Genomic DNA, 58,399 nt, shown 5'->3' on the forward strand with positions numbered 1-58,399 from the left:
TTGACATTATACATTTTAGGATGAAAGACCAAAATTAATCTAATGCTCATAATAGGAAGAAGAGCCTACATAATCATGAATTCTTCTTTGGTTTTGTGCTTTCTTTCAAAATCAAAATGTATTTTATGCTTTGATAGGGTGTGTTTTCATTGAAAAAAAAAATTGATGTGTGTTTGGGGGCAAAGCAAGCACCCTTGGCCGTAGGTTAATAAGCACAATATCTTAGATCAAGAAATAAAGCAACCCTGTGAAAACAGGTCATTTGTGTGTTTACTTAGCATTTCCTGAGCACATTCGTGTCCTCGTCTCCATATCCACCAAGTCTTCTCTGCAAATCCACTCAGGATCCACGCTGAGTCCCTGGTGGATGTGACAGACTGATTTTATGCAGCCAGAGAAACGGATTAATGATCTCAGCAAAAAGCTGGCATGTTCAAGAGATTTAATTTTTTTTTTTTTTTTATATAACAGTTTTAGCCAAAGCTGTTCTAGGATTCAGTGGAAGCAGTGTTTCACAGGACAAACTTCTTGACTAATGGCCAATCCCTAAGCAGCAGGGAGAGCAAAGCCTTGGTGTTTGTGTCACGGCCCGGGGGATTGTGGGTGGGGTGGGACAAACATCATTATCAAATATTAAATCGAGAATATCAGCCTGGCCAGCTATGCCCTCGCAGCCCCTCCGAGCAGCCCCCTCACAAGGCAGCAGACTGCATCAATGGTTAAGCCCGGGGGCATTTGCTCTGCTGCAGGTTACTGGAAAGCAGTTTGTGGCATCATAGACGATCACAGAATGCCTTATTTTACAAGACTCATTTTGTTCTTGTGTTGCCTGATGGCTCTTGTGGAGAGCAGAAAGCTCAAGAAGAGGAGATGGACAGGGCAGCTGGAAATGCCCAAGCCAAGGTAAAGTCGTGGGCGGGAGGAAAGGGAGGTCACCCGCAGCAGCAGCAGCAGCGACGCACAGTGGGACAGCTCCCGGGAGGTTCTATCGTCCTATTGGAATCCGTTGCCCATCCCTCAGTAGCTAGAGCCTCCACCTCACTGACAACAGCCTCTCACTGGGCACAAACACTCTTCGTGTCACAAGCAGTGAGAGAGGGAAGCTAGACTGGGTTGAGCCTTTCGTTCTGATGTCTGTGTTGGTCCAAAGCATTTTGATTTAAGGCAGATGGTTGAAGACTTGGTGGATAAAACATCTCAGACTGTGCTGCTTTGCATCTCGGGATTACATCCTATAGGGACCATCAATGGCCTGCTAAGTCGTTACACTCCAGTATTTTGGGGGAAACTGTATATAGGAATTTAGCCTGAACTATTAAGAAAAAATGTAACTGGGAGTTGTCTTCTTTAAGTGATTTGATTGGAAACAGCTTTATAATGGTATTGGGTTTCATTTTACTGTTTTGAATCTTAGGAAAGGTGTTTGAAATTTGCTAGGTTATCAGAAATATATGTGTGGACAACAGTGAATGCCATTTCATGATGTAATGGGAACATTTCCCAGAAATCCTGGTTAGGCCCAGAATTTGCATTCAAAATCATTACATTACAAATCGAAGTTCCTTAATGAGTTAGTTTTGAACTGATGTACAAAGTATGATACTCCTGGCACGATGTAGACATAAGGACTGTTTGACGTGAAGAAAAGAGCAAGCAGTTAAGATATAAACACCATGTGTGAAAGGTTACACATCTGTTTTCCATTCTACTAAGGATGGCGTGAACTAGTGATTATGAATATAAGCTAATATCTCTAAGCACATTTTCTAGGTCAGTGGTCTCCATTTTTCATCCTGTGTTGCTATCAGTGACAATTTTTTGAAACTGTACCTCCAATATACGTATATTTACTTACAAATTACATATACGTGAGATTATAAATATGTATATTAAATCAAAGCTTGAATGCTCCCTTATTTTTAGATGAAAACTATAAATAAGAGTCACAATCTCTACTTCCTGCATCCCAGGGGACCATCTTGAGCACCCCAAGGGAGTGCCCCTGCTTTGGAAACTGCTGCTCTGGGAGACGTAAATACTCTGTAGGGCCTAATCCTAGTCAGTCAGAAAGCAAACAGATAAAAGTCATCCTGCATGATGGGAAAGAGGCTCTGCTCTGGAAGACTCAGCCTGGTTGTATTGCCAGAATCACAGGCTGTTGAACCGGCAGGGACCTCAGCGATCATCCAGTCCAGCAATTCCCCTGAGCTGTAATTGTGTGAAATGTGAATGAGTGTTGTGTGAAAAGGAGGTTCCAGGGTCAGAGAAGCTTGGTAAGCCCTGTTTTAGACCATTTTGAACAGATGTCTTTACAGCAGAATTTCCAGAACCTTTATTATGCAAATAGACATTGTGGGTCTTGAAGAGGGGGATAAATTATGCAGTGTTTCTGAAACAAACGCATACTTTTTTGAACTATCTTGTGGGAGTCATATTCCACAGAGCACACATAGGAAACAGTCTGTTTTGCAGATGCTGAAATGTCGGCTCAAAGGCATGAGTAATTCACACAGCTTGCTGGTGGCCAGCTGGGACTAGCACGTAGGTTCCTGATTTACTCACCGTGGGGGAAAAGCATTGTCTGAAACTGTCTATTCCCTAAGAAGGGTGTTGAGGTTCAGCACGAGTCCCTCAAAAGTCCTTGGGGATCCCACTCGGCAGCCTGGGCTGTCACAGCATCTCTGTCACTCCTCAGAAGACCCAGTCTCATCCCCAGACGCCTGCGTGATTGAATCTGACCCTTAGGAGTGAGGAGAATGTCTTTCTTTCTTTCTTTCTTTTTTTTGGTGAGGAAGATCAGCCCTGAGCTAACATCTGCCAATCCTCCTCTTTCTGCTGAGGAAGACTGGCTCTGGGCTAACATCCATGCCCATCTTCCTCTACTTTATATGGGACGCCGCCACAGCATGGCCTGACAAGCGGTGCGTTGGTGCACGCCTGGGATCCTAACCCGGGCCACCAGCAGCGGAGCGTGTGCACTTAACCACTATGCCACTGGGCCAGGCCCAAGGAGAATTTCTTGAAATCCATCCCCTGAGGTGTTAAAGTGGATGAAAAGATGAAAATACACATTTAAAGAATATAAAATAATTATTGAGCAGAGGCTGAGAAAAAGGATAGAGAAAATGTTGCATCAGGGAACATGGTTCTAGACCTTTCTGCATCTACCAGGGCATCTGCCTGGTCAGAGAGTCATAGAACTATGTTGGTCTGTGAAGAATTTTAGCCACGCACCTGACTAAAAAATTACTTTCATTATTGACATGCAAGAGTTAAGCTACACGAATAAATAGGAAGAAAATGACCTGACCCTTTCTCATTACAGTCTTAGAGCTCCTCATCTCTGTAGGGTGGCTCCTTTTCTTAGAAGTTCTGTTCACACACGCACACACACACACTCGGTCATACACACACACCATATACCACACATAGGGTTTCACACAGTCACACACACAGAATGCACATAGTCACACTCATATACCACACACGCCACAGCCACACACGCACATATACCATGTATGGTCACACTCACACTAACAGTCACATACATGCACACTCACACACTCACACACACTGTTAGAACCTCTTCTAACCTGTAAACTTCCCCTGCCTCACTCTGGCCAAGGCAACCTCATAAAATAATTATCCTGCCCAGCACCTTTTTCAAAAACTGTTTCCGGTTTCTGATCCTACGTGTCACTATTTATTGAGTCACTGCTGAGTGAGCGTGTTTTCTCTTAGCTGTTTGTTTTGTTCTGTTCTTCCTGTCTCTCAGCCTCTCAGCTTTATTCCAACTCCTCCCACCCTGCCGCCTAAGTGGCCTCCTGACCACACAACTGCTTTCCAGCCAAGGGAGGCCCTTCTGAAAATCTGAAAATGAAGCAAGCTCTGGGCTCCGCCCTGGATAACACCCTCCTGATCCCGGAGCCCGGCCCCTCTCACGTCTCCTTTCCCATTTGCTGCCCCCTTGGTGCCACTTGCCCTTGGCCGTCCAGTTGTGCTGGACCCAGGAGCAGCTTCGCTCTCCTGCCAGCCAGTGACCGTCATCCTCCCAAGAGGGTCTGGGGAAGGAAGTGGGTGGGGAAGTCAGAGAAACCAGGTTCAGGCCTGGCCATGTGGGCATGACGCCGTGTTTCCTGATCTTTCTGAACCTCGTTTCTTCAACCGAAAAGGGGAGTAGTGACACCTTCCTACTGGGATGATGCAGTGACCACAGCTCGGGGCCTGTGCAGAGAGGGGGTGATTCATGAAAGCGCGGTCATTATGATTGCTGCCAAATAAACCTCAATACGATGGCACTAGCCTTGCTTCTCAAAGGCACTGTGAACACATTTTTCTTCTTCTCTAACCCTCCCCAACGGCCGGGTTTGAGGTCCTGTGAAGGTTCTGGCTGCCCCGCAGAGGGGCTGGGACTCTGGATATGGTCTCTGGGGTCTGAGGGCCGAGGCATCAGGCGGTGCCCAGCAATTTCCTCTGGAAGGACAAATCGAGGGCATCGGGCTCCCACAAATAGCCCAAGGCTTGGGATATTAGTGGCCAGAGTTATCGAATAACTGGTCCCTGGAAAAAAAATTCTGGGCTCTCATTAATGGCACTGAGATTTCAATCTCCTGTCTTGCAGGAGTGCTGGCACTCAGTACTTCCGCTTGCCAATCCTCCCCTCTGAACTGTGCCGACCAGGAGGGATTTGCTCCCCGGAGGCAGAGGGCAGTGAGCTGGCTGCACTCACAGTTTAACATCTGTGATCTGCTAAGCCCTTAGGCTGAACTCTTCCTCCACGTTCCCGGGTGTCTTTGCTGGGGTGACTGAACACAGCCCTGGAGCAGTCACTGCGCAGAGCACCAGGCCTGGCCCCTCTCAGCTTCTCCAGCGGGGCTTGGGGAAGAAACGGGAGAGAGTGGAGTATCCTGGGCAGCCCCGACAGTGACCACACACAGTCAAGGGAACTGGACTTAGGTCGCATACTCCAGCTAAAGAGGAGGAAGAAGTCTCACTGGACTTTCCTCCTGGAGCGTGCAGCTACAACGGCTTGTCTAAAAGCAAATCTGATCACGGCTTGTTCCTCCCACTGCCTAACACCCTTCGCTGTTAGATAAAGAAAGACAGAATTCTTACCATGATCTTCAAGGCTCTGCCTGGCCTTGCCCCTGCTTGTCCCTGCAGCCTCAATCTGTCCATTTCAGCTGCACCCCTTCCCACTCTTCCCTGCTTTCATCTAATGCCCACTCACCCTTCAGTGAGACCACCTCAAACTCAGCATGTCCCAAACCAAACTATGGATGTGTTGACTTTAAATGCCTGTAGGATACCCAACTGGGGATAATCAGTTAGACAATCAGATATAAAGGTGTAGAGCAGGAGGTATGGATTTAGGAATCATCACCATGTTAATGACAATTGAAGCCACTGTCATGGGCGAGCCTGCCAAAGAGGGTGTAGAGAGAGAGGAGGAGGCAGCTGGGACAGGGCCCTGGGGACACTGGCATTTAAGGGATGGGTCGAGGACGAGGGGGAGGCTGCGATGAAGACTGAGAAGGAGCTGTCTGAGAGGCAGAGGGAAATGAGTGCCCTGTCCCGAAAGACAAGGTTTCTAGCAGAAGCGTGGTCCTCCCTGTTGTGGAGAAGCTGGCTCTCAGCAAGAGCACCTGCTGTCCCCGGATCAGGCACATGTGGGGCCAGCAGTGCTTGGCAGTGAGGAAGTGGCAGCAGTGTGTGGAACCCAGCTCTTTGGGAGAATTATTTATTTGTTGGGAATGGGAGGAAATTTTTTTTAAAAGGAAATATTCAAACAAGAATGTAACTACCACATCTGTACTGCTGTCATTTTTCAATAAATTTTGTGTGAGGAGGACGTGGGGTCCAGACAGATTTTCTGCTTAGTTTTGGTTCAAGGTGGGAGGGACTTGAATTGAGTTTGAACGCTGATGAGAATGAGCAGTGAAAATGGGAGACGCCAAGGATGCCAGGGTGAGGAGCAGGCAGGCCAACCTTTAGATCAGCACTGAGTAATAAAACTTTCTGTTATTGTGGAAATGTTATGTATCTGCACTGTCCAATACAGTAGCCACCAGCCACATGTGGCTATTAAGCACAGAAGTATGGCTAGTAGAACTGAGGAACTGAATATTAACTTTAATTTTAACCAACTTAAACAGCCACATGTGGCTGGTGGCTACTTTAGTGGCCAGCTTTAGACCTCCATCCGATGATATCATCTGGGCAGAGGTGGTAGAGAATGAAAGTTAAGAAGGATTTCCTAGGAAGATGTCTCAAAGAACAGGACCTCAAGAGAGGAAACATGTCACTTCCTTCTTACAGAGTTTAAACAGGAAATATGCTTATTTCTCTAAAAAAAAAAGTGCGTGAAGTATGACAAGACCACTGAAAGTGAAATAGGGGTATGTATAAATGAACAACAAACACTTAAAATCTCTTCATTTACTTCTAAAAGCCTTCAACAGCCTACACATAACAGAAATTATAGGGGGCCAGCCCGGTAGTATAGTGGTTAAGTTCATGCGCTCCGCTGCGGTGGCCCAGCATTCACTGGTTCAGATCCTGGACACAGACCTACACCACTCGTCAGCCAGGCAGAGGTGGGGTCCCACGTACAAAATAGAGGAAGATTGGCACAGTTGTTAGCTCAGAGACAACCTTCCTCAAGAAAAAAGAGGAAGAAAGGCAACAGATGTTAGCTCAGGACCAATCTTCCTCACCAAAAAAAAAAAAGAGAGAAAGAAAGAAATTATAGTAACACTGACTTCTTATAAGTTTATTTTTTTCTGTCAAGAATTAGATCTCACACCCTGTCAGACCCAAATGTCCAAAGGACCTGCCCTTCTTCCTTCTTTCCTTTCTCCCTCCCTTCTTTCTTCCTCTTTCTTCCCTTCTTCCTTTCTCTCTCCCTTTTTCCTTCCCTTCCCTTCCTTCCTTCCTTCCTTTCTTCCTTCCTTCCTTCTTTCCTTCCTTCCTTTCTTCCTTCCTTCTTCCTTCCTTCCTTCCCCTCCTCCCTCTCCTTCTCACAAAACCAATATTTTACAATATAAGAGAAATATTTAAAAAGAAAAAATATCGTAATCTTCCACCATCCAACCCAGCCATTGTCATCCAATCATAACTTTTGGCAAGACAGTTAAGAGCTTGCCAAAGAAAAATGCTGGCCTACCTGGGAGGGATCTACTTAGGAAGACTCTGGAAGGGCCTGGTCCTCAGGTCAGCCTGCCTGTGAGGGCCTGGGGTGGTGGTGGTGGGGAGAATCCATCGGCTCTTGATCTACCCTCGATGGAGAAGGAGACGGCAAGATGGAGAAAAGGTGCCTCACGGGTAGATCCTGCAGGGAGTAACCTCCCCAAATCACCTCACGCGAGGCCTTGATGCCCCGATGGAAAAACGTGTCTTACTTGTCTTTGCAGTCACCTGTATAAGAAGAACCTCGATGTGACCAAAATCCGAACAGGAAAACCTCAGCCGCTTCTCAGAGTGGACGACCATGATTTCACCATGAGGCCCGCCTTTGGAGGTAGGACTGTGTCCTCCCCTCAGCTGGTGGGGCCTTGTCCCCAGGGCTGCCTGCTGCCGCTCTGTCCGGTCCTCTTAGGCACAGCCCTCCCTCGGGGCCCTGATTTTCCCCGCTCACAGTCAGGAAAGCCCAACTCACTTCCAGAGTCACTATTTTCCAAAGGAGGGAAGAGCTGGAAGGAAGTGAGTGGAGAGGGCTATTGACTGCAGAGGAGTCAACAGTGACTAAGCTGTTTACTTTCAGAAAGGATCTGCCCTGTTGCTGCCAGCTTTCTTTTCCCAAACACATAAGAGTGGGTGGGGAGAGTCTGGACACAAAATGGCTCCCTGCCTTGGCCACCTAGTGCTTCCTAGCTGGGAATTTTGGGTTTTGAGAGGGCCACCTGCTTTCCAATGCATCAACCACAATTGAACCTACTACAAAGCCCTCTTGCACACTTGTTCCCAAAGAAGTTTCTCTGCTTTGGAGTCATGGAGGGGTGGCGTGGCTGGTGACTGTCCCTTCCAGGAACTGGAGAAATGCCACAGGAAGGCCCGGAAAGGAGCCACTGTCTGCTGGGACCAGGCAGGGAGTGGGGTGAGCATAACAGCATGCATGAGATACAGGGCCAACGCCCCCCTTGTGCATATGGGGAAACTGAGGCCCGGAGCATTGTAGCCAATGGGCCCCGGCCTCCACTTCCCCTTTATCTCCACTCTGGATCTCTCTTAGGGCCCAGCATCTTCCTGGGGCGGCAGGAAGGAGTAGGGGTGACCTGCAGGCAGGTCTCTGACACTCTCTGAGCCTCTGTTTGCTGGTCTGTAAAATGGAGAGAGTAATCCCTCCGTCTGAGGTTGTTGTCAGGATTAAACGAGATAATATATGTAAAGCCCCGGCACATACGGGCTCATGTCCCCTGCGAAAACCCAGCTGTCAGGCCTTCTCCTTGTGTGACTATTAAGGGATTAAGACATTAATTTATTCCAGAGGCCTTTGCATTTTAAAAGGCCTCAAAGCCTCCCACTCAATTCCTGAGCTCTGACATCTGCCAGCAGGAGGAGAAGAGTGGGCGGCAGATTACAGCCCGGGCCTCTTCCTCCTGCCCAGGAATGATGCTCACCACCGGCTCAGGTCAGGAGCCCCATCTCTCTGGGAGTTCCCGTTCCCTCAGGGGCTCGCCCCGGGTAATTCTGCCAACGAATTTTATGAAAATGAAGTTTTCCTCGATAAGCAGCTCTGAAATAGCTGTATCTGCTCCAGGAGGTCCCTGCGAGACGTCCCCATAAGCAGAAGGTCCACCTTGCCTTTCCTGTAGAATGTCAGTTAAGACACAGAGGGTCCGCGAAGCGGCTAGAACAACAATAAACCGTAGTATTAGTGACAACCATCACTTATAGCGACTACTCTGTGCCAGGCAGCTTTCTAATCAAGATAATTACATACATGATCTTACTTTAGTCCCCACAACAACTCCGTGAAATAGATACTATTATCATCTCCAGATGGGAAAACTGAGGCACAGAGCAGTGATGTGACTGGCCCAGCTCACACTGCTGCTGAGGTTAGGGCCTCCCTCCTAGCTGGGTCTTTCTTATCCCCTCTACCTGTACATCCCTCATGCAGGGTCCACGTATCATTTAGGCAAAGTAGGCATAGTGTCTAGAGCCCACAATACTCTTAGGGGCCTCTGAAAATGTTTTAATTTACTTTAAAATCAGAAAAAAAAGAAATTTTAGGTCTAAGAAAAAAATTTTTTTAAATATACTATTAATATATTCATCTTTATACCAATACTGTTGTAAAGTGCGCTTTTTAATATTTTTTATGGTTGAGGGGGCCATGAAGGCAAAAGCGCCCAGGCCCTCAAAAATCGTAACGTGGCCCTGCCTCAGTGCACAGCTGTGTGGGGCAGGTGTGTGTGCCTGGGTGCGGGTGACGTTCTGAACAACGCGTCGTAACTTTCTAACAGAGGCTGTTGTTGCCGACAGGAGCCTGAGCAATCACCAGTTTACAGAAGAGCCTGGGGTCCGGGGGGTGAAGTGTTGGTCGCAGAACAGCTGGGCGGCTTTCTGCGATGTCAGCTGCAAAACTGAAAACCTCATAAAAACGCCCCCTCCTCTGGGAGAAAGCCGGGAAAGCCAGGAGCTAGCTCTCAGGACTGGCAGGTGAAGTCCTGCCACATTCCTAGAAAACCTGGGTCTGAGCAGAACCATCCAACAGGCTGAAGCCCGGTCAGGGTGCTCCTTCCTCAAGCCATGTTCGAGGAGCAAATTGGACTTCCTGTACCCTGATCTGGGCCTGTCAGTGGGGTCCCCCAGTGTGGAGGGTCAGGACAGTCCCCTGCCCCTGCCTGCGTAGGCTTCTGAGGCTGGGGGAGGCCCTGACTTTGGGGAAAGCTGCAGGGGAAGGAGGTGTCACCTCCAGCAGATGAGATCAGACCTGAGGCTCTTACACGTCAGCTGTCAAGATCTCAGTCACCAAAGCATCAGGTGGGGTCTGCTCCTCCTTCCTTCCAACTCCCTTCCCCAGGACAGTGGTCCTCTGGGCACCTTTTATCCCCTGCAGGGCTTCCCTGGATCTCCAGATGTCACTTGGATGAAATAGGGGAGAAGGGAGCATATAGTGAGATGCCAGGGCTCTACACTCCCACGAGCCCATAAATAAGAAGGTTTGTGACTCCCGGAGATCCGGCCAAGCAGGTGGGATCGGGCCATCCCCAGAGGGACTTCTCACAGCCTGTGGTTCCAATGACTGTTATTATCTACAATCCCTGGGAGCATCTGGAGAGGGTTTAGAGCCAAGAAGCCTTCCCGGCAGGTGCTCCCAAGGGTCTCCATTCCACCAGTAGCTCATTCCTGGGCAGGGAGCACTGGCCAGAGAGCAGGTGGGTCTCTGAGGAAGGAGGCTGGCAGACGGCACATAGGTGACTCTGTGAGTAACAGAAGTTGCTTCCTCGGGGGCTGCCCTCTGCCAGACCCTGGGTAAGAAGCAGGGCCTGGGCCCAACCTGCCCTAATGCCCGCCCAGTCTAACACCCTGTCCCCTTAGCACCCACGCACACTAAGGAGGTCATGTGAACAAAGCTGTCCGTGGATAGTTGTAGGTTATATCTTCTCATTCCCATCTTCTCTTCCAGTTTTATTCTCTAAGAGGAACTTCCTTGTGGATTGATATTTAAAAGCAACTAATAGAGAAGAATTTGTCTAAGACTAGATACCCCTTGGATGACCTTTTCAGTCTGGAAAGAGAAAAGATTAAAAATCTAGCAGCTTCCTAATAATCCCAGGGATCAGTTGAAACAAAAATACCTTGTCTAAGCTCCAGCTACCTCCCAGCTGCCTGATTCGGTGGTGTGTCCTGGTTAGAGGAATCTCCAGAGACCTGGGGTTTCTCCTCTGTTTGTTAGGAGAAATATTGCAATGCTGATTTTTTTTAAATTTAAATTTTTAAAAATGTGGTAAAAAGACATAAAATTGATCATTTTAACCATTTTTAAGTGTACAGTTCAGTGTCATTAAGCACATTCGCCTTCTTGTGCAGCCATCACCACCATCCATGTCCAGAACTTTTTCATCTTCCCAAACTGAAATTCTGTGCCCATTAAACAATAACTTCCACTCCCCCTCCCCCCAATCCCTGGCAACCACCATTCTACCTTCTGGCTCTATGAATTGACTACTCTAAGTGCCTTATCTAAGTGGAATCACACAGTTTTTGACTGGCTTTTGTTACTGGCTTATTCACTTTGCATAATGCCTTCAAGGTTCATCCCTGTTGTAGCATGTGATAGGATTGTCTTTGTAAGGCCAAATAACATTCCATTGTATGAATATATCACGTTTTGTTTATCCATTCATCTGGTAATGGACATTTGGGTTGTTTCTACCTTTTTGCTATAGTGAATAGTGCTGCCATGAACATGTCTGTGCAAATGTCTGTTCAAGACCTTGCTTTCAATTCTTTTGGGTATATGCCCAGAAGTGGAATTGCTGGATCATATGGTAGTTATGTGTTTAATTTTTTTGAGGAACTACCTCACTTCTACAGCAGCTGCGCCATTTTACATTCCCACCAGTGCAATGCCGATTTTTAGTTCAAATTGTATAGACGGGAGGACAAGGAAGGCTGTAGTGTCATCATGGATTCTTTTGAATTATATCCAAGGAGTTTGTCAGGATGGTTAGGAAGAATGGTGGCAACGAAGTAGGTTAGGTTCTCCAACAAAAATATTTGCGTTCATAAGACAAATATAAATATATTTTTTTGAGCTGTTATTACATGTCAGTCAGAGTCCATGGGACTTGGGGACCCAGTGGTGAGCAAGACAGTGAGACGGTCCTTGGAGTTTTCTGCTCTAGTAGGGGAGACCAGTGTTAATGAAATCCTCACATCTGTCAGGTTGTGAGAGCTGCTGGGAGGGAAAGCCAGGAACCATGGGGTGGGCACAGCAGGTCATGGGCACCAGGGAACGGCTGCCCCGAGGAGCCAGGGAGGAGGAACAGTGAGGAGCTGCCCTCCCCTGGGATGCTCGTGCTATTGAAGTCCTTTACGTTCAATTACTTTGCCCGAAATGATAGATTGTTCTCAAGAAGCTAATAGCCTGCAGAGCAGAGAGATGATTAAATGCAATCAAGCGACACAGAAGCAATGTAGGACGGCTCTACTGATGGAGTGGGGGAGATGAGGAAGTGCTCAGCTCTGCCCAGAGAGAGGATCAGAGAAGGAGAGGATCAGAGAAGGAGAGGATCAGAGGAGCCTTCCCTCAGGAGGTGAAGCTCACAATGAGTTTGGAAAGACGCGCAGTGGGTGACTCCAGCCGGCGTGGAGAAACCTGGGAGGTGGGTGCTTACTGATAAAGGTGTAGTATGTCAAGGGAACGTGAGCGGCTCCGTGTGGCTGCACTCTCTCATGCGTGTGCGTTTGTGTGTGTGTGTGTGTGTGGATGTGGGTGTAGATGTGGAGGGAGTGCAGGGCCTGGACAGAGAAATAAGGCTGGAGCGCCGGGCAGGGGCGGCTCTGGGAAGGCTCTGGACTCTTGGCAGCACGGCCCAGGCTGAGGAGTGACGGGAGGAGAACTGTGCTTTAGAAAGCTCACCGTGGGCCTGCAGGAAGGATACTGGAGTGCTCCAGAATGGATGCTGGCGACGGGCTGGCCACTTTAGCAACGGTCCAGACCAGAGCTGATGAGGGATTAAGCTAAGGCTACAGAAAGATGCAGAGGGATCTGTGAGATGCTTGGTGGGGAGATAGCCTCAGATGGAATCCGAGGAACCTGGGACACCGTGTCTGACCTGGGCGAGACCGTGCACTGAGATGGAGCACCAGGGAAAAGCAACTGGGAAAAGATATAGTAACAGTTGGCAGATGGCCCGTGCACAGGGGCGAGGGCAGAGTGTTTAATGAAGGTCTGTTGACAAAGGCGTGGGCAGGTTCAGGGAAACCAGCCAGCTATGGTGAAGCCCGTGGGGCTGGAGGAGTGGGGAGCATTAGCAGGCTGAGGCTGGAAGGGCGAGGGGAGGCAGCAGTTTCCTGTATCTGGAAAAGGAGCTGCAGCCTGTGGCCCTCTGCAGGGGGTGCTCTGGAGAGAATCAGTTCCTCTCCCTCTCCTCCTGCCTTCTGTACCTACTGGCACCATCATCTGCTGAACCCAACCAGAAGGCAGAGGGCAAGGGCCTGTTGTTGTCAGTGGCAGCCTTGGGCATGGGCCAGGGGGCCTTGCCATGGACACACACCTGCCCTCAGGGTATGGTCTGTGGGGCCAAGAGGACGTGCCCACCTGGGGTCTCCCTTCTAGGCCACACCTGGGACCTGGGACCCAGAAAGATCTTTCCACACAGCCCTGAGCCTGCTTCCAGGACCCGCACAGGCCTCTTCGATAGAGGATCCCCCAGGGGGGCTGCACCATGCATGTGCGCACACCTGGTCCTGAGACGTGGCTGAGCGGTGGCTGCTGGAAGGGGGTAGTTTGGAGCTTAGATACAGGGCGGAGTGTCCACATGCACACACAGGAGGCTCTTCTCTGTGTGGGGTGCTGCTTTGGTTGGGAAAAGAAGAAAGGCAGCTGAGAAGTGGGGCCTGTTCTCCCTGCCCTACCTTATGCCCCACCAAACTCTGAGGAGACTGAGAGTTCTGAAGTCGGACTTGGCCTTCCAGGTGGGTGTGGAGGTGTATTTGTTAAAGAAGTAGGACCGGATATTTGCAGTGTTTTAGCTTGACTTATGACCTTTAGCTATTTAAACATAGGGCATAGGGGTCTCTAGTGGTACTCTTGCCTAGGGACGGGCCTGCAAAGTTGGGTGTTGTCCATCGATGCTACAAATGTTGATGCAGCCCCCCAGCACAGAGCAGGGCAGAGCAGGGCAGAGCAGGGCGGCGAGTGGGTCTGGAAGTGTAAACTGAGACTGCCCAGCACAGACCCAGAGGTCAGTAGCGTTGAGTGGGTTGCGACTGAGTGAGTTGGGGAAGACTAGGGGACTGGACCCAGCCTGTGACCGGGGGCAGGTTGGGGCACTGGCTGGACTTGTAGTGCCTTCCACATACCAGCTTCTAGAACACAGAAGAACCCTTCCTGCACTAAATTCAAACAACCAAGGGCTGAGTTTAGGAGAGAAGGCAAGAAACATTGGCTCCTGTGCTTCCTTGAGATAACAGCAAAGCCCAGTGCTTCCGCCTTCACCAAGTGAACCTGCGGATTTTCCGTCAGCTCTCTCTCAGGTGACTCACACTGGGGAGCTGTGGAGCCCTTGCTGATTTTCCCTCCTTCTCCCTTCCAAATCAATCATGTTGAATCAATTAATCCCTCAAACTGTGACTCAGATCTGCCCCCTCTTTCCCCTGTGTCACCCCCTTCCACCACACCTTCTCAATGTGTTCTTGGTGAAAAAACCCTAGACATTGCAATGGTCTGTGACCCTCCAAAGCTCAATCCTCCCCAACAACGTCTTATGCTTTAGTATTTCATTTACATTTAAATTGGTTAATAACCTTAAATTCAATTAAAATTTTCTCTTTAGGAGGCAATAATGATAAGAAGGTTGGAAGCACTGCCTACACCAACACCATGGCCCCCACCCTTTGTAGCCAGGTTCACCTTCTGGAAACACCCCTTCCTTGCGCTGCTTCCTCAGAAACTTCAGGGCTTCCCATTTTCTACAGGATGAAATGCAGCCCCCTCTTCTGCCTGCTGGGTCCCGAGACCGCCACAGTCTGGCCCAGCTGGCTCCTCAGCTCACTCTGCTCTTCCCACCGGACAAGGACTCTTCTCTCCTAGAATGCTCTGTCCCTGCACAGCTGTGCTCGTTTGGTCTGTGAGCATCTGTCCACAGCGGCCTCTCTGTGCCATCCTGCTTCATCCGACATCTGTCCGTGCCTAGAACCCAATTTAATTCCTTTACTCTAACACGAAGCGTCTCTTGGCTGCTTTGAACTAAGACCTTCTACTCCTTTGAAATCATTGCACAGATTCATTCTTTCACTCACTTATTGGTTAATTAATTAATTTGTTCACAGCATAATGATTAAGAACATGGACTCTAGGTTTTTGGTTGTCCACTCCTGCATAATAAACCACCCTATGACTGTGGCTTAAAAAAATAGGCATTTTTTTGCTCACAAATCAGGTTGACTGGGCTCAGCGGGGCAGTTCTTGCTTGGGGTTCTCGTGATTGCAGTCAGATGGTGGCAGCTGATGGTGTCATCTCAGAGGCGTCTCCATTCTCATGTCTGTGGTGGGGCCGGGAAGACTAACACTGGGCCTGAAACAGCTGGGGCTCCTCGGGCATCATGGCATCATTCTCATCATTCTCCCTCGCTCTAGTCTGTCTGTAACCTGGCCACATGGTGGATGAAGAGAAACCAGCAGAGAGTGGAAGTTTCACAGCATCATCATTCCTGCTGCATTCTATTTGTTGAATCAACCACAAAGGTCGACCTGAGTCCAAGCGGAGAGGAATTAGACTCCATCTCTTGATAGGAGGAGTGTTAAAGTATTTGCACACATGTTTTAAAACCACCACACTGGGTCTATGCTGCCTGGATTGGTCCAGACCTCAGCTTTGCCTCTTCATAGCTGTGTGACCGTGGCCAGGTCCTGAGCCTCTCTCTTCCTCAGTGCCTCACGCTTAAAAGGGTAATAACAGTACCTGCTGAGAGGGTCGTTCCAAGGATTGAATGAGCATTATGTGTGTAGCTTTTGGCAGAGTGCATGGCACGTAGGAAGTGCTTAGTAAATGTGCTTAATAAATAAATAAGTGCTTAATAGCTATTTTTATTGATTAGAATGCTCTGTGCAGCAAAATTCAGGGTTAGAGCAGGGGTCTGGAGGTGGACCACCTGGGAGCAACTTGTGGTTGTGACTCCCTCTAGCTGGGGACCTCTGTCACCTTTCTAGGTGTCAGGTTCTTACCTGTAGGACGGGGGTAACATTAGTACCTGCCTCAGTGGGTTGTTGTGAGGATGGACTCAGGGGTCCTACGTGAAGCAGTCAGCACAGCCCGGCACAGCAGCGTTGGGGTGCGTGAGGACAGTGATGGTGCATCCGTGCATCAGGCACTGGATGCAGACGTGAAGATGTGGCCCCTGCCCCGACAAGCCCATGGCCTGGCCCCCTTGACACACATCACGTGCTCCCTCAGTGCCTCTCTCAAGGTTAGGGCTTGTCCTGCTGCTACTACTATGATCTGTTTCTGCTCACAACACTTCTGACACTAATGTGTGGATTTTCCACACCAAGTAATTCTCCAATTCTCCGCAGACACCAGCTGGGTGTCCTATAATTTAATTCAATTCTGATGCTAACTACCTGGAGTTAGTGTAGACTCCACAGGTTAAGGGCTCAGTCCCACAAGACTGCTTCCCCCTTCAGACACCAATTGCAAGTGGTGGGTCCCCAACCTACCTGCACTTCTGTCTGACTTGACTACAAAATTAGGGGTTTCCATAAGCCCCTCCTCAGGTTCAGTAAGTTGATATAATGGCTCATAGAACTCAGGGAAATACTTAGCTTACTATTACTGGTTAATTATAAAGAATATTATAAAAGACACAGATGAACAGCAAGATGAAGACGTACATAGGGTGAGGACTGGAAGCGTTCTGAGCACAGGGACTTCTGTGTCATGGAGTTGGGGTACGCCACCTTCTCTGAATGTGGAGGTACTCACCAACCCAGAATCTCACCGAACTCTGTTGTTTAGTGTTTTTATGGAAGTTCCATTACATAGTACTGATTGATGAAATCATTGGCCATTGGTGATTAACTCAATCTCCAGCTCCCTCCTCTCTTCAGAGGTTAGGGTGTGGGGCTGGAAGTTCCAACCCTCTAATCACATGGTTGGTTCCCCTGACAACCAGCAGCCATCCTGAAGCCATCTAGGGGCCCACCAGGAATCACCTCATTAGCACAAACTCAGGTATGGGTGGTAGGGGTTTGTTATGAATAGAAAAAATGCTCATGGGGCCAGCCCCATGGCCAAGTGGTTAAAGTTTTACACGCTCTGCTTCGGCAACCCAAAGTTTGTGGGTTTGGATGCCAGGCGTGGACCTACATCACTTGTCAAGCCACGCTGTGGTGGCAACCCACATACAAAATAGAGGAAGACTGGTACAGATGTTAGCTCAGGGTTACGCTTCCTCAAGCAAAATTAAAAAAAACAGGAAGATTGGCAATGGATGTTAGCTCAGGGCTAATCTTCCTCAAAAACAAAAACAAAAACAAACAAACAAAAAAAAGATGCTCCTCTCGCCCCTATCACTCAGGAAATTACAACGGTTTTAGAGCTCTGTGCCAGGAACCAGGGAAGAAGACCAAATATATGTTTCTTATTATATCACAATATCACAAGTGCTGTGTCACTTTGCAAGGTTATTGCCTAGTAACTTCTCCAGCTAGACTGTCTCCAATGGGATGCCTTCCTAGGAATTTTCTAGGGTAATTCTGACACCCTAGAATATCATCCAAGGCTTTTCACCTTGGATGATACTCTAGAACCACCCCCGTTTAAGGTGCCCTCTGTGTTTGGGGCCCCCAGACTGTGGGCACAGACCCTTCCTGTTGCTTTACTCTGTGGCCTCCTCCCTAGGAGGTGTTCAACCCTAGACTTCCAAGCCGCAGGAGCCTGGCAACCAAGGCCCCAAACGCCACTTATCTGACCCAGGGGAGGCCAAAGGAGCCAGCTCAAGGCTCTGTGGAGCTGTGGTCTCCTTTTTTGAGTGTCTTTTGGACCTCCGTGGCTCTGCATTCCCACGCTGGGTGGGGTTAGTGCTTCACTGTTACGTTGGAGGGAGACTGGATGGGGGAGCTGGTAAGCTAGGGAGAAAGCCGGCCCTCTGGGGCTCTTGAGGCTTCTTCCCAGGAGCTACTGCCCTTGGAGGAGACCCCTTTGACCCTTCCTCAGTGCCCTTGGCCCTTCCCTTCTGGAGCACAAACCGTAACTTGCCGCCCACGCCCTGCTCCTACTTGCTCCTTCCCCTAAAATTAATCTCCTCGTCCTGGCCTCTCCCTCGCTCAGCCCATCCTCTGCAGTCTCCCTCCGGACAGTCCTACCCCTTCCCTCTCCTGACCCCATCACCATGCTCCGGAAGGACAGGATGCTCGGCAGTGGGGCAGGGCTGGGCCCCAACTAGACAAGTCTGTTTGGGGATGTTAAATTGAAGCACTCGGTTAGCTATCCAGCGGAGACTTCTTTTAGACTTTAAGAACAAGTAGGGTCAGAGTTTGGGTCAGAGATGGGGCTCAGGGGGGAGATTGAGAATCATTATCAGCTTTAAGGGGAGAGCTGGTTGTGTGAGGGGCCGAGTGTCTGCAGAGAAGAGAAGGGGCCCAAGGACCTCACAGAAGGAGCCAGGGAAGATCTGTCACAGAGACCGCAGAGGGAGGGAGTTTCAGCAAAAGAGGGTGGCCATCGGAGAGATGTCAGGGAGGCCAAAGCCTAGGAAGAGACTCCTCAATTCAGCAAGCGCGGTAGGGGCAGGAAGGGTGCCAGGGAGGAAGTGGAGACACTTGGTGGAGGTGGGATAGTGGAAGAGTTTGATAGCAAAAGGAAAGTGGTCACCAGGACATGGGACATTAAAATCTCACTTCTAGAAGTCTCCTTAAAGGTCAGTTGTCCAGTGGTTCTCAAACTTGAGTGTGGATCAGCATCACTGCAGGGCTTGTGAAAACCCGTACTCCTGGGCCCCACTGCCAGAGTCTCTGGTTCAGGAGGCCTGGGGTGGGGCCCAAGAATTGCATCCCTAACAAGTGCCTGGTGATGCTGATGCTTCCAGTGGAGGGGAGAGCCCGTGATCTAGGCCAGCCTCGCCCACCCCACCCCACCCTAGTCAGATGGTTCATTGCCCACCACGTGGTGCTCACTGCTGGCTTAGGAGGCAGTGCTCGCTATGAGAAATGTGGCCGTATTTTAAAACCACTCGGTGGGCCCTGGACTCTAATCCCTGCCCTGAAGCCACATGAAGCCATCAAAAGCATCACTCAGCCTCTCAGTTCCCCTTCTGAGTTAGCAAATACCCCCAGGAGAAATAGGTCCAAACTTTGAGCCCATCTCCTTCGGCCTCTGTTTCCCTCCAACCACCCAATCCTGGCCTATTTTGTTAACTTCGAAGTCTTCAGAAAGAAGTTTTTATATTTTGTCCAACCTTTTACTTTTCAACAGAAATATTAGTGAGAATTACTTAGCTTGCTGTTACTGAAAGTAGAAGTCCTTGATTGATTTTTTCAATGTTAAAACCAACCTTGCATTTCTGGAATAAACCTGATTTGGAAATGATTTATCCTCTTTTTTAAATATATCTCTGGATGTGATCTGTTAATATTTTGTCTAGGATTTTTGATTCTATGTTCATGAATGAGATTGACCAGTAATTTTGCTTTCTCATGCAGTCCTTGTTCTAACTTCATAAAATAAATTGACATCTTTTGACATCTCTTTTGATTTTTTAAAATATTCTTTTGATATTTTCTGGAAGAGTTTGTATAAGATTGGTCCTCCTAAACTTGTGGTAGACTTCGCGTTGAAGCTGTCTGGACCTGTTATTTTCTTTGTGGGAAATTTTAAATTACAGACTCAATTGTTAAAATAGTTATAGGATTTTTCAGTTTTTGTATTTCTCATTCTATCATTGTTGTTTGATATGTTGTATATTCCTGAGAATTTATCCATTTCCTCTAAATTTTAAAGGTTATTGGCAAAAAGTTGTTCAAAATAACTTCTTTTTATCTTTTTTACATTTGCAGTATATATGGTAATGTCTTTATCATTTCTGATATTAGCTATTTTTACCTTCTTTTTTGTTAGATCAGTCTCAGTGTTTTATTAATTTTATTCATCCTTTCAGAGAACGAATATTTGGCTTAATGATCCTCTCAGTTGTGTTTTTGTTTTCTATTTCAATACTTTCTATTCTCACCTTTATTATTTCTTTCCATCTACTTTAATTTGCTGTTCTTTTCCTAACTTTTGAAGATGGATGCTTAGCTCATTAAATTTAAACATTTCTTCTTTTCTGATATATTCAGTTAAGGTTATAAATTTCCCTGTAAGAAATATTTAGCCTGCATTCCATGAATTTTGATATGTAGTACTTTTTTATCATTTAATTAAAATTTTCTAATTTTCATTATGATTTCTTCATTAACCCATGGATTTTCCAGAAGTATATTGCTTAATTTCCAAATATATGGGGATTTTTGTCATTAATTTCTAATGTTCATTGAGTTTGTACTTTATATACATTCCATTCTTGTAAAATTTCTTGAAATTGCTTTAAGGCACAGTATATGGTCAATTTTTGTAAATATCTGAAGATATTTGTTAACTGGAGTATTTAATCCATTTGTATGTATGTATGTATGTACTTATTTATTTATTTGTTTGTTTATTTATTTAGAGGAAGATCAGCCCTGTGCTAACATCTGCTAATCCTCCTCTTTTTTTGCTGAGGAAGACTGGCCCTGGGCTAACATCTGTGCCCATCTTCCTCCACTTTATATGAGACACTGCCACAGCATGGCTTGCCAAGCGGTGCATCGGTGCGTGCCCAGGATCTGAACCGGCAAACCCTGGGCCACCACAGCGGAGCGCACGCACTTAACTGCTTGTGCCACTGGTCTGGCCCCCTCATTTGTATTTACTGAATTATTTATATATTGATTTTAAATCTATCATCCTACTATGTCCTTTTTATTGCCCAACCTATTCTATGTTCTTTCTTTTCCTCTTTTCTTTCTTGCTTTCTTTTGATTTTATTTACTTATTTATTTATTTTTCCCCCAAAGCCCCAGTAGATAGTTGTATGTCATAGCTGCACATCCTTCTAGTTGCTGTATGTGGGACGTGGCCTCAGCATGGCCAGAGAAGTGGAGCGTCAGTGCGTGCCCAGGATCCGAACCCGGGCCGCCAACAGCGGAGCGCCCACACTTAACCGCTAAGCCACGGGGCCAGCCCTCTTGCTTTCTTTTGGATTAACTATTTTTGATTATTCCTATTTTGGTTTTCCTATTTTAGTTTTGAAAATACATACTCTTACTATTTTTTGGTGGTTCCCCAGAAAACAACATGAATCCTTGGCTTCTCATATTAGTATGTTAATTAGTTACTTTTACTGTTCTCTGGGAAAATGTAAAGACCTCAGAACACTGTCGCTCCATTTACATCCCTCCCTACTTAAATGTTATTTTTGTTGTGTATTTTTGTTTAGTTTTTTCAACTCCACAATACTTTATTAGTATTGTTTTATATAGTCAATGTTCACTTAGAATTATACATATATTTACCATTTTTGTTGTTCTTTATTCATTCTTCCCCCCCCCCCAAAGCCCCAGTAAATAGTTGTATGTCATAGTTGCATATCCTTCTAGTTGCTGTATGTGGGACGCGGCCTCAGCATGGCCGGAGAAGTGATGCGGCGGTGCGCGCCTTGGAGCAGAACATGGGCCGCCAGTAGTGGAGCGCGCGCACTTAACCGCTAAGCCATGGGGCCCGCCCTCTTTATTCATTCTTGAATCTCTGGGTTTTCCTTTGGGATCATACTCCTTCTGCTTGAAAAACATCTTCATTTAGGGCAGGAGGCCTGTTGGCAGATTCTCTCAGTTTTAATACTTTGTCTGAAAATTCTATCTTACGTTCATTCTTGAAGAGTCAGTGGGGAAGAAATGACATATATCTTTATTTCAAAACTGGATAAATTCCTAAGGTGTGTTTTCCAGGACCGCATGAGGAAAAATAATGACAGAAAGGCCAGGAACCAAGAAAAGCCCTTGGCTAAACATGTATTTCCCGTAGGCTGCCTTGAATTTGTCACCTCGCTGGCTCTGCTACCTGAAATCCCACCAAGGACTTCTATTTGGCTCACCAGATCCCTCTCTTAAAGCAGAACACCCCTCAGCAGTGTTAAGGGGCCAAGGCATGGTGCCTAGTTAGCTTAACTAGACTATATTCCTCCTAATACCTGATAGGACTCAGTCCTACTCAAAACATAAAATTGTTCAGAGAAGGAGGAGAAGGACCAGTGATTTGGAAGAATTTCTCGCAAAACCAGGTTGTTAAGGGCCACGAAATGGGGAGTTCACGAGAGCTGGGGAGTGTTAGCCCTGGGCGGTGGGGCAGGTCAAAGACAAAGGTCAACTCCATTGCTGCTTAGACCAAGGAGGCAGGGCCATCAGTTCTCTTCAAGCTTGAGGTGTGAGTCCCCCTGAATGCAGCTCTAGAGCCTCCTGAACATACAGATTGTTTACCTCCGACAACCAGGTTCACTGAGAACTTGACCTCCACTCCCACATGGACAATACCTCCAGAGCACTGACGCCACCCTCGCGGGCTTTATCCAGTTTCTCTTAGAACAGAGGCTGGAGCTGTGGAGAGCAAGGCAGAGAGACAGTAACAGACACCAAGCAAGCTGATATTTTATCTGGAAAATGTCCTTTGTCAAAACAAGCTCTTGACCAAACACTGTACCCATTATCTGAAAACCAGGCCCCTGGGAAGTAGGTCCAAAGAGAGTGATGGCTGTATTGTTTCTTCGCTTTGGCTCTTGGCACGACTGGATGTTGCAGGTCATGCAGCACTTCAGAGAAAGGGAGCGCAGGGGAATGGTGAGCAAGGTGGAGTACAGCACACCTTCCTTGAGAGGCAGCACTGCTGGGGGTTAAGAGCTCTGCTTGGGCCATTTGAATATGTCAGGCTAAGGAAGGGTCCAGAGGATGGGATGGGGAAATTAACCAGCCCACTTCCCTGATGGCCATGTTGGGAGCACGGAGCCCTGTGCAGGGGTGCAGGGGTCCGGGTACTGGGAGAGACCCTGGCCAGGCTGTGCGCAGACCTGCCCTGGTGTTGCAAGCCCCTCTGGAGAGAAAGGCAGACCAGTTAGCCCTGAGGAGGAGACCTTCTCCCCACATGGAACATTCCACTCCTGGCACCTTCCAGGCACTCCTGGAGCCTAGAATAAGAAGAGAATATGGCTTTCAGGGCATGAATTTCTCATGGGCCCTGACCTAAGTCATCAGTTGAGGGACACAGGAAAATAAAATGATCAGCTTACACCTTGATTTATCTGAGAGAGAAAAAGCAAAAATAAAGCATTGTGCTCATTTGTTTTCATGTTTTAGAACACAGAAAATATCCGCTAAATCCCGCTAGTAATAAATAAAATGCTCCCATTCTATCAGGCTCAGCCAAAAAGCCAAATCTTTAAAGCTGGAATTGCAAGTATTAACAAGCCTACGGGGGGGAGATTCGGGGGAGTCGGTGAGCCCATCCAATGCCCCGAGCCACCTCCATGAGGACCTCCTGCTGCCATTTTGGGCTGAAACTGAGGACTGAGCCTTCTAGTTCCTACTCAATGTCAGGATCTCTGATCCTCCTTCCCGGCCCATCACCGGTCTCAGCCCCTTCTAGTCCTTCTCACTCCCTAAGACCCAGACTCCTGCTGCCACCCTAAGGTTCTCCTGGCTCAGACCGGGTGGGTTGGCATGCCCTGGTCCTACACTCCCTGGCCGGGGCTCAAAGGACCCAGGTGCAGTGGGGCTGGCGTCCAAGATGCCCTCTCCCCAGGAGACTCTCTCAGAGACCTTTTTCACTTGTGAATGTAATGGCCTTCATTAACATGCTTGACAGACACAGATTTATGGTTTTCTCCATTCTAGGTTTAAAAATAATACTAATATCTAGAAAAATATTTTATGGAAGCATAACATACACACAGAAAAGTACATAAATTATAGGTGTACAGCCCACTAAGTTATCACAAAGTGAACCTACCCATGTAACCACCACCCAGCTCAAGAAATAGAACAGGAAGCCACAGGTAAACCCACAGATAAACACGGTTTTAGAAATCTTGCCTCAGGCCAGATAAAATTCAGTGCTAGGTGTCTGCACTACGTATGCTCGTACTTTTCATCCGACATGTCCTGAAAGGGTTTCAAAACCTTGCGCAGTGTCCTCTTTTGCTGCGATCTAACTGTGCACAGAGAAGATCTTGTCTCACACAGGGTGGAAGGCTTCTGGAGGGCAGGATCCCAGCTATGTGTTGAATGACTGAGTGAATCCAGCCCCCGGCGTGCAGGTGCCTCAACCCGGGGTTAGTGGCTCTTAAGGCTCATTCTGTCCTTTACAGATGTCACAGGAGGACAAATGACCAGGGTCTCTGCTCAGATACTAGAGCAACATTATTACCTCTGCCCTAGAGACAGCCCTGGGATGTAGAAAGGAGTAATCCAGCTCATGGACTCCTCCAACAAGCATGGATTAAACACCCAACTTGGCCCAGAAAGGCACATACAGGCAGACACAGTTCCTGCTCTCTCAGAGGAAGCTCGGGCACCCAACACGTCAGGAACTTGCAAGAAAACCTTATAGAATTGGAACCATTGCCTCACCCCTGCTCCAGTCAGACTCCCCAGGAGGAGGGTTGGGCTGTCTCCCAGCCAGGTGGTGGAGAGAAACGTGCCTTAACCAGCTGTCTTTGCTCTTCTGCAGGCCCTGCCATCCCGGTGGGCGTGGACGTGCAGGTGGAGAGCCTGGACAGCATCTCAGAGGTGGACATGGTACGCAGCGCCCATGGTGGGGCAGCCTCTGCGAGAGCCATGGCTGGTGGGGCTGTGGGGGTGCAGGCTGTGGGCAGAGCCGGGGCCAGAGGGGATAAAACTGGGAGGTGGAAGTGCAGTAAAGTCTAGAGCAGAGCTTCTCAAGCTTCATGGCCAAAAATAACTTGCAGAGGTGGTTAAACACAGATTCCCGGGCCCCGCCCTAGACTTCCTGATTCAGAGTCTCTGGTAGTGAAGCCCAGCACTTTACATTTTGAACACACTCCTCAAGTGATGCGAGTGGTCAGATGAACCGCACTTGGAGGAGCACGGAAGGTGGACGTTGTCAGACTGAAGTTCTGTACTTCTTTGATCTCCAGTGCCCGCCGAGAGCATAGCTTCCCTACGCACTCCTCGGCAGTGCCCAACAAGGTCGAGTGGAAAGGGAAGGCTCTGAAGAAGCCTTGTTTCAGCTGAGACCTGAAGGATAAAAAAGAGACAGCCCTGGGGAAGGCCAGAGTGAGGTTGGAAAAGGTGCCCGAGGCAGAAGAAACAGGACGTTTACAAACTAAAGGAGCAGGGCACAAAATAGGGAAGAGATGGGGTTGGAGAGGTGGGCGAGCCCTGCAGGACAGCCAGGAGGGAGGAGGCTGTGGTGGTGGAGCAGAAGTGGCCGCTACGCTCCGAGCCCACCACCGCCATGGATCTTTCCATCCTCCCTCCACTTGCTCCCAGAAGAGGTCTTTTGGGTGGTTATTGACTCATTTGCACTTGTGTTGTAGCTCTGGCTGTGGCGTAAGGCCCAACTCTCGGTTTAAGGATTACCTATTAAGGCAGGCGAGGAGACCCTTTTTAACAGAATAAGCTTTCAGGATGAAATTATAGTAGGTATGCAGCTGCCCATCCCCTCATCTGATCATCCCCCTGATTTTTCTATCTTGCAAATACTTATTAAGCACCCACTGTGTGCCTTTCTAGGCCCTAAAGTAGGGCCTGGGGATTCAAAGGTGAGCAGGACACAACTGTACCTTCAAGGATCTTACAAGTCCAATGATAGAAACTGTCCTAAATGGGACGCTTGACTGTCTAAGTTTCTCGAAGTGTCCACTAAGCTGAAATTGAGTGGTTAACCAGTTAGGTAAGGAGTCATGTGTGCAAAGGTCCAGGTGAGGTACAGCAGGGCTTTGGGGAAATCTCGCCCTGCTGGCCCCAGGCCAGGCTGTCAGCATCACAGCTGCAGGTTTCATTTGCAAAGCCTGAAGGATGGGCAGCTCAGTCTCCTGGCTCCAAACTCCCCATGCAGAAAAACAAGCTATTCTCTTTCCTATTGCAGCAGCACCATCGTCTTGGCCATCATCCCGCAGGGCTGCAGAACTGCCAGCTCTGACTCTGGAGGCAGAGGCTGAGGTATCCGTTACAGTGGTGGATGATGGGTCGATCGTGAGGAAGGAAGCTGTCTAAGCCGTTTCTATCTGGTCTCGCCCCGGCTCCCACAGGACTTCACCATGACCCTGTACCTGCGGCATTACTGGAAGGATGAGAGGCTGGCCTTCTCCAGCACCAGCAACAAGAGCATGACCTTTGATGGCCGGCTGGTAAAGAAGATCTGGGTCCCCGACGTCTTCTTTGTTCACTCCAAAAGGTCATTCATCCACGACACCACCACTGACAACATCATGCTGAGAGTGTTCCCGGATGGGCACGTGCTGTACAGCATGAGGTAATTGTCCATGCGATCATGGTTTCTTTGTCCAATGCCATTCTAATATGTGTGGCCCTGAAGAGTTTGTCACTGTGGTTGGGTCTGGGGGCTACACGATGTGGCTTCCTATGCCAGTTAGAACTCTCTCAAGATGAAATGGCCACCCTAGTAGCCAGTGACTTCCTATTGTTGGGGACCTTAAGCTTGAGTTAGGAGACTAGTTAGGTCTGAGTGAGTTGAGGGAGACAATGACCTTCTATGTACCTTCTACCTCTGAGAGCTTTTGATTCTAGTTTATTTGTATTAAAGATTTAAAAAAATAACAATAGCTACTGTTTATTGAGTGCTGCTGCAGATTGTCTTCTGGACTAACTGGAGGGATTACACAGTCTTACCCCACATCCTCCTGGCCTGCTTGTACAGTTCACCAGAATTAGATGCTAATAGCGTTGGGTGAGGGGTATGGAAGGGGCATAACGTCCTGGGCATCTCTGCAGGAGGCTGGCTGAAGGCAATGTCCAGAGAAGGGAACAGATGTGGTCTGTTAGCAGCTAACATCTGGGATGCAGGCAGAACACCAATAACATCTCTAGAAGTCAAAACTCTCAATGTTAAGGTTCTACAACTTACGTACCTGGGTTTCCAAACTTCTGCAGTAGACATGAGGAGGCATCTGCTCGTGGTCAGGTCTGTGTTCCTCTTACTCTGTGCATGCATGTGAGCCAATAACTCCCTGCACGAGCCCACATGTGCGTTTGGGTTGTCTAGGATTACGGTCACTGCCATGTGCAACATGGACTTCAGCCACTTTCCCCTGGACTCCCAGACCTGTTCTTTGGAGCTGGAAAGCTGTAAGTATCAATATTCCTAATGACAAATCTCGGCCTTATTCCCTCTCTGATCTTTGTGCCATTTTAGTAACCATGAGACTGAGTCCTGCCTACCAGGACCTGCTTACTCCTAGGCTGGTATGGGATTTCCCTGTTGCTTCCCCCTGCATCAGAAGAAGAGGAATCAAAGGAATCAAGTTAACCTATTTTCCTCTCCCCAAAGATGCCTATACAGATGAAGATCTGATGCTGTATTGGAAGAATGGGGATGAGTCCCTGAAAACAGACGAGAAGATCTCCCTGTCTCAGTTTCTGATTCAGAAATTTCACACCACTTCCAGACTGGCCTTCTACAGCAGCACCGGTAGCTAACTTTGCCATGGTCTGACGCAAATGTGAAACAAAACACTTTAGGATTCTTCCTCAGCCTCAACCTTTTCCCCTCCCAATGAAAATACATTATTCTTATTAAAATAATGCATGGTCCTACAAAACACAAATGGCACTTAAAATCAGAGAGTAAAAAAGTTGCTGCCCTCTGAAATCCCATGGCCAGAGGTAATCATTCCTAACAATCTAGGAGACACCCTTGCAGACATCCTGCTTTAATTATGTAATTTCACAAAAGTGCGGTCATATTTTACATGCTGTTCTGTGACCTGATTCGTTTGACTTAATAATACAGACAGATAGCTTTCCAAAGAAATGGATTTATTATCTATATTTAGATCTATAGACTCATTTTTAATACTTAGCATAACCTCTTCTTGGACTCTGGGCCATGTTTGAAGCTTCGAGAGGATCCATGTGTCCGCTCTTCTCTAATCTCACCATTAGCTCTTGTATTAGTTTCCTAGGGCTGTCATAACAAAGTACCACAAACTGGGTGCTTGAAACAACAGAAATTTATTTGCTCATCGTTCTGGAGGCTAGAATTCTGAGGGCCATGCTCCTTCTGAAGGCTCTAGGGAAGACTCCTTCCTCGCCTCTTACTAGCTTCTGGTGGTGGCTGCATCACTCTACTCTCTGCCTCCGTTGTCACATGGCATTCTCTCTGTGTCTCTGTGTCTTCACTTGGTGTTGTCTCTGGGTATCTATGTCCAAATTTCCCTCTTCTTTAAGGACACCAGTCATTGGATTATGGCCCGCCCTAATCCAATATGACCTCAGTTTACGTTGATTACATGTGCAAAGACCTTATTTCTAAATAAGGTCACATTCACAGGTACTGGGAGTTAGGACTTCAACAAATCTTTCTGGGGGACACAATTCAACCCACAACAACTCTGCAGTGGCTAAGGGACCCTCGAGGACTTCTCACTTCATTACCCTTTGTCCCAGTGCTGAGAAGCCCAGGCCCTTCTGTAGGAAGCTTTTGTGCTACTGTCTGCCGCTGCATGGCCACTATCTCCCCATTCTCCTGCCCCCACCCCCACCCTTTTGTCCACAGCATCAAACTCTGGAAAAGGCTGAGCCCCAGCCAACGTTGTGTAGGTGCTGGCACAGCCAGGCCTGCTTCAGTTTACACCCACAATGCCCATTCTCATCCCTCTCTTCTCTCTCACTCTGATATGTGTTGTCACACAGTTTTCCTTTCTCATCTATTCTTGGCAAGTTCAAATCAACTCTCTTTCGAAAACCATTTTTAAGAGTTTCTTATATAACTTTGATTATGTGCCACTGTTTTGAATGCTTTATGTGAATTAACTAATTTCTATCCAGCAAAACTATGGTACAGATATTATCATCCCCAGCTTACAGATGACAAAACTGAGACTCAGAGGGATTAAGTTGTTTATTGATTTGCACAGCTGGGAAGTGGCCAGGCAATCTGCCTTAGTCACTCTGTGTACTCGTCTTAGATGTTTTTCATATTGGAATAGCATACTTGTTTGTTTGTTTTGTTCCCCACTCAAGCCTTTCTGGAGTCCAGTTTAAATGCATCTCCTACTCTCGTTATTTACGATGTACCAACAAGTAGGTTTATCATCCCACACCACACGACTATCATCTCACCCAAGAGAGCTCTGTTTAGAACACAGAGTGTACATTTTCAAAGCTCCTGGTTCCCTCCTAGTGTTTCCAAGGCAACTCTCCCTGGTTTTCTTAGAAAGAAGGAAAGGATAAAGGAATAGTCCTTCATGGAGTAAAGGCAGCTCTCAGCCCTTCCAGAAAGACCCTTTGCAAACCTAAGGAACAATGTGATTTGCTTCATGGGTGCCAATTTAAGCAGGGAAAATAGAACTGACATGATTGGACAAAGACTGAGGGGTGAATGAATGATTAGTAGTTTCTGTCCTATTTGAAGATCACTTTTTATTTATCCACTCCACTAAAATCACCTACCTTGTTTAAACAACCCAGGAGCCTACACGGTAACTGTCTGGACCCACCCTATTGTTCCAGCCTTTCTCTATTGACCCAACCTTTCCTTTACCTGCCTCAGTACTAACTTTCCACTCCAGCCAGATGGCCTTTGTCCCCTTGGCAATGTTTCTCTGAGTGCAGCCTGAGGTCCACCTACATCCAAACCACCAGAGAAATGTGTTTGACAAGCGGATTTCTGGGCCCCACTGCAAGCTACTGAGTCAGCATCTCAGGTGGTGGAGTCCAAGAATCTACATGTTTAACAAGGACTTTTTATGCATATCAAAGTTCAAAGACCATTGCTTTTAGCCAACGTGGTTCTCAAAGTATGGTGCTCAGACCAGCAGCATCAGCATCACCTGGGAACTCCGGAGGTGGAGCCCAGCAATCTGTGTTTTAATAAGTCCCCCAGGGACAGTGTACACAGATTGCTGGGCCCTGTCCCTCACAGTTTCTCATCAGTAGGTCTTGTGTGGGCCCCCGAGAATTTGCATTTCTAACTAGTTCCCAATGATGCTGTTGCTACTGGTCCAGGAACACCCACTTTGAGAAATACTGCTCTAAGTTAATGTTTCTCAACTCTGGCAGCGCATTAGAATTACCTGGGAAAGGTTTTTGTTGTTGTTGGCTAGTATTTTTGTGTGTGTGGTAAAAGATACATAACATAAAATTTACCATTTTAGCCATTTTTAAGTGTACAATTCACGGGCATTAAGTACATTCGCAATGTTGTACAACCATCACCACTGTCCACTTATCATCCCAGACAGAAAGTCAGTATCCATTAAACAATAATGCCCCATTCCCTCTTTCTCTCAGCCCTTAGGAACCTCTATTCTATTTCTGTCTCTAGAATTTGACTATTCTAGGTACCTCATATAAGTGAAATCATACAATATTTGTCCTTTTGTGACTGCCTATTTCACATACCATAATAGTTTCAAGGTTCATCCATACTGTAGTATGTGTCAGAATCCCATCCCTTTTTATGGCCAAATAATATTCCATTGTATGGATATGCCACATTTTTAAAAAATTTTATTGAGGTCGTAATAGTTGATAACATTGTGAAATTTCAGTTGTACATTACTATTTGCCAAGTTACCATATATATGTGCCCCTTTACCTCTTATGCCCTCCCCCAACCCCCTTTCCTTCTGCTAACCACTAATCTGTTCTCTTTGTCTACGTGTTTATCTTCCACGTATGAGTGAAATCACGCTTGGATACACCACATTTTTAATCCATTCATCTGTTGATGGACAGTTGAGTTGTTTCCACCTTTTGGCTACTGTGAATAGTGCTACCATGAACTTAGGGAACTTTGAAAACATAACCAAGCCTAGTTCCCACCCCAGACCAATTAAGTCAGAATCTCTCTGGAATAGGACAGGGCTTTGGAGACTGGTAAATCTCCCAGGGATTCCACCCATCCAGTGAAAACTCATCTCCATGAGGCCTTTCTTAATCTTTCCAGCCAATAGTGATTCAGGTCTCTCTTTTCCAAAACCTAACGTCACTGCTTACAAAGATGGACATTTTAGCACTTAGATACACGCAGTTCCACATCTCGAGCACTTCCATTCTGTGGGACTTCCATTCGGTTCCTTGAAAATCCTTGAGCGCAGGAACCAAGGTCTAGGTTTCTCTCTATCCCCTCCAGGCCCTAGCATAGCATTCACATGCGGAGACCCTCAGTGACCACTGCGGAATTGAAGGGACGTTGTGTGAGAAGAGCCCTGTCCTGGGCATTGGAGACCTGAGTTCTGACCCAAGTTCGTCTGTGACTCAGGCTGAGGTCTTAGATAAGCCTCTGGGAGTCTCCTCATGTCCCAAATAAGAGAGTTAGACTCAATCTGGCTTTCAGTTATTTACGAGATCTCACTTATTTACATAACATCATTGCGATGTTTGTCTTACTTATGTACCGCTTATGCTGCCATCTACTTAATTTTTTCCTTTGAGTCAACTCCCCTTTTGTACTTTATTTTTTTTGTGTGAGGAAGATCAGCCCTGAGCTAACATCTGTCGCCAAACCTCCTCTTTTTGCTGAGGAAGACTGGCCCTGGGCTAACATCCGTGCCCATCTTCCTTCACTTTATGTGGGACGCCGCCACAGCATGACTTGACAAGCGGTGAGTCGGTGCACGCCAGGGATCCCAAACCTGGGGCCGCCGCAGCGGAGCGTGCGCACGTAACCACTACACCACAGGGCCGGGCCCTGTACTTTATTTTGAAAAGGAACTTTATATCACCGGGAAACTGATGTCATTTCCCATAAATAGAAGGTGACTTTAACAATAAATGTAATGAACACAAACAAAAAAAAGTACCTGTCTCTGTACCCCTGAAATCATCTTGTGTGTACCCCACCACTGTGTGTACCTGATGCTTTGGGACACAGAGCTGGACCATCTCTGAGTTCTGACGTCCTCTGATGCGGCTGGGCCGAGATGGGAGTGGGGTGGGGGTGTGCTCACAGCTTCAGTCCACTTTACACATTGACCCTGTCCTTGACTCCGTCTTTGGTCCCAGTGGTTGGGTAATATCTTGTGGATCATTTGAAACCTTACAATTTCAATCCTTTTTTACAGCCTTTAATTAGTGATTCTCAAATTGCCATAATGAAATACGTAATAACTATATCCTCATTTTTTCCTGAGGAATGATCAAACGGTTAACGACTTACATAAAATGGATAGAGTGACTTCCACAAGGCAGATGGAGTGGGAGGAGTAGATGTCAGACTTTATTATTTTATTTTTATTTATTTATTTTTTATTTATTTTTTTTAATTTTATTTATTTATTTTTTTCCCCCAAAGTCCCAGTAGATAGTTGTATGTCATAGCTGCACATCCTTCTAGTTGCTGTACGTGGGATGCGGCCTCAGCATGGCCGGAGAAGCAGTGCCTCGGTGTGCGCCTGGGATCCGAACCCGGGCCGCCAGCAGCGGAGCGCGCACACTTAACCGCTAAGCCACAGGGCCAGCCCCTATTATTTTATTTTTAGATTTGAAACTTTTTTTTAAGCATTACTTAAAGATTTTTAATATAATAAATCTAAAGTATGTTAATCCTTACTACTTAGTTTCATGGACAGCTTTTTTGGTGATGACTATTTATTTACTTATTTTTTTTCACTATTATTATATTTTACTGAGGTATAATTGACGTAGCATTATATTAGTTTCAGGTGTGCAATGTAATGTTTCATTATTTGTATGTACTGCAAAATGATCACCATGATAAGTCCAGTTAACATCCATCCCCATACACAGTTACAAAATGGATGTCAGACAGTCATGTGAACAGCCTGTTTCTTCTTGTGTTGGTTGTGGAGATTGACTGATCTGACCAATAGCACAGTAAAGGGGGTGGTGACAACAGCCCAGCTCTGCTGGCTCCTGCCTCAGGGGTTTTGGCCTCAACAAAATAGAACCACTCCAACTTCTTACACTCCTAAGCAGCAAGTCACTCAGGAAATACAGTTGTGGTTTGCAAATAACAAAAACCAAACAAACAACTAACCGTAGACTCTGTGTTTATTTCTACCTTTCCCCTAAATGCCGTAAAGAGCAGTTAGATTATACTGAATAAAACAGTGAATGTACTAGAGACTGGCAAGATATTTATTGACACGAGAGAGGGCTTAGATTTTGGAGAGGAAATGTTTTCTATTAAGCCAATTGATTATTAACTTTTAACTTTCTGCTAAAGATGAGAGCAATGTCAGGGAAAGACAGACCCCCAGGGAAGGGGTTTATTTTTGCTTCTCATTGAACCTCACGGGCTTCTTCCTGTGTCCCCCAGGCTGGTACAACCGTCTGTACATTAACTTCACATTGCGTCGCCACATCTTCTTCTTCTTGCTCCAAACCTATTTCCCTGCCACCCTGATGGTCATGCTGTCCTGGGTGTCCTTCTGGATCGACCGCAGAGCAGTGCCCGCCAGAGTTTCACTGGGTAAAAGCATTTGATAAGGTGTGGTAGGGCCATTATTTTTTTCAACTGATCACTATGTGTAGAAAAAGTATAATCATTATTCAGAGTTCTTAACTGATGGGCTGTCAGAGTCAAAACGAGCAAACTTTCCTCCTGCTTCTAGCCTTCACCATTCATATGTGCTCTCAGTTTCCTAGATTACATTATGAAAACCACAATTAGCTAAAACTACATCCACTCTGCTAGGATCATTTCAGAAAGATATAGCCTATTTGGGGTATAGACTTCCACCATTGGCAGTATTAGAGCTTGGTACTTCAATAAATAAGACAAATCTACAAATGCCAAAAGCTTATTCTGCAAATGCAAAGACTTTGTTTGCTGGTCTTGTTCAGACAGACTGAGAGTTTGGAGGCAGGACCTGTCTTCTGTGATTTCTGGGAAGGAGAGGACTGCACTCCCTAGAGCTGTGGTTTTAGATCTTCACAGACCCTGAATTCCAGAATGAATGTTTATAACACATCATTGCCAGTTTCGGCAAAATCAGGTTGGGCCCCAAGAAATGTGAGTGTTTGACCAGCAAGGCATAGTGAAGAAGAAACTAGCATAATAGCCTTCTAGGAATTTCCACAGTCTTCATGGACTTAATAAATGTGGTTTAGATGAGGGAGAATGTGGTCATTCCTTGAGGTAGGGGAAGGTTCCTTTTGGGGTGCCCTTTAGTCACTGTTTTAAATTCCACATCTGATCAGGTCCTTTCTGAAGCATGCCTGATCTTGTCAGCCACATCACAGAAACCCAATGTCCCAGGGGGCTTCAACTGAAAGGAAACAGGCAGCGAGTTGGCCAGGAGGAGAACGGCCGGGCTGCTTGTGGAGCAGATCTGCACACCTCTACATGGTGGAAACATGCCCGGGGAATTTCTCATTAGATTTAAGAGATGGAGAATGTAAGATGGTGACAATGAAGTGTGGGGCAGCTCTGTACCCTTGTTGGCGGCTGAACTAAAGCTGGATGTTTGCAGGAATCACCACGGTGCTGACCATGTCCACCATCATCACGGGCGTGAACGCCTCCATGCCCCGCGTCTCCTACATCAAGGCCGTGGACATCTACCTCTGGGTCAGCTTCGTGTTCGTGTTCCTCTCAGTGCTGGAGTACGCAGCCGTCAACTACCTGACCACCGTGCAGGAGCGGAAGGAACGGAAGCTGCAGGAGAAGGCAGGAGAAGTTTTGTTCATTTCCTTGTCTGAGCACATGCTACTGGTGGGATGAGAATGGGGTGGAGGGGGTGGGAGGGAGATGTTTATGCAAAAGGAGGAAGATCTATTTTAGAAGAGGTTCTAGCTTCTACCACCAAGAATCTCAGGGGGCAGAAAGTCTTTGGACAAAGACTAGGAATAGGAAGACCTGGGTTCTTAGGTCCAACTCTGCCACTTAATCTGAGCCTCAGTTTCCTCATCTGTAAAAAAGGTATAACAGAACCCTCACCCACCATCCCCCCAGAGTTACTGTAAGGGTCACATGAGAGAACGTATGTGGAAGTTGTTTTGAAACTGTAGAGTTCTAGACACGCATAAAGTGTCACTATTATTACTGAACGTGTCTAGGGAAAATGCTTCCCTGTCCTATGACCAGACAAAGGGAGAGTTCTAGAATTAAAAGCTCCTGTATTTATCAGTGCTCTGGCCCAGTGAAAACTCAGCCACATACGACTTTAGCCTTCAGACTCATTGGACATACTACACTATCTATACTATACTGTACTATACTATACTAAACTATATTACGAGATAGAAAGCAGTTGGGGAATTCAAGGTAATGTGCACGGGCCTTTGGCACTGGGGGGGGGGGTGAAGTCTATTCTATTCATATTCAAACTCTTATTAATCACGATAAGAAATAAAATACCAACTTGTTACTAAATCATTGCTAATCATTGCAATCAAAATGGGTGTTCATCTAAAAGGTGTAGAGATCAGGAAACATAAAAATCCCACATTGATGTACATCTTAGGTGGCTGGTACCTCCTTAGCATAAAAGAGATTTAAATTTTAGGAAAAGAGAATGTGTTACCTTTTCAAAAATAGTCTTTCAATGCCCACATTTTACCTGTTAATATTTCCACATTGTCTCCAAATATGCTAGATTGTTTAAGAATTTATTTTTAAAATTCTATTCAGACCTTTTTTATTTCAGCATTTGAGTATTTGTGCAAATTTTCGGTAATTTGCACATTGATCATTATCAAGTGCCTTTGGATTATATTTAAACATTTTTGATTTATGGTCCATTAGACTTTCCTGTATAGAGCTGTTCAAAGAGTAGCAAAGACTTCTTCAGACGAATGTGAACTCATGAACCGTTAACCGCACAGAGCTTGTCCTCAGGGTTAACCGCACAGAGCTTGTCCTCAGGCAGTTCGTTAAGCTGTTACCACACCCGGGGCCAGTCTTTGCCAGTGTTGATGTGACACTGCCTAAAGAGCAACAAGGAAATCATACGTGGAGAGGCCAGTGGGCCCACGTCCAGCTCCCTGTCTGTGTGAGAACAGACCCCCGGGAGGGGAGGGCTTGCACTACACTCTTATCAAACGTCAAATGTGGGATTTCAAGGCTGAGAAGCTGTAGTTGCTGGAGGGCAGACCGTGGTGAGAAAACACAAAATCTCTCTCCTGCTGCCCCACAGAGAAACCACTATTCGTGACCGTTAAAATGGCCCTGGTGGAGCTGAGGTTCCCAAAGTGAGAGCCACGGAGCACTAGGCCTGGATTCACCTTCTGAGCCTGTTAAAAACAAAGATTCTGAGGCTGCACCCCAGGCCTAGTGATTCAGAATCTCCAGGATGGCAGCCTGGAATCCACATTGCTAACAGGCTCCCAGGTGATTCTGACGCTCACTGCAGTCTGACCTCCATTACACAAAGGGCAAGGCTGACTGGAGGCTGCTAGGTGCACCCCCGCTTCGAATGGGGGACCTGCTGCTTTGGGTTGAAGCTGGCAGGCAGAGTGTGGGGGCATGGGGTCTGCCTCCCCTGGGCATGCTCGAATTCCTTGGCTGATTATCCAGACCTGTCCAATGTGCCAGAAGCCACTTAATTTTTCTTAGAAATAAGCCGATATCGAAAATAGAGATTTATCATCAATTGTTGGCATTTCCTGATTCTAACTCAAAATCTTAGGAGAAAAGTCCATTTTCACCTTAGCAGAAAGAATTCGAGTTTTGAGCAAGGAAAAAAAGTAAGATCTGTGTCTTAAAAAAAAAAAAAAGCTCCCAGTAACAGTATCTTACAATTTTATCAAAGTTTGGGTATGATTATACCTAAATGCAAAGAATTAAATAGATAACCTTTTATACCTAAAGTCTATGAGCTAATTATTCTAGGAATGTATTGATGTGCTACTTAACTATTGTTGCTGATGGGACCAGACATAGAAATGATAATGAAATAATCATGTCTGATTAAAAAAAAACAGCTCCCCAAACCACCAAAGCTTTCTTCAAGGATGAGAATACTTCAAGTAATTCTGATTTTACATAAAATTATTCATCTATTTTTGTATCCTAAAGCTTCACGGTACCATTTGTGTATTTCAAGATCCATAACAATAGGAGGCAGGTTGTGAACCATCATTATTTCACTTTCCCAAGTGGAAAAGTAGACACTGCAGGACTGAGAGCCAGATTAGAAATATTATAGCCACAGGTTTACAAGAATAAGGCCAGTGGGATATATCAGGCAGACCTCATGCCTTTGGCCCAAACCAGTCAGTCCAGGTACCAGCTAGAAGCCCTGTCTTTGCTGACTCAAATGGTGGGGAGAAGTTAAGTGAAACCATTTCCTTCCCTCCAACTTATAATTTTTTTAAAAAATTATTTTATTGAGGTCACATTGGCTTATAACATTGTGTAAATTTCAGATGTACATTATTATACATCAGTTTCTGTATAGACCGCATCAATTTATAATTTCCTATAAACATTTTCATACTTGCAGAAACAGTAAAAAAATAGGATAACGTATATCCATATACCTGCACCTACATCCAACATTGTTAACATTTTGCCATTTTTGTATGAGCTCTTTCTCCATAGAAACATAGTTTTGTTGGTGCTGTTGACCCATTTAAAAATACATTGCGGGCACCATGACCCTTTACCCTTAAATGGAATCCTTTAGAATAGAGATACTCTCCCGCCTAATCAGTTTTTGATTCATGCACAAAGAGGTGGAGTCCCACAACTGGATCAGAATGTGTGATTTAAAGTCCTGACTGACACTGTGTGATCTCAGGAGAATTGTGTAGTCTATCTGGGTCTTAGTTTTTGCCTCTGCAATTGAGGGCGTTTAGACTAAATCAGTGGTTCTGGACCCTGGCTACACAGTAGAATCCGTTGGGAGCTTTACATTAGTCTAGAGTGGAGCCCGGGCATGGCCATTTTAAAGAGTCTCCCAGGTGACCCTAATATGAAGCTGGGGTAGAGAATCCTTGGACTAAGTGATCTCTGCAGAGCCTTCCAGAGGCCTTTCTGTGGTTTGAGTAGCCACGAGGCTTTGCTGTCAGCCCAGGCCACCTCCTCTGCCCCTCTCATAGACCTGAACATGCCTGACACCTCCCCTTGTATTTGCCTCCCACAGTGTGAAATGCCTCAGTCAAGAACCATGATGCTGGATGGAAGCTACAGTGAGTCTGAGGCCAACAGCCTGGCCGGGTATCCGAGAAACCATATCCTGACAGAAGAAGAAAGGCAAGACAAAATAGTGGTTCACCTGGCCCTGAGCAATGAATCCAACTCCTCCAGGAAGAAGGGGCTTCTGAAGGGCCAGAGGGGTCTTCGCATCTTCCAGAACACCCATGCCATCGACAAATACTCCAGGTTGATATTCCCTGCCTCCTTCATATTTTTCAACTTAATTTATTGGTCAGTGTTTTCCTAGGGGCTCTGAGGCTGTGCCTGGGAAAGGGCATAGACATCTCTGGGGCCTGACTAGCCTTCCCCATGTGGACCTGCTGACCACACTCCCCTCACCAGACAGAGAAGCGGCTCCCGGACCACCACGAGCAGTGCCCCATCTCTTGGAGGAGCCAAGACCCCTCCAGCTGCACTTCCCCGGAGCTCGCGGGATTGCTCCTCATTCATGCTGTGCTCTGTGTCCCACTTCATGCCTCGCTGGGACTGTCGTCTTCTGTTCTTGTGTTTGAACAGTTTCACGAGAGCACCCCTCCAATAAAAAAGGACTCACATGCCTCCCAGATGTTCTGAGACCCTTATGAAGCCCAGGATTCGGTTGCAAAGGGGAAGGGAAAAATGAAGGACAAGCTTAGGGGCTTTCTGGATAGGAGATGGGAAATTAGGATTCAAAATAGGTTTAAAACATCTTTAAACCCGAACAACTGGATTAAGTGCCTACTTAGGAAGGAAAAAAAGCTCAGATTCCAAACACGAAATGATTTGACCTGTGTGAGTCTGGCAACTTGCATGATTTTGCAATATGAGGGGATGTCATTCATTCAGCCATTCCTTAAATATTGAGTGCCCACCCTGTGCCAGGTCCTGTGGAAATGAAAAAACAGAAGTCTCCTTTCTCAGAGAATGTCTCTAAGCCTGTGCTCATTCTACATATAGCAGAAAGTACTTCTGCCCTTCTCCCTCCTTCAACCCCCACTTACCCCACAGACCATTCTCTTTGCTGGTGGTTTTACTTCTAGGTCTGTCTAGAAAAGCATTTGCAGTCTCCCATGAGGCCCTCGTGAAGCCAGCTCAATGTTTCTCTCCTGGAATTTCCATACAGGACAAGCCTACCTCTGGGAGGAGGGACAGTGACATGAGAATTAGTGATAGCAGAACTTGGTCTTGGGGCAGAAGGAGGCATGGGTCTGGGAAATTTGTTTCAGATTCCATCCTACCTCCCTTTCTGGGCTCTTTCCTTTCTCTCCAGCTGACCAGTGTCCTCAATAATCCCTGTGTCCAAGCCCTGCCCCCACCCGGGGACCCTACCTATGCTGACCAGAAGTGCTCGCACTCTAGAATGATTTCTCCCTTACCCCCACAAGCTAGTGACTCTTTCCTCTAACACAGCTAAACTCAGATTAGGAAAGCAATCCAATTTATTGAATCTACAGTAAGTTGTGAATGACCATTTCTCTTAACCCTGTTTTAGGTGTTTGCTACGTAAGTGAATTTCTAATTAGTAGAATTTCTGGAGGTATAAAGGACATGATTTTGAGAAGGGAGCCTTTTCTTAAATCACAGCACTTGGTATCAGAAATCTGTTCTGGGAGAGTAGGGAGGGAATGCCCACCTGGGATTTCTTGCTTATTGATGTAAGTTGTTCTGCTCTTTTTCTCACTGCCCCTACCACCTTCCTGCTCAGGGTCTGGATGTCTGGTCCTTTGGTCAAGAGTAGACAAATGGTACAGCCAAAGAGTGGGCATAACCCTGTCTTCAATCAAGTAAGCTCTGGCCTAGGAGTCTGCTCCATGGCTCATGAATCCTAGGGGCCAGGATTCTTGGTTCCTGAGGATTAGAGCACACACAGATATCAGAGCCTCCAGAGTTTCAAGTAGAGGGCCTGTAGCTACCTGATCCTCTCACTTACTCCCTCATCGTGACTGACCACACCATTGCTGTATGCATCCCAGCTTCTCTGCTCCTTCCCCCACGTTAGTCCCCCATCCATTTCTTCTGTTCCAATACACACTCCTTGTGTGATCCTGGTCCGAGATACTTGCTTCACCACTCCATTGCCCATGTTAAGGACCAGACTTCTCATTTCTGGACACCAGCCCACCAGAGGTTGTGTGATCAGGGCTGGGATACAAGGAGCTGAACTCTCAGAGGGGCTGGCTCCAGGCAAGCATATGACATAGATTACCTTGGGCAACTGCACGTTTGAGAGGTCCCCAAGACCACTCTCAGGTTCAGTAATTCACTAGAAGGACTCACAGAACTCAGAAAAGCCATTATACTCACGGTTGTGATTTATTACAGCAAAAGAATACAGATTAAAATCAGCAAAGAGAAGTGGCATATAGGGCAGGATCCCGGAGAGACCAGGAACGGAACTTTCAGTTGTTCTCTCCCAGAGGAGTTGTGCAAATAGTGCTTATTTCTCCCAGCAATGATGTGTGACACTCTGCACTGAATATTGCCAACCAGAGAAACTCACCCAAGCTCATCAAGATGTACAGAGTTTTTATTGGGGGTCAGCCATGTAGATACAGCTACTGCCCACATGGCTGACCCCAGTCTCCAGCCTTTCCAGAGGTTGAGCTGAGAACTCATAGCCCAAGGCCCCCATCATAAATCACATTGTTAGCATAGACTATCTGGCATGGCCCAAGTACCCCAGGTAAACAAAGACCTTCCTATCAGGCAGGACATTCCAAGGGCTTAGAAATTACCTCCCAGGAGCTGGAGGCCAAGGCCCAAACATTTCTTTTGGCAAGGTTAATCCTTTATTGCACAGCAATCCTTGTCGATTCCTTATTGCGAATGTTAATTGCTGTTCTGCTATTATAGATTCATGCAACAAACACTTTAAAGCATCGTGAAGTATAGTGCGGTCCAAATTAAGAATAAGAGATAGTCACAGCTCTCAGAGAGGGGACTGGTAGAGGACATGATATACAAACATCTATAAGTTAAAAAGTGTTAAGTGCTACAATAATGGTTCAAAGTGTAATGGGAATTCTGAAGAAGAAAAGAATGATTTCCACTGGGAAGACTGGATTGCATGAGAAAACAGCCACTGAGCTGCCCCTCGAAGGTTGGGGATTTGGAGAAGAAGAAATGTACATGCTAGATGCACATATAGAAAAGTACATGGTAGATCTGTGCTGTCCAATATAGTAGCTACTAGCCATGTATCCATTTAAATTTAAGTAAAATAAAATTAAAAGCTCAGTTCTTGCCACATCGCACTAGCCACATTGCAAGTGCTGTGCTCAATAGCCACATGTGGCTGGTGGCTACTGTATTGGATAGTGCAGATCTACAGAAGATTTCCAGCATCCCAGAAAGTCCTATTAGACAGCGCTGCCGTAGATGAAAGGATCAGCCTGAGCAAAGGCAGGAGAGAGGCAGGAAAGTCTGGGATTGCAGATTATAGGGCTTGTGGGGCAAGCCTTTTGTTTTGGCTGGATCCTAGGCTGTGGGAAGAGGAGGTAAGAGACCAGCTCTTTCATAGGGGTCATGGCAGGTCCCCCCATGTGAGTGCTAATGAGGACAGCTTCCCTTCCATGAGCTGCCTGACCCAAGACCACTGGATTTCCCAGCCTCACAGACAAATGAAGAATGAAAGGGTGTAAACAAGGATAACTGGATGGTACAGGGCATCTGGACTTGTTTAGAAACCTTTACTCTCTAGAGACTCTTCTAGGCCACAGTGCTGCTCAGAGAATGATAATTATATTGTCATTAAATATATTATATTGCTTTGGTTGTCTTATTTAATTCCAACACTACTCTGCTTCTGACTACGTTGTCTTCATAAATTGAGGATCATATAACATGGTGGCCTGTTTACATTTTAAAAAATTAAGATGTGGGCCGGCCCCGTGGCTTTAGCAGTTAAGTGCGTGTGCTCCGCTACTGGTGGCCCGGGGTTTGGATCCCGGGCACGCACCGACGCACCGCTTCTCCCGCCATGCTGAGGCCGCGTCCCACATAGAGCAACTAGAAGGATGTGCAGCTATGACATACAACTATCTACTGGGGCTTTGGGGGAAAAATAAATAAATTAAATTATAAAAAAAAATTAAGATGTATTTTAACTAGCTTATGTATTTAACTGGAGTCAATTCTGTAGCAAACATATTTATAATCATGTAGAGCATTTATCATGTGGGACCATGATACAATTACACCACTGTGTTCAGCACTGCCTTATTGCAGTGTAATAGTCTGACTCCACCTGAGAAAAGTGGAAGATTAAAGGAGGAGTAGAAAACGGGAAGTAAGGAAATATCGAGACCGCGGAAGGATTCACCCTAGAGGCAGGAAGACAGAGGAGTAAACATAACTGTTATCAGAGATGCTTTAATGATACTTTACTTCACTGAATCTAAGAAACCATCAACTGTAAGATGCACTCATATTTTATGTACCACTAAGAAAGAAAAATTGCTGCTAATTAAATTATAGCATGCCAATGATAATAAGATGAATCTTGATTTCACCAGTATTAAATTGTGAAAAATGTGCATGTCAGAATAAAAGAAATAGGTATTATACAAAAACTGGTGATCGGATATACTTCTTTGATGCCAAGGAGCCAAAATTTGTTATGTACTTGTCTTCGAGGCCCTGTGCCTGGCTGGGGGATGAGGTGGTGGCAGATAAAGAAATGAATGGGAAACACTTTTCAGTCGTTAAGAAGCTTACACTGTAGTGGGAGTGGTTCAAAGGAGGGAGAGACCACAGAATTGAGGAGTAAATGCTATTTGTGGTAAATTTTGAGCAATGGATAGATATAATTTCAACTAGTAGAAAGAAGAGGAGGGATGATAACATGACAGAAAGAAAGCCCGGGTGTATTCAGGGGACAGTGAACGGACACTCTATCGAATGCACAAAAGTCTTGGGTTTTCATCCTTCTAGTTCTTTGACTTTGGTGTCAAGGGTCCTTCTAGGTTCATTCCACTTAGAATAAACCTGGGGCAGAAATTTGACTGGTTGGGTCTGGGCCATGCATGTCGAAGATGATCAGAGCTCTGTGATGTGTGTAAGTTTAGAAAGTTAGAACTCTTTAAAAATACTTTGATTTGGTTCAATCTTTTTGTAAACATCTGCAGAAGGGAGTCCATGAATTCAAAAAATAGAAAGCTGCTTAGTTTGAGGGAACCAATAAGGCAGGAAAATAATGATAATAATAACGGAGAAAATCCATGTTAAGTTCAGTTACGTGTGAGAGCTGCAGCCCATGTGCTGACCTTAACACAGACTGGGAAGCTGGGGAAAGAGCTATTCCAGGTGGAGGGTGAGGAGTTTGGGTCTGGCAAGCAAGTGAAGACGTCAAATAAAAAGTTATAAATGCTAGTCTGGGGCTAGAGGGAGGTAAAGATTTGGGACTACCCTTCTAGGTGTGCTCAATGCAGCTATCAAAGTGGATGGAGAAACTCCTGAAGGAGAAAAGCAAGAAAGAGAGGAGGCCTGCGGACAAGAGCTCAGGAGTATACGTTTAGGTGGGAAGAGAAGGACTGATTACAGAAATAGAAGGAGAACCAGAAGACTGTTGTGTCATAGAAACTGGGAGAGGGGGGACTCTCAAATGGAGGAGGGTAGGGCTGGGGGCAAATAATAACCATAAAAATTGAGAAGGGGAAAGACTGTGAGCAGACATGGCAAGATGGAGGCTGGAGGCTGGGTGGGATTGAGCACACAGGTAGACAGTTCCTTGGTAAAGAAGTGGGACCCGTCTCTCTACCACAAGTGATTTAGGTGGGTAGAAGGGAAAATGTTCAGAGAATTACTGGTATTTATTATGGAAAGATTATTTTAGACTCTTGTTTTCTTGGAGGGTCTAAAAATAACACAGTGGCATACCTGGCTTGGATGAGGGTTGTGGTCTCAGTAGTTGGTTCCCCAAGCTGTTCTACTGGAAATTCGGGGGAGTGGGCCCATTTATAACCCGGTCACCTGGTCTGTGGACCAGAGCTTGGGAAGCAGAAATCTTGAGGACTTGTGCCATCCTCTGTCCCCTCACTGGGTGGCACTGGGTGGGCACTGCTGGGAGACGGTGTGGCCACTGCCTCAACTATCACAGAAGATAAGAGAACAGACATTAAAACAATCGCATTATGTAAAGTGCCAAGTATTGTGTGCGTTCTCTCCAAGCTCTCCAAGCTCAGTGCTTGGTGAGAGTGAGATGTATGGTTCCTAATTCAGTTCTCACGGAAACCCCGCTGAGGTAGGAAGGATTTCCCCTACTACATACCCACAATAGTGAGCTGCCTTCCATAACTGTATCCAACACATCTAGGTAGGTGGACTTCACGTGAAATAATTCATTTCTCAGAGCATTTTCAGGGAAAAGGTGATTTATTCCCTTACTTAGGTGGACAGAGAAGGGGTTGGAAAGAGTAGAAAGAAAACCCAAAGTGGTCTGGGTTGTGCTGAAACATGTCAGCACGGAGTCATCCCTATACCCAGGTGGAAGCTTGGAGTTAAACCAGGACCGGCAGTTAGCTCCTTGAGGCTGGAAGCTAGCCTGTGGGATGGGCAACTCTTCAGGGCAACCAAGACAAAGCATCATGGGTTTCCACCACTTGTGCTGTTGTACAGGAGGAAAGTTTTCCTTGACCCTATTAGGGTCCCTGGCTGGGTCTGAAAATTAAACAGAAAAAGGCAGATTAACAGGAGAAAGGCATACAAATTTATCTAATGTAAGTTTTACGTGACACGGAAGACTTTATAAGGAAATGAAGACCCAAAGAAATGGTTAAACCTGAGTGTTTTTATGCTAGATTTGATGAAGAGTGGAAAGTCGTGGAAAGATGTGATAGGACAAAGGGTACAAGGTAAGTGTAGTAAACTAAGGGAAACAGCAAGGCCTGTTCATTCGGATTCCTCTCTGTGTCTCTCATCTTTGGTGATAAATATGCTCCTTTCTTCCAGGTATAGGGAGGGCACCTCTCACAGGAGGGTTAGGATCTGCTTCAGAAGAAGGTCAGAAAGTCCTTCCTGCACATGGCATTTCTCAAATTCTTTCAGCTTGAAATATTCAGTGGGCCAATGTGCCGTATTTTAGGGTTGTGTGCCCTGAATCCCCTCATTGTTTAGATGGTACTATTCATTTAATGAACGCACAAGCAGAATCATAGTCCCCACCACCACCATTGGAGACTTCTCCCTTTTCTCATTTCATTGCAAAAGAACTGACTGCTGTGGCGGGGTGGGGGGTAAGGTGATTAACAGTGGACTGGACGCAGTTGACTCCCTCAACCCCACCCCCAACCACACTCCACAAGGAGGGCCATGTGCCCAACATGTGTCTAAGGGCCAGTGCACTGGCCTGTTCGCACCAAGAGCTAAATCCGGTGCCCAGAGGGTCCTATGTCCCAGCCTGTCCCATCTCTAGAGCCATCCAGTGAGCACGCACCAGTCATTTAAAAACATTCCCATTAGCGGATTGAATAAAACACTCAATCCTCACCCTCAGACCTTCAGATGGCATTATGAAATGACATTTGGGTCAGCCACCGAGAACATTAGGTTTGGAACTTATTTTAAAAGATTAATTGAAAAATAAACCTCAGCTATAGTAAACCCTTGTTTAATCAAAACTGGCCAGGTTTATGGTGGTGAATGCTCTTCTCCACTTTGTCCCTTTAGCTCAAGGCATCTCAAACATTAATGTGCGTACGAATAACCTGGGGATCTTGTAAAAATGCAGGTGCTGATTCAGTGTGTTTGGGAGGGGACCCAGGATTATGCGTTCCTGACAAGCACCCAGGATGTCCGTGCTGCTGGTCTGCAGACCACACTTGGAGTAGCAAGCCCCTAGAGGCCCCTGCTCACCACTTAAAGTTGAGCTCAAATGTCACCTCTGCTCTGTGGCTTTTCCTGACATCATCTCCCTTCCCATAGCAGAATTTGTTATTACCTCACCTGTGCTCCCAAAGCATTTTACATATTTGGGCATTGAGGCACTTCCTTCATGTTGTGATTATTTTCCTTAATCTGTGGTTCCCAGCCCTGTTAGTCACCCGAGGAACTTTTCAAAAAAATCTCAGTGCCTGAGCCCACCCCCAGAGTTTCTGATTTTGTTGTAGTCCCCACTCTCTCTTTTTTTAAATAACACTAACTTTTTTTTTGAAGGCTGGTAATAAATCTGAAACAAATTTCTCTGGGAGAGTATTGGTTTTCATGGTTTGCAAACTGTGTTCCCTGGGACCCAAAGGGTTCTCTGGCGGTGCTCCAAGGTCTACTCCAGGGGGTGGGAGATGGGAGAACAGGAATGAGCAGCATGTGTGGAGACAAGGCAATGGACCCAGCCAGAGTGGGCACAGTAAGGAAGGAAGAGAAGCCCACCCTTCCCTTGTTCCCAACAATTTGTTCATCAGGATCTTGGGCAAACAACCAGCCCAACAAGGAATACTTAGCCTACCATGAGCAAGTGCTTTTACAGGACCCCCGTCCTTTAATTCCTCCAAGAACCCGGGGAAGTAGGGTTATAGAGACCCTTACAGAGGGTCTTATAGAGAAGATAAGAGGTAAAGATGGCGAGTTACAGGGCCAAGACTGGCCCCAAGTCCTTCTCACTTTTCACGGTTCCCTGCAAGAAAGCTGTGGGGTCTGAGACACAAAGGGCCCAAGGGAAGTCTCAGTCTTCTCCGATCAGCACTCCTCAGATCAATCCAGAAGGCACCTGGCTTCCTGGTGGCAGGGGTGGAATGGAGGTCTGAGGTGGGAGGGACAAGCAGGCACCAACCACCCACAGAGCTTGGGTTTCTGCTCTGACACGGGATTTGCCCAAAGTGTTTGGAGGAAGCTTCCAGCTCCAGGTCCTGGTCCTCGGGTTGCCAACCTCTTCTGGCCACCAGCGTTTACCCACTTCTCTTCCCTGCCATCTTTCCTTTTCCCTCAGAGAGCACCACTGCTCTACCTCTGGTAGGAAGCTGGCAGCTGCTGGCACCGTATCTCCAACTCTCCCTCGATGCCTGCTCTGCCATGGCATTTGAAGGGTTGTAGAGTGGAGCGTGGTCACAAGCCTCTTTCATTCCTCCTGTGAGCAGAGAGTGCGTGCGGGTGAAAGATGTAGCCGAGGATGTAATCGCAGATGCAATAAGCCCTAGAAGTACGCTGCGCGGTGCAGGGATTTTGTCTATTTTCTTAATTGCTGTATCTCAGAGTATATAACAGTGCTTGGCACGTGGTAGATGCTCAGTAAATATTTATGGAAGGACCGAATGAACAACTCTTCTTTATAAGTACCCACTGTGCTCTAGACACTGTGTCATTTCCTGTCAGCTATTGAGATAGCTTATTCAGGTCACTATGGAGGCAGGAGCCTGGAGATTAAGTGAATGCATTTTGCTAGCTGCGTGACCTTGAGTAATTTACTTAATCTCTCTCAGTTTTAGTTTCTCCATCTGAAAAAAAGATGGTAATTCTGGCCTCTTAGGGTGGATACGAGTGTCTAAAGCACTCAGTCCAGTGCCTGGCCCAGAGAAAATACAAAGTAGACGAAGGAGAGAAGGAGAGGGGATGAGGAGGAGGAGGAAGGAGGGAAAGGAAAAGGAGAGGGAGGAAGGAGGTAAGGTGGGTTGCCAACTTTTAACTTTGCGAAGTGAAAATATTTAAAACCACCCCACAATCCAAAATGCCACTTCCATTTATGATCTAATAATTTCTAAAACAACAACAAAAATTCAACAAAAATGGAGGAAGACCAGATCTCAGAATATATAACATCCTTCACAAGAAAACCCAGTTTGCACTTCACCCTGACATTTTCATCAAAAGGACAGGTGAAAACTCCGTCATGGACCAGCCGGAACTTTTGGGGACCACCTTTCTAAGGGGAGGACTTGCTCTGCGTTCTGCAGGTGAAAAAACAGACCCAGAGAGGTTGAGTAACATGCATAATGTCAGACAGCTAGCTTTTAAAGGAAAAATGCTTATCCAGATACCCTCTTCTGCCAATGATAGAATTCAAATGAGTTAATATCCATCAAATTGAAACTGGTGACAGCATGTGACCTGGGTTGAGACTTCTCGCTTTGGCTAGAGATTTCATCCTCTCAGCTCTCTGACCCACTGGAACACCTGTGAATACCCAGACTTTGGTACCTCATGTATTCTCTCTGAAGCAGGAATGATAAGATGGCCCATCTCTCAGGATTCTTCACAGAATCATGCTTTTCACTGAGTTTCCTAGAGCCTATTTCTGGCCTCAGGCAAACTCCTTTGAAAAAATTTGCTTGATGTCATTGAATACCATCCAGGTTTACACGTTTGCTTTCAGTGACTTGCTGAATGTCATCTACATCAGTTTCAGTTAGATTCAGCTAAATGTACAAGAACACAGGCTTAAAAAGAAGGAAGTCTGAAAGTGGCAGTCCAGATGGTATAGCAGCTCTGCTCTACGCAGTCCTCAGGGACTGAAAACTCAGGATCTTTCCAGGTCACTGCTTGCTGCCCTAGACTGTGGCTCTTGACCTCACAGTCCAAGATGGTGGCAGGAGCTCCAGCCATCATTTCTGCAACTGAAGAAGCAGGATGCTCAAGGGGATGAAGAAAGGGAGAGGAGCATGCCAGCTATCTTTTAAGGAAAGTTCCAGGAGGCTGCCACACGCTTCCTGTTGGCCAGAACTTGGTCCCATGACCACATCTAGCTACAAAGAATGCTGGGAATGTGTTTACTCTGATCAGGCATACCCAGCTAAAAACTGGGAATTCTGGAAGAAAGGGAAAAATTTATCGTGTAGGAAAGAGCAGTTCCCAAGAGCACACTCACTTGTTTCCATGAAGCACCAGCTGAGAATTGTTAGCAAGCTCCTATCTAAGGACAAAATGTTTTGCCATTGCCTCCTCCCTCCCTCTCTCTCACTAGATACTTTCTTGTTCCTACCTCAAGTACGAAGCAGACAGGTCAGATATAAATGAGTCTTTCTAAAGCATGGTGTTAATGCCAGAAGCTTCCATTACAGCTGAGCTCAAAGAGACTTGGAATGTTTCTGTGCCCAGAAATAGGCCTGGGCACTGAGTCCCTGCTGTTGTTTATTTTGAAAGAGGGCGGGGTTTCTTCCTTTCTCCCCAACTCTGCTGATTTTGAGGGCAAGCAAATGGGGTCAGCAAATCCAAGGCAATTCTCCTTGGGACAGACGGTGAAGGCCCACAGCCCGGCTCCCACTGACTGCCCCATAGGTTTCTGTGACCTCTCCCCACACTGCTCTCTGCAGACACTGAGCCGGCCTGTCCTCCCGACACTCTAAGGGGCCCAGATTACTAGATTCGAGAAGGCAAGACGAGGCCTCCATGGTGATTCATGGTCTTAAACGTTGTTTTCCCAGGAGTGGTGAAGAGTTTGCCCTGAGTCACCCCTATCCTTTTATTCAACAGCAGTGCATTGTTTTGAGAAGTCCTGCTGGCTTAAATGATGTAAATATAATAACCACAGAGGAGAGGTTCTCCTGAGTTTAAATATCTTTAAGAAATTGAGTCAGTTATCAAATCTGATATATGTGTATTAAGAAGAAGAATACCAGAGTGAGATAAATAGCTGGAGGTCATTGCTCTGGAAGTTCTTTCTTAATAAAAGAAACAAGACTACATTTAAAAACAACATCGTGAATAACAACATGTTACTAGATGGGTCAGTAACTGGACTATTTGTGCACGTGTGATTCAAGCTACTGCTCACCTTAAGGTCATAGTGTCCAAGAACAAAGGCATTTTTTTGTTTTCTACGATAATATTCTGCTCTTGTCTATTGCATGTTAGTCAATAGTCCACATGAATATGAGCATCTAAACAGCTGGCATGTCTAGTCACACCTGTATTTCTGGAAAAGCTACCTTTAATAAACTATTATTAGATAACTGTGTAACTACCTACAGCTGACAGCTTTTATTGAGGTATGATTTAGCTGCAGTGACATGCACATCTGCAGTGTACAGTCCAATGAGTTTTAACAAATGTGTATACCCATTAACCCACCCTCTGATCGAGAGATAGAACATTTCTGACACCTCATAAAATCCTCTCATGCCCCATTTCCAGTCAATCCTTATGTTCACCTCCCTCTGACCTCACCACCACTGCCCTGGGTTCTATCGCCATTAGATTTGTTTTGTCATTCCTAAAACTTCATATAAATAGAATCACAAGGTATGTACCTTTTCATGTCTGGCTTTTTTCACTCCACATAACATTTTTGAGATTAATTCATGTTGCATGTATCTGTAGTTCATTTCTATTTGCTGCAGGGTAGTGTCCCATCGGATGAATAAACCACGATTTCTTTGTCTGTTCTCCTGTTGATAGACATTTGGATTGTTTCCAGTTTGGAGAAATAAAGCTTCTTATAATAATTATAATAAATAATTTAAACAAATAATAAATTTATAACTTAGAAATGAAGAAACTGACAGGCGTGTGTATGAGTATGTGCCTGACTCAGCACAGAAACATGCTCTTCAAAGATAGTTGGCTAAAGCTCAGAGACACAAACACAGCACTTGAACCTTGCTTTGGGTGGCTACAGGGGTGAGTGAGGAATTTATGGAAGAAATTGGTAGGATGGAGCAAAAAATTACCAATTTGTGCAGTTTTTAAAAGCTGTTATCTACCAATTGCAATCGAATGAAGAAAATAGGATTGGTTTGAAAAAACATGTTTACAATTGAAAGTTGAGTCATTCCTTTTTTTTTTTTTATAATTTTATTTATTTATTTATTTATTCCCCCCAAAGCCCCAGTAGATAGTTGTATGTCATAGCTGCACATCCTTCTAGTTGCTGTATGTGGGACGCAGCCTCAGCATGGCTGGAGAAGCGGCGCGTCGGTTTGCGCCAGGGATCCGAACCCGGGCTGCTAGCAACGGAGCGCGCTCACTCAACCGCTAAGCCACGGGGCTGGCCCCAGATGAGTCATTCCTGATGGGTATGAAGTGCTCCATTTCACAGTGGGGAAAATACTTGGACTCTTAGTTTCCTTATGTGTAAAATGCAGGCACTAATTCTTACCTAGCCTACCTCAAGGGGCTGTTGTGAGAAGCAAATGAGAGAATGCATGGAAAAGCATCTGTCAGCTTAAAGCTCTGTGCAAGCGCAAGGTGGGGGTGTGATCTGTGACAAATTCACACAGTTTTCCCTTGAGAGACTACAGTGGAACACTACACACATGTCCTGCACTTTTTGTTTATTAACTCATTTACATCCCTAAGAAGTAAGTATTGTTGCTATCATTCCCATTTTACAGACGAAGAACTTGACGCCTGGACAGGTTTACCTCCCAGAGGCCACACAGGTGTAAATGGCATAACTGGGATTTGAACCTAGGTAGAACTGGTTTGATTCTGAGCTGCTACTATTGTGCCATCTGCCTTTCTAAGAAGGTGTCATTATACCTCTTCTTGGCATCCTGCTTTACAGTGACTGTCTTCATCCACAGCCTTTATTTCCTTGTGGGAGGGGTGCTATATTCAAATTCTTTGGCATGTTATCTACTAGATGCAACAGAAGGAAGCTGAAAGTTTGCCTAAAATCTGAATGATTTCCTATTTTGGTTTCCTGGAGGTTTGCAGCCATATTCTTAGTGCAAGCTTTGTATTTACGAGACAATGAGAATTACCAACCTGATGGAACAGATCCCCTGAGCTCCTACATATGGCTGTCTTTCCCAGGACACACGGCGCGGTGTCCAGCTGAGGTGGGAAATGTCCTGTGGCATTGAATGCTAAGAAGGGAGCATCCCCATATTCAAGGCCATTTGATCATTTACTTGACTGTCTCTGTCCTCACCACCGGGATAGTTTGGCCTTGCTTCTTATAGACTTCTCCAGCACCTCGGGTTCCACCTCCTTCTGTCTGAGAGGCTGTGGATAACCAACTTGGAGAGGCATCTGCATGATGGGTGGGGCGGATGGGGATGGACAGCACGGGATTTCTTTTTCTTTTCCATTTTAAAATTACTAGGGACCGCTAACACACGCCTGTATATTGATCTGAAAGCACAGTTTTTAAGCAAAATAATCATGATTGTCTAAAAATTACGTGTCCTTAACACTGAAGTTTCAAAGCAGGAGCTGTAGAAATTCTAAAGTTTGGTGGAACTTAACTCAGCAATTCCTGAAACTACTGAATATTCAGCTCAAGAAGAACCGAGAAAACCACCTGCTCTGCTATCTTTAGCATTTTCTACAGAACAGTTAGAAGTAGAAATCATGGCCCCAAAGACCACATCAGCAGGGATAAGCCGGCTCTATCTCCAGCAGTGACTAAAACAGACAGAAAATTATCAGTTGTACCTAAATGAAACCAATAAAAACAAGAACCTCCTAAGACTTTATAGCCACTGGGAAAAAGCAACCCAAACCAAATAACACAGCTGGATCTGTTTTCTGTTGGTAAAGGAGATAGACTAACCTGGGGAGCCTCAACCCCTCTCTCCGCTGGAATAGTCATGATCTGTGAGATGCCTAAGGTAGACTGGGGCCACGAACGATCAAGGACTGCCATCCTCCACAAACCTGTGATTCTGTCCCATCCGAGCTGTGGTGGATGTTCTCCTGGTGGGATGGCAGGGTATGGAGCAAGATTCAGGGTGAATTCAGAAGCCCTAGGGAAAGCCTACCCCTAAGCTTCCGAGGGCAGAAGGTAGACACAAATCTACAAAAACCATTAGTTTCACTGACTTAAGATCTCCAGAGTTTTCTCTCTCCTTAAAGCAAAGAATCAAGTCATTGAAAAAATGGAGATAAATGAATACATTCTGAAGCTTGTTATTTTGTTTTTATTTTTCAACAGATTCAAAGAGAGAATGGAATTTATGTTAACTAATTTTAAGGAATTATATGCAGGCAAGGTTAATCTGTGAGTCAAGTCAGTCACATGGTAAAAGACGTTAAATAGTCATACCTTAAATTGCACAACAGTTACGTCCTTCTTTTCTGCCGTACATTTACCCGTGAGTTCAGTTTAAGCCTGTTATTTATTTTATTGCAAAATTAAATTACATTCTTTCTCTTCAAGAGTTGAACAGTTCCAAATGTGGCTCTCATTCAAAGAATTCATTCTTACCATTGCCAAAAAGCCTCATTCAAATGATTCTGTTCCTCTAATTAGCAGGGAATAATCTGGACCTAATTAACTAAAAAATCTGAATGTCCTGGGCAACATATTAAGTAAGAAGACTGTGTGACACACAAAATCATTTTACAGACCAGCCATTTCAGAAAGGGGCAGAGTATAGAGTCAATGGAGGAGCACAGACCCTGGGATCAACAGCACAAATTTTCCTATTCACTAACTACAAGCCCTGGGAAGATAACTGAATGTCTCGGGCCGTGGGTTCTTCGTCAGTGAAGCTGAGGTACTAACATGCTATACCTACTTCCAGGGCTGGTTCTTGGGGCCAAACAGAATCATGGTGGTAAAAATGTGTTTTGTAAATGCCAGAGAACCGTTCAATTGTGAACTGCAATTATTCAGCAGTTGGGTTGCTTTGGGGACAACAAGAGAAGTCCCTATGTTTTGTATTCAGCCTTCAGACTACATAATGCTGCTGAGGGGACCCTGCATCGACACTACCCTCGCAGCCCCCGTGAAGGGCTCCACACGGTCACTGTGGCTTTAGGCCTGGACTGATCTCACAGTGTTTCCTCTTTTCTCCACAACGACTCCCCTGGAGCTGTGACAAGCATATCAAACTCCAACAACAAGAAACTAGGGGACTCGTTGTGAAGTTATACTTGAACCTAGAAGCCTGTGTGTTTCAGTTAAAAATAGACTTGGACATGAATAAAAAGTTGCCTTAAGCAATTTTATTACGATTCCAGCAGAGGGAGACAGGGCTGCACTGACTCTGCTACAAGAACTACAATTTAAGTCAACGGTCTACAGCACAAAGAGGCTTCCTTCCTTCTTTCCTTTCTAATCAGATGATTGTAGTCTTAATTTTAATGTCTCTGGGTGGAGAATATATCTGGCTGAAGGTCATAATGAATTCAGTTGCACTTACAAAACGCTTCCAAAATGGGTTTGCGTTTTATTGATCACAGGAGTCACTAGGACATTTGGAAACAGCAGCCAAGGCATGTTATACATTCAGCCTCCAGATGCTTCATGCCTGTGGTGGGCACCATTGGTGGCTGAGCCAGCATTCACTCTGTTTTTCTCCCTCCTGAATCAGAACTCTGGTTTCGTTCAAGCATCTGCCCCATTCCCAGTCCAGAGTATATCTGAGAAAAAGGGGCTTGTTCTGCTCATCACAATCCAGTGCCAGTAAATTGCAAACAAGCCGCTGGCTGAGAAAGGAAAATTTATATGATTAACTAGTATAATTAGAAGATGGTGGGCTAGTGTCCTAAAGGACCATCTTAAAATCACACAGAATCAGTTACACAGGGGAAATGGGCAGGGAAGGAGGAAGTTTAGGGATGTTGATCATCCAGTGTGATGAACTTCAAGGAGCCACATTATCTCTTTCTTCTGTCATCTGTGATGGGTACCAATGCAGAATTTTTCTTTCTGGAGGTCATCATGTTCCTGGGGGACTCAGAGAACAAAGTTACCGTCTTATCACAGCTAGGAGATATATGTAAGCAAGAGTCATAGAGCTAGCAGACCATGTATTTTGCAAAAGGGAGAGGTGCTTAATCATCTAGGCTACATGCAGGTTAGAGTGTCTTCACAGAGACTAGTGAGTCAGGATCACAGTTACAGTATTGCTTCCTTTCCCTAAGATGGCTTCCCTCATGCTAACTTAAGATCTAGCTGTTATGAGGAGGGGGGATCCTGATTAGTCTAAGCCAATCAGAGCACGTTTTTCCCTGGTAAAGGTAAGTGGTCCAGGGGTGGACTTATGACCTTTCTTGGCCCAGTCAGACTGAAGAGAAGGGCTTATCTTCCATGCTCTGGGAAGAGGTTTTCCCCTTTTCTCTCCCACTGGATAAGAGTGAGGAAAATTGTTGCTGTTGGCAGCCATATTGCAACCATGAGTAAGACAGCCAGAGGAAAAACGGACGCATGAAAGAATGAGGGAAGGAAAGAACATGGGTTTTTGATGACACAACTAAATCAAACAACCCTCTAGTTGGGTTTCTTGTTTTGTGAGATAATACATTTCTGTTTAAGCCAGCTTAAGTCAACCTCTATTTTTTTGCAGATACAGTACCTATATGGATTGATGGACTCCTTTCAGTCTTGCCAAGGCCAGACAGTGGTCTTCAGTCCACTGGGTGGGCTGAAATAGTGGTTGAGAACCACTACTTTTGACTACTTTTCATTTTAAACTATCTATTGATTTTCCATGGGTTACTTGTGGAGGATGTTGTTGTGTATTGTTTCTGTGATACTATTCTTTTGATTGACACAGCACTTTACAGGTATTTATTATTTATGTCTCATCCTAGATGGATCTATAACTCAGAGGGATTATCTCCAAGTGAGACCTTGCAGTAGAGCAAGTCAAAACACGTCCAAAGTCACCCAAGACGTCCATGACTGAGCTGAAAATACTGTGTACTTCATACGTACTCCTCGGATTTCTAGTTCTAACCTGATGAAGGGAAAAATTCAAGTCATCTAAAAAGAGAAAACCATGGTAGTTTTGAAAAATAGAAATCTTTAGTGCTGCCTTCCTTTGTTCTCTTTTTCAAGGGCGGGGGATTATATATATGTTTTGTCTTACTGACTCCTCGTTGCTAGTTCATGTTCATAACCTCTAATTGATTTAAACTAAAAACCACATTTAAAAACCCTCTTGTGGCTCCTGGTGGAAAGAGCTTGCCGAGGAAGGAAGTAGTGTTGCCTCACAGGAAGGAGACCAGGGTGCCCAATGTCCCAAGGATTTTAACCAAGTGTTTGAGGGATTGTTCAGAAAATCACCAGGTAATTGGTCTAAGCATTCATGAAATATTTCTTATTTGACCACAATTATGAGAAATTAACAAAAAGGAATGCAATTTTTCAACCAACACTATACAAAGTCTTGTGCTGGGTGCTGGTGCGATAAAAAGATGAGTAAGATACAGCGATGACATTTATATTGTCCTTAGAGAAAGAAGACTAATGCGAAGCAAGTAGCCAATCATTTTAGGCTGCAGATAATTAAATGCTAAAGTTGCACGGTACAGAATAAGTGCTATCAGCACACAGAGATGGAGAGCTCAAGATGAGCTATTATGGTCAGGAGAGGCTATTTTATGGAGCAGATGAGCTACACAGGATGGCTTGGGTTTGGATGAACTCTCAAGGTGAGAAAATTGGGGCAATTATGATACTGTTTAAAAATTAAGTCAATGTTAATCAGAAATAATTTTTATTTCAAACACTGTTGTTGAAATTTTTCCTAAAATGTATTAATACATGAGCATCTGAAATTGTTTTCTTTATTTTAGAATACTTCAAAATTAAACAGAAAAAAATTTAAATGTATTTGCACATTTTCTTCCCTAGGAAATAAAAGCATTGGACATTTAATAGGTTCATTTATTCATTCACTAAATATTTATTGAACACCTACTGTGAGCCAGCTAAGGTTCTAAGTGATGAGCAAAACAGATATGCCTCACTGATGGTTGAAATCTTAGTCGAGAAGATCAACAACAAACAAGTAGTTAGAAATGCTTTAAAGGAAAAGAACAGGTACAAAATCTGCTTAGGGAGGGCAGTCAGGGAGGGCTTCTCTGGATAGGTAATGTTCAACTGAGACAAAGAATGAGAGGAGCAAGCCCTGCGAAGTGGGGAGAGAGCTTCAGGCAGATCCCCAGGCTGAGTTTGAGGTACCCAAGAGTATTAGCCAGGATTCTCCAGAAACAGAACCAGTAGGATACAGATCTACTATCTATCTATCTATTATCTCCCTCTCTCTCTCTCTCTCTCGCTAATCTATCTATCTATCTATCTATCTATCTATCATCTATCTATCTATCTATCTATCTATCTATCTATCTATCATCATCATCATCTACCTCCTACTTTATTTCAAGGGATTGGCTTACATGATCTTGGGGGTTGGAAAGTCCAAAATCTGTAGGACAGGCTGGTAAACTGGAACTCTCAGGCAGCAGCTGGTGCTGTAGACTTAAGGCGGAATTTCTTCTTCCAAGAATCCTCAGTTTTGCTCTTAAGGCCTTTCAACCGATTGGATGAGGCCTAACCACATTGTCGAGGGTGATCTCCTTTACTTTATGTCAACTGATTGTAGAAATGAACCACATCTACAAAATACCTTCCTAGTAAGACCTAGATTAGTGTTTGATTAAATAACTGGCTACTATGGCCTTGCAAGAGGACACATAAAACTGACCATTACAGCAGGAAACCATTACATCTAGCACTGTGTCTGGAGCATGGTGAGATGGGGGAAAGAAACCAGATAAACTTGGGAAGCTGGGCAGGGGTCTCAAGGCCAGCATGCAGGGTTTAGCTTTTATTCAAAGTGCATCAGGCAACTCCAGAAATGTATTAGCAGGGGTGGAGAGTTCATTCACCATATAGGCAAAAATCCATATTTTATTGTTTTTTATATCCACTGACAATCAGTGGGATCCAAATTTAAAAAATAAATGACTCTGGCTGCTCTGTGGAGAATAACATAGGGAGTGCATTAGTCAGGGTCCAGTCAAGAGGCAGAAACCACACCAGCAATTTGAACAGGGAACATTTAATATGAGGAGTTGTTAACTAGCTACAAGGTGGTTAACCGTAAAAAAGTGTAGAAGACTCTAAGGTATACACAGGTAGCAACTGCAGAGAGCAGCTTCTCAGGCTGAGGGAAAGGTAAGCAAGGAAGGAACTTAGAAACTTAGAGGAGGTCCTGCAAGTCTGAGATTCAGACTCTGATGAGAAGGTGTGGCTACTGCGGGAACAAGCTGCCTGCCTCTGGTGGCAAGAAGAAACTTGCTGGGGGCTGCTCACTTGTACCATGAGAACCTCAGCTGCTTTGAGGGAACACTGCAGGTACCAGCTACACTCTGCACCCCTTGCTGCCACCTTAAAAAACAAAAACAAGAATAACATTCCCGTCTCTCTCCTCTAGCCTTGCAGATTCTGTCCAGCACCCTCTTTTGGCAGAGCCTAGCATCACGTTGGCTGGCAAAGACAAAATGTGGTTTGCAGAGTCTGGCTCTAGTATCACAAAGTAGGGCAAAGGAAGGTGAGCTTGGGGCTGAGAGGCAATAAATTGATAACTGGCAGGAGGACAAGGATGGACATGGGGGGCTGGTTAGGAAGCTATTGCAGTGGTCCAGGGAAGACTTGATGGGGCCTAGATGAGCGTGGTGGCAGTGCAGTTGGAGAAGTGGACTCATTCAAGTTATCTCTTGGGCATAGGCACTCAAAAAATGTTAGTTTGCCTCCTTAATCATTC

General features: G+C 45.7%; 1 protein-coding gene across 3 annotated transcripts; it reads left to right on the top strand.

Annotated features, from left to right (window-relative positions):
* The first annotated feature begins 759 nt into the window (after nt 1-759).
* GABRR2 (gamma-aminobutyric acid type A receptor subunit rho2) lies at nt 760-41,832 on the top strand. Of its 3 annotated transcripts, none has more exons than XM_058566645.1 (9): nt 760-903; nt 7,413-7,519; nt 24,471-24,538; nt 26,014-26,237; nt 26,988-27,070; nt 27,273-27,413; nt 33,228-33,380; nt 34,384-34,580; nt 37,999-41,832. In XM_058566645.1, the coding sequence occupies exons 1-9, from the start codon at nt 791-793 to the stop codon at nt 38,296-38,298; spliced, it is 1,386 nt and encodes a 461-aa protein (XP_058422628.1). In that variant the 5' UTR covers nt 760-790; the 3' UTR covers nt 38,299-41,832. The 3 variants fall into 3 exon arrangements, with proteins under 3 accessions (XP_058422628.1, XP_058422627.1, XP_058422626.1); XM_058566644.1 differs by lacking the exon at nt 760-903 and adding an exon at nt 25,851-25,924 and having other exon boundaries at nt 7,507-7,519; XM_058566643.1 differs by lacking the exons at nt 760-903; nt 7,413-7,519; nt 24,471-24,538 and adding an exon at nt 24,720-25,924.
* Nucleotides 41,833-58,399: the final 16,567 nt, after the last annotated feature.

Source organism: Diceros bicornis, chromosome 23 (assembly GCF_020826845.1).
Source record: "Diceros bicornis minor isolate mBicDic1 chromosome 23, mDicBic1.mat.cur, whole genome shotgun sequence".
Lineage (NCBI taxonomy): Eukaryota > Metazoa > Chordata > Mammalia > Perissodactyla > Rhinocerotidae > Diceros > Diceros bicornis.

Bases quoted from the DNA above. Each gene is read 5' to 3' on its own strand.
- GABRR2 (XM_058566645.1), top strand. From the start codon at position 791: ATGCCTTATTTTACAAGACTCATTTTGTTCTTGTGTTGCCTGATGGCT. The intron at 27,414-33,227 runs GTAGCTAACTTT...TGTGTCCCCCAG, and splicing joins GGCCTTCTACAGCAGCACCG to GCTGGTACAACCGTCTGTAC. The intron at 33,381-34,383 runs GTAAAAGCATTT...GGATGTTTGCAG, and splicing joins GCCCGCCAGAGTTTCACTGG to GAATCACCACGGTGCTGACC.